Below are 72,089 nucleotides of genomic sequence, written 5' to 3'. Positions count from 1 at the left end.
ACATACAAATTCTGGCACGGGTTTTGGGGACATACACTTATCTTTCATAGGAAAATGCGACCAAATCAGCCCCACTGAAAGTTTTTAACAAATCGCCCAATCCACAGCAACAGGACTGGGGCAATTATGAGGTCATCCCCTGGCAGGTCACGTGACAGATGGGGCCACAGTGCATCACCACCAGGTTTGTGACTTGTTCAAACCCAAAATCCTGTCACAATGATTTTTCAAATAAATTAGTCGTCTACTTGCCAACACAGCAGTAACACTTTCTGCCTAACCATGAGGAGAGCTAGGGAGGAATGTACAAAACTAAATTCTTTCATAAAATAGTTCAAAAATCATTTAGGCTGAAATTCTGTGAGGAATAGTCCAGTTATTATTGAGAACTCTGCTCAGAGAACTTCCTTGGACAGGAGAGAAATCAGGCGAAGAATCCGAGTAAATCGACACCAGCGAACAAGTTGACATCGAAACTGGATCAACTCCCGTGAAGATGAATGAGTAAAAGCTGAGAGCTCCGTGCACCATCAGTTGACCAAGTAGAGATATTGCCTGGATAAAGCATTCTGTTCAGGACAGGATTTATTGAACTAAGTCGAATAGACAGGTCTTTGCACAACAAGTCAGTCATCTCTAGATTTTAAATTGAAAACTTCCAGTTTGTTGCAAGATGGAATTCATATAAATTATAATTACAGTACAAATGAGTTGATAATTCAAACACAAACGTTGCTTTCAGGTAAATTAAGTGGGACAATGAAATTACAACCAAGAACTCAATTGACCTGGGAGCTCAAACACAGAAAAAGTTAATTGCAGAGTGAAGAGTTTATAATGTGGATTTGTTGAAAGTGGAGATTAGGTGTAGAGGGGGAATGAGCTGCTGTGTAAATTAAACCGAGAGACAACAGCAAAGATACAAGCAGGAAGGAACAGAACATTCTAAATAACGAAAACTTTAATTAAACAGGCAGCTCATTTCAGTGTAATAACGGGATAGCTGAGAGCTGTTGACTACACATCCTGTGCTCTGCTGGAAATCCAAAAACAGGCTGATGATAGACGTCAGATTCATAATAAATTAGGGAACCAAGCAGAATACAAGAAGTACAGAGGAGAGCTCAAAAAGTAAACTTGAACAGCAGAGAGTGTATGAGAAAAGATTAGCAGGTAACACAAGGTAACACTGAAGGCTGTTACCAACAAATGGACAGTCACTGAAAGGGAGACTGTGGAGGCAGAGGGGATGGATGAAGCTCTACATGGCAGGAGAGATTAAATGATGAAAGAATTGGTGCTGCAAGGCAAAAGGGAGAGGTAAAGGAACAAGTAACAAAAAAGTGAGATGTGTCGAAAAGAGGTGCGAATGGAAAAATGAGGAGCAGCTGCCACCCGAAAGCAAACGCAACAGAAAAATGAGGTTAAAACCAAATTTGAAAAAAAGGAGTCAAAATGGGGACAGAAGTTACAGTTTGAAGAACATTAGAGATTTGAGCAGCTGCAGGTCATTCAGCCCTTCGAGCCTATTCTGCCATTAAACACGATCATGGCTGATCTGATTGTGCCCTCAACCCCACTTTCCTGCCTGTCTCCCACAACCCTTGACTCCCTCGTCGAACCTGTGCAGCTCAGCCTGGAATATATTCAATTATCGAGCCTGCACTGCTCTCTGGGGAAGATAATTCAAAGGCCAATGATCCACTGAAAATAAATTACTCCTCATCTCCATCGTAAATAGGGGACCCATTATTTTATAAACTGTGTTCCCTAGTTCACACTGCAGGTGTAATCCTTAGCACAATTGTGATTGTTTATTAAGTGTTGTCCAATCACGGAATGAGAACGTGGAGTAATGAACTGCCTGGTGGAGTATATGGTAGGGTTTGCCCTCATGGTTCACTGTGTGCACGTATGCATGGGTTGCCAAAGACACAGAAAAGTGATGTTCCTTTACATCCTATCTCATCTCTGACTGATTCTTCACAACATGAATTGGCCAAATGGCTGAGTGAGTTGCTACAAACAGTTCTGAGCGAGTTTTCCACATACACGGTGAAGGGATTCTTCTCCTTTGTGAAGCCCATACAGGATTTGCACATTGATAGCAATGGCGTTTGCATGTGCTTGTTGCTTGTTTAACTTTGCTAGCCTCTTGATTAATGTACCACTCAAGGAAGCCATTCACATATGCACCATGTCATTATTTCATGATGATCTAGTCTCACTGCCATTGCCTGAATCTGTATTCAATAAACATATGAACTCAGCAACTCATGCAGTTCATTTCAGTTTTAATGGCACCATGTATGCCCAAAGAGATAATGTTGCCAAGGGACACCCTCTAGGCCCAGCTCTTGTAAACATCTTTGCCAATTTCCACGAGAAATGTATCTTCAGGAAATGACCCCTAAAATCCTATCCCTTTCCTTTTTCTGATACACAAATTACACATTTTCTATATCTGCATCTGCAGCTACATGTAAAACATTCCTGTGACACCTTAATGTGCTCTAACCTGCTCTATTCTCATTGAAATTGACCAGTCAAATGAGACCCTTTCCTCAATGTACTACTTGAGAAATCTGCCAATGCGTTCTCTACTACTGTCTCCTGCTAGCCCACCGCCACTGTTGGGGTTTCTACAGTTCCATGGGGTATAAGGTAGGTCCTGTCGGCAAACTGATAGGTAGGGACCAGGCCATTTGCTAATCATGCAACATGATGCCAAAATCAGGCACTTCAAAGCTATCTTGCTGAATAATGGCTCCATTGATCAAATAATTGCTCACTGTATATCACTCAAACTCAACAATGGGCCTAAGCCCGTTCTGAAAAGTCTGTTCTGAAAAGTGTCCAGTCTACCTCACATATCCCTGGAATGGTTAAGGTATCTCAAAAGCGTGAACAACTAATAGAGCTACCTGTTTCACAATGCTACTATGCAGTAGCAACACCAGTGACATTCTCCACTAACAGGATGCTGCTGTCAAGACTAAAAATATGTTCTGCCAACAACACAAATAACTAATGTTGTGTATGAGTTTCAGTGTCAGTGTGATGTGACGTCTGTGGACATTTGCCCCAATGGCTGTTGGATCGTATCAAACAGCTTAGGCCTTCAGCTGTTCACAACAGGCAAAGTACTGAGCATACTCACCAAGATCCTGCTTGAAAAGCTCAGAACATAGTGTCCAACATTGGATGTGAATTCACAGAAGGACAATACTTACTGACCAATCCTGATTGTGCTAAGAATTACACGAACATCTGTTACAATCCGGCTGATGGTAAAACTGGATAAGTCAGTTCCTGGAGTGAAACCTGGCTTGATAGAACCCAACATGTGTAGGATGTGAGAAAAGTTTCTTAAGAAATTCACAGGTATTTGCTCATGAACTTTGAACACAAAGAATAAAATATTTATCAAAACAACCGGACAACACAGTCAGAAAGATCTCAATACCAACAAAAGAAGGTGATTCAATTTCCCAATATTCCTTTGCCCAGCAATATCTTTACAGATGGATAAACCAGTGAAGAGTTACCACGGGCTTGTCACAAAGGCTTCTTGCTTGGGGCTGGCACACGTGCAAAGTGTTTTCTTGTGGTGAATTCTTGAGCATTCACTTGATCCTTCTCAGCCAAGACTTATCTCACCCAAAATAACTGCACTTTATACTCACTGTTTCAGTAGCAACACCACCGAACTGATCACGACAATGAGTCCTATAACTGACTCTGCAGTTAACTATTGTCCCAGTAGCCTTGTACTTTTTTCTTCTCAAGAGCCTAAAAAATCCCTGCTTAACTCTTTGATGCACATTGAACTCGTCCCTCTCTTTCTCTGTCTCTGTGTCACTTGAACACTGTCGGTAGGCAGCAGCCCAGTTTTTTTTTCTATTGTGTGTTTCTTTTTTCCCCAAAATCACTAAACATCTAACCCCTTTACTGACCTGTCAGTCAGGGATCCACCCAGGCTTCTAAGTCCCAAGGCTAATTTATAAAAAAAACTTGTGAAACTGGAACAACTCTACATTTCTGACACAAAAAATGCACACACACTATCTATCTAAACACATTATATAAATATATATATATATAAATATATATACACACACACTCATTAAAAATTATACATAGTTCCTAACAAGCAATTGAAGATTATCTGTTGAGCTCACTGTGTGCCTCACTTACACATGCTCAGGGATACATTTCTTCACACACAGGCCACTACCTTGGCAAGCAAAATGAACATGTCCACGCATTGCACTTCCTGCAACTGAAGAAAAGCTTGGTGGATAATCATTCCCTGATTCCTTCCCAGGGAAATGCCTGGAGCAATCAGAGTCGACTTGGCTGTTTGAAATAAGTCAAAAGTTTGGCAGTTAACTCTTCCCTGTTGCATTCCCGTGGCAAAGCCTCTACCAATCAGTGAATACTTGTCAACCAATCAGCACCCCTTCTCATGCAGTATAAGTTTTTGTTCCCTTTGAGATTTGGTATAATTGTATCTGCTCTGAAAGTTAATTTATTTTCAATGAGTTATTTAAGGTTTGTTAACTTAATATCAATTACATTGCTTAGCTTAAGAAAATAAAGTACTATTTGTCGTTGAGCACATATACATAGGGGATAGCAGGGAAATAGGGTTGTGAAGCAGCAGAGCTGTGAGACTAAACAAGTAAATAAAATCTCTCGATAAATACAAACTCTGTGTCTTACTTTCGGCTTCACCAACTGATTTGGATCCCATTAACACTGAAGAGGGAAAGATAAAAAAAATCGACGTCATGTCTCTTTTTTTCAGGAATACTCAAGTTCTGTATTCCTAAGTGACAATTTCTACATAAATCTGTCACATTTCTCACCGTTCCAAGTTCCAACAAAGTGTCATGGCCTGAAGGCAGAGGTACTTCCAGATTTGCTGTGTATTTCCAGCGTTTCCTGTGTTTATTTCAGATTTCCAGAATCCAGAATATTTTGCTTTTATATTTCCATTGTATTATTGGTTGTTACTGTGGGATAAATTTTATGTCTGCCTGGCCCTTGCACTGTGTCTGTGTCGGATATGAGGTGTACATGTCGGTCTCTAACATACACGTGTGCCTATGGAAAAGGACTGCCTGTGCAGACAGTTCCTATCCTGATCCTTACAACTCCTCCCACACCAAGTGAGATCAGACAGATACAGGCTCCCTTGCACAGATTCAGAAAGATGTCACACAGACACTAGTATTAGCCTAATTTTCGGCACCAAACCTTTGGAAATACGTGAAGATTTTATGAAGAGTGCAGAAAGGGTTTATAAGAATGTTTGTAAGGATGAGGGGCTTTAGTTACATGGATAGATTGAAGAAGTTGTGGTTACTCTCCTTCGAAAAGAGAAAGCTGTGAGGAGATTTGGTAGAAGTGTTCGAAATAGTAAGTGTTCTAGACAATGTAGATAATGATAAAATGATCCTGTGGGCAGTGGGCATCGATTTATGGTGGTTGGCAAAAGTACTAATGGAGGCATCAGGATTTTTTTTTAATGCAGGAAACCATTAGGGTCTGCAATTCACTGCCTGAGAGTATGCTAAAGACATGAGAATTTGGGGTTGTCAAGAGGGAATTGGATAAGCACCTGAAGAAAAAAGGTTTGACAGGCTGTGGTGAGAGGGCTGGGGATCAGAAGTAGCTGAGTGGCTCTGGTGGAGAAAGACCACGGACATGAAGTGCCGAATGGCCTCTTGCTGTGCTGCAACTATTCTAAGCTTGTATGTATTTAAGTGTAGGATTCATTCTGTCTCACTATACCTCTGGCAAAGAATTTGAATGTCTGAGTCATTTTGTATCTGTCAGTCTCTAGGGATGTGTGTGAGTGTATGATTCAGTCTGTATTGTTGTCTGTGGTGCACTATGAGTGTGAGATTCATTATGTATCTGTCAGTCTCTGAGACACTTTGGAAATCGGTATTCATTCTACCCAGAATATACTTCATTGGGCCATCTGGTCTAATTGGTACATTATTCCACAAGATTCTCCACCCAGAATACTTCATGTACCATTATCTGCTGGTCCATGAAATCCATTCTCCCTCCTGTACTTACCTATCTTTCCCTTAAATACAGCTGTGCTCAAAAACTGCTCAAGACGACAACAAGTCCCACATTCTACAGATTCCATGAGAAATAAGTTATATTGATTTTTTTATTGGATTTAATACTTACAACTCTATGTCGACCCTGTCACATCCCATCACTACTTCCTCACATTGACCTGAATCTGCAACACCAATAGTTCATGTTAATTCCCTCCGCTCTGTTGCAGTTCTAGGCTCTGGCCAGTAGATGTCAGCACACTCTGCTAGGTCGAAGTTTGCAGATCAGAGATGGACACAACAGGCAAGAATTGTTCACATTATATTAAGAGGGGAAGAGAAGGTCTTAGAATTACTAACGGTGGATATGACCTTTTATTATATTTTGCTATACAAGCAGTAATTATAATGTTGTGCTAGAGCCGTCAATATGTTGTGTGTGAATGTGAGATACATTCTTATCGGCCCTTCTCTGATCCAACTTGTGAATGTGGGATTCATTCTGTGTCTGTTACTCACAGGTGCTGTGTGAAAGGCACGCTGGACCTGTCAGTCTTGGTTACCGTATGTGAGTGTGGATACATTCTCCGTGAAACTGTAGGTGAATGTTGCATCCATTCTGCATTTGTCGATAAAAACAAAAAGCTAAAAGCTACTGCGGATGCTGGAAATCCAAAACAAAACAAAAACAGAATTACCTGGAAAAACTCAGCAAGTCTGGCAGCATCGGCGGAGAAGAAATCAGTCAACGTTTCGAGCCTTCATGGCCCTTCGGCAGAACTGCAGCATAGTTTCAACAAGGGAGAAATATATAATTCTGTTTTTGTTTTGTTCTGCATTTGTCGATACCTGGTACAATATATCTGTGTCATAGTCAGCCTGTATCTTGCATTTCCAGGTACTGCATGAGTGTTAGGTCACGCCTTGAGCCTGACAGTGGAATGGGACGTATGCAACGGATGTGTTCGATCAGTCACTTTCTGGAATTGAACGGGACTCAATCTGAATTTCTTAATGGTGATGGTGGTTTGTGAGTGTGCATGTGTTTCACTCTTTGCCAGTCGTTGCTACTGTATGTGAATGTGGAAACCATTATGAATCTGAATGTCTCTTGCATTCCGTGGGAGTGTAGTTTCAGTCTGCATTTGTTATTCTCTGGAGCTGTGTATGAGTTTGGCAGGCATTCTGGTCTGTCAATAGGGGAGTAGATGTGTGTAGAGTCCATATTGCACATTTCATTCTCTGGCACTATAAAGAAATTGGGGCTGATTTTATATCTGAATGTCTCATGTTTATGAGCATGGCAATCATATATATCTGTCAGGCTCTCCTAATGTGTGAGTCTGGGTTTAATTCTGGGTCTGTCGATGGCATTCTTTGCCTGTTGTATTGTATGTAGGTTGGGAATCATATGAATCCTTCAGTCCCTCATGCTGTTTGTGAGCATGAGATTCATTCTGTATCATCAGTGGGATTAATTCTGTATCTGTGAGTGTCTGCTACTGTATGAAATTGTGGGATTCGATTGGTATATTTCATTCACTGGTATTGTATGTGGAAGTGAATGAAATACACCAATTGAATCCCACAATTTCATACAGTAGCAGACACTGACAGATACAGAATTAATCCCACTGGCAGATACAGAATGAATCTCATGCTCACAAATAGCATGAGGGACTGAAATATACATATGATTCCCAACTTACATAACAATGTGCATGCGTGTGTGTGTATGTGCATGTGCATGTAGACTTCCATTTGTTTCCGTCAGCACCTGTTATTCTCTGTGGCTCTTGAACCCTTTCTACAATCTCTCAGTGGGATAATTGGTGTGTCAGAATAATTTGGTATCACTCACACTGAAATATTGTGAGTGAGTGCAGTAAACAGTCTGTGTCTCTCAACATCCGGCACTGAACATGTGTTTGATAATTGCTCACTGGTACTCTGGGTGAGTAGAGAATTCATTGTGTAACCTTTAGTGTCTGGGACTGTTTGTAAGATTGGGTTAATTGTAAATAAATTTCCAGCACAGCCACAGGCCACTAATGTGGTCGGCTTAAGCAAACGATATGTGGGAGTTTTGGCCCTACATTAAATCTGTCACTTTGAACACAATTGGGAAAGATAATGAATCATTTAATCTGATACTGGATGGGTGTGCAAGTGTAACTCAAATTGTACTAATCGATTTGATCTGTGACATTCAGTCTGATTCTGAGTAAGAACTTTGACATGGATGTAAAATGGAGCTCCGTCTGGAATTGTTACAGTATTTCCATTTGACACTGTGTGAGGATGGAGGATTAGTATGTAATCTATAGCTCAGTTCATATTCATCAAATTAATATTGTATCTTTTAGTTTCGTAATAAGGGTGAATTTTAAACTAGAATCTGAACTTCTGTCTCAGGTTATACTAGCTTTCAGAATATCTCAAACTGATAATGTGCTTGAGATTTGAACTTGTATCTCAGGTATATGTCAGGACACACTATGGGAATTAATAGTGCAATTTATAAATCCATGATGTGTGTGAATTTTGGGCTGGCAATGAACATGAATCTCAGTGAACATCATTAAGGTTAAGCCTGTAAGCTTGTAACTGGAAACGTGTCAGTTTTATCAGATGTTTAATTTGTAGCGAAGGCAGCACGACTGTGGGATTGACCCAGTGAGAATTTAATAGTGGGTGAGAATTTGGACTGGGATTTATGGACACTCCCATCTGCAGGACTGAGTTTGGGTGACATGGATACAATGTCTATCTCTCCTGCTCGGTTTGATTCATGGATGGAAAATGACTTTGGAAGTATTTATGCTGTCTGAGACTGTGAAACTGATGACCTGTCTGTGTCTCTGTGCTCTGTTAGTGATAATGTACATACTGTGTGTGAGAAGGAGCTGGCGGGAATCTTCATTTTAATTTGTCTGGAGGAAACATCACATTTATTCTGGTTCCTTCAATTATTTCCCTGTTGGAAAAAAGTATATTTTAGAATTCAAGTACAGGTGAGGAAGAAGATACTGATTTTATTAGTTTAATCTCTCTATTAATAATCATTATGAATGATCTGGGAAGAGTGCCCTCTGCATTCCCAATGGCCGGGAAGCAGTCTGGGAAGAGTGTCCTCTGCAGTCACCGTCACCGGGAAGCAGTCAGGGAAGAGTGTCCTCTGCAGTCACTGTCGTCGAGTGAAATAAAAACAAAGAGTGACAGCATAGGAAAAACCGTAAGTTCATTGGATGGTGAGTAACTGCTAGTTTGAACTACCTATTCTAAGTTGATTTCAGATTAAAGGTGACTACTGGGGCCCAGGATCGGAGGTCTAACACTTCAGCTTCAACTCAGCAGAGACAGCGAGTTCCAGTTGATTTTAAAAAGTGTATTTTGATTCTCTATTCTAACTTGCTTTCAGGTGAAAGGTAAATAGGAGAAATATTTTACAGATTGATAAATTAAAGACCAGTAGGAAATTTAACAACAAATTGAAAAACTAATTAAATAAAATAGAGATGCAGTGCCAGGCGATGTGTTGTAGCTGTGTGGTGTGGTTGCTGTTAGACCCCATTGTGGTTCCTCATGACCACATCTGTAGCAAATGTTGGTTGCTTGAGGAACTCTGGCTCAGAGTTGATGAGCTAAAGTCTGGGCTTCAGACACTGCGACACATCAGGGAGGGGGAGAGTTACCTGGACGCTCAGGAGACAGTCACACACCTTAGATTAACTACCATACATTCGGCCACTGGTCAGGGACAGGAGGGTGTGACTATGAGTGAGGCAGGTGGAGGGGTCCAGGAAGTAGCACTGCAGGAGCCTCAACCCTTGCCCTTATCCAACAGGTTTGAGATTCTTGCTCCCTGTGTGGATGAGAGCGGGGACTGTAGGGAGGATGAGCAAACTGACCATAGCACCATGGCACAGGGAGCCATTCAAGTGGGGGGAGAAAAGAGAAATGTAGTTGCAATCGGGGATAGTATAGTTAGGGGAATAGATACTGTTCTCTGTAGCCAGGATCGAGAGTCCCGAAGGCTGTGTTGCCTACCTGGTGCCAGGGTTAGGGATGTCTCATCTGGGCTGCAGAGGAACTTGGAGTGGGTAGGGAAAGATCCACTTGTTGTGGTCCATGTAGGTACCAACGATAGAGGTAAAACAAGGAAAGAGGTTCTGCTGAGGGAATACAAGCAGCTAAATTAAAAAGCAGAACCAAAAAGGTAATAATCTCCGGATTCCTACCTGAGCCACGAGCTAATTGGCATCAGGTCAATAAGATTAAAGAGGTGAATGTGTGGCTCAAAGTTTGGTGTGGGAGAAATGGGTTCGAATTCATGGGACATTGTCACTAGTACTGGGGAAAGAGGGAGCTATTCCATTTGGATCAGCTCCACTTTAATCAGGCTGTGACCAGTGTCCTGGTGAATTGTATAACTAGGGTTGTAGATAGGGCTTTAAACTAAATAGTGAGCGGGGAGGGTTCAGTTGCATGGAAATATAAAAGAGCAAAGTTTAAGGAGAGGGTAAGAGTGCAGGTTAGTGACGAGGCTGATTGTTCCAAAAAGTGAAAGGAAGGGACAGAGTGTGTGAACACCATATTGCACCAAAGAATCAAATAAGAGTAGGGAAAACTGACAACAGGGCAAACTTAAAGGTTTTGTATCTGAATGTGTGTAGCATTCGGAATAAAACTAATGAGTTAAAAGCGCAAATAGAGATAAATAGGTATGACTTGGTGGCGATTACTGAGATGTGGTTACAGGGAGAACAGGTTTGGGAGCTGAATATCCAAGGGTACTCAGTGTTTTGGAAGGATAGGCAGGAACGAAAAGGAGGTGGTGTAGCTTTGTTAGTAAAGGAAGAGATCAGTGCTATAGTGAGGAATGATGTAGGCACTGGAGAGCAAGACGTAGAGTCAGTCTGGGTAGAAATAAGAAATAGCAATGGAAAGAAGTCCCTGGTGGGAGTAATCAATAGGTCCCCAAACAGTAGTTCAGCAGTAAGGCACACAATAAACCATGAAATACTGGGAGCATGTAAGAAAGGCACGGCAATAATCATGGGTGATTTTAATATGCATATAGACTGGGCTAATCAAATTGGCAAGGGTAGCCTCAAGGGAGAGTTCATAGAGTGTATTAGAGATTGTTTCTTGAAGCAATATGTTGTGGAACGAACCAGGGAGCAGTCTACTCTCGATTTGGTTTTAGTAATGAGATTAATGTTCAGAATATAGGATGCACTCCAGTAGAGTGATCATAGCATGCTAGAATTTCAAGTTCAGTTTGAGAGCGAGAAACTTGAGTCCCACACTAGTGTTCTGGAGTTAAACAAAGGTAACTACATAGGCATGAGGGCAGATTTGACCCTAGTGGACTGGGCAGGAAGACTACAATGTAGGACAGTTGATGAAGAGTGGCAGATATTTAAGGAGATATTCAATTCCTCCGAAGTAAAATATATTCCAAAGAGGAAGAAAGATTGTAAGAGGGGGAAAAAGCATCCATGGTTAAGCAAGGAAGTTAAAAATAACGTAAAGGCAAAAACTAAGGCATACCAAATTGCAAAGGTCAGAGGCAGGCTGGAAGATTGGGAAACTTTTAAAGATCAACAAAGGATTACTAAAAAGATAATAAAAAGAACAATGGTAAATTATGAAAGAAAACTAGCGCAAAATGTAAAAACTGATAGCAAAAGTTTCTGCGAGTATATAAAATGAAAGGGATTAGCTAAAGTGAATCTTGATCCCTTGGAGGATGAGACTGGGGAGTTAATAGTGGGGAACGCAGAAATGGCAGAGACACTTAATCAATATTTTCCCTCAGTTTTCATGGTAGAGGACACTAGTACCACCCCAATAGTGATAGGTAGAGCAGAGGGTATAGAGAAGGAGGAACTTCAAACTATCACCATCACTGGAGAAAAAGTACTGAGCAAACTATTGGGACTAAAGAGTGACAAGTCCCCAGGACCTGATGCCCTACATCCCAGGGTCTTAAAGGAAGTGGCAGCAGAGATAATGGATGCATTGGTAATAATATTCCAAAATTCCCTGGATTCTGGAAAGGATCCAGTGAATTGGAAAAATGCTAATTTAATACCCTTATTCAAAAAGTGGGGGAGACAGAAAGTAGGAAACTATAGACCAGTTAGTTTAACGTCTGTCACTGGGAAATTGTTGGAATCTATTATTAAGGAAGTAGTAATGGGGTATTTGGAATCCATCAGAGTCAGCATGGTTTTCTGAAGATTAAATCATGTTTGACTAATTTGCTAGAGTTCATTGAAGATGTGACAAGCAAAATGGATAATGGGGATTGTGTAGATGTAGTATATCTGGACTTCCACAAGACAATGATAAGGAGCCACACAAAAGATTAATACACAAGATAAGATCACACGGAGTTAGGGTAATATAGTAGTTTGGATAGAGGATTGGCTAACCAACAGAAAGTAAGGAGTTGGGATATATGGGTCTTTTTCTGGATGGCAAGCTGTAACTAGTGGGGTGCCACAGGGTTCGGTCCTTGGGCCCCAACTATTTGCAATCTATATTAATAACTTGGATTCAGGAATAGAAGGTACTATAGCTAAATTTGCAGATGACACCAAAATAGGTGGGAAAGTAAGTTGTAATGAAGAAATAAGAAATTTACAAATGGATATGGACAGGTTAGGTGAATGGGCCAAAATTTGGCAGTTGGAGTTTAACGTGGATAAGTGTGAGGTTATCCACTTTGGTTGGAAAAATAAAAAGGTGACTTGTTATTTAAAGGGAGAGACACTTCAGAATGCTTCAGTGCAGAGGGACCTGGGTGTCCTCGTGCATGAATCACTGAAAGCTAGTATACAGGTACAGCAGGTAATAAGGAAGGAGAATGGAATTTTGGCATTTATTGCTAAAGGAATCGAGTGTTAAAATAGGGAGGTGTTGTTGCAACTGTACAAGGCATTGGTGAGGCCGCACCTGGAGTGCTGTGCACAGTTTTGGTCCCCTTACTTGAGAAAGGATGTAGTTTCATTGGAGGCAGTTCAGAGGGGGTTCACTAGATTGATTCCAGAGATGCAGGGCTTGCCTTATGAGAAGAGATTGAGCAGTTTAGGCCTAAACTCACAAGAGTTTAGAAGGATGAGAGGAGATCTAATTGAGGTATATAAGATGCTAGAGGGGATAGAAAAAGTAGATGTGGAGTGGATGTTTCCCCTTGTGGGGGATTCTAGAATGAGAGGCCATAATTTTAGGCTAAGGGGTGGTAGATTTAAATCAGGGATGAGGAGGAATTACTTTTCTCAAAGGGTCGTGAATCTGTGGAATTTACTACCTCAGAGTGCAGTGGATGCCGGGATGCTGAATAAGTTTAAGGAGGAGATAGACAGATTTTTAAATTAGTAACAGGTTGAATGGTTATTGGGAGAGGGCAGGAAATTGGAGTTGAGGCTGAAATGAGATCAGCTATGATCGTATTGAATGGCGGGGCAGGCTTGAGGGGCTGAATTGCCTATTCCTGCTCCTAGTTCTTATGAATGGCTGGTGAGCTGTAGCCAGATTCTAGCTTCTATTGGACAGACCCTTCTCAATCCAATTCCCAACTAATCAGAGAGCCAGGTAGAAGAAACTGTAAGTTCTGACCGGCTTATATTTTCATATTTGAAAAGCCTGCCAATTTCAGATCATGTGGGGATAATTCTATTTCCAGCAATTTCTGGTACTGAATGCAACTTTGGGGTTCATGCTGTACCTTCTAATTCTGTGACTTGTACATGAGAGAGGTTTGTTCTGTATCTGTCAATCTCCATTTTTCTTTTTGTGATGGTGGAATTCATTCTCTATCTGCTAATCTTGTACCATGTGAGAGTGTAGGATTCTCTCTGCATCTGTCACTTGCTGAACTGAATGTGTGTGAGAGATTTATTATGTGTCTGTCAGTCTCTGCTTCTATATGCAAGTGCTGATATCAATCTGTACTGCCCAGTCTCTGCTCTGCTCTGTGAGTGTGGTCACATTCACTGTTTGTCATTGTTCTATGTGACTGTGGGATTCATTCTGTGATCATCAGCCCCTGGGACTCAGCCAGTGTGAGAGTCAGTCTGCATCTCTCCATCTCTCATCCATTGTCAGGTTAATTCTGTAACTGACATTCATTGGAGCTGTGTTGTTATGGCCTTAATTCTGCATCTGTTAGTCTCTGGTTTGGAATGTGGATTTGGGACATATTCTGTATCTGACAGACTCTGGTACTGAATGTGACAATCAATTTAACTTTGTATCTGTCAGTCTTTATGCAAAATAATTTGTAATTGTGTATTTGTCTGCCTATGGTACTGTATGTGAGCATGCGATGAATTATGTACCTGTCAGTCATGGAACTGAATGTGATTTTGTGATCCATTCCATCTGTCAGTCCCCAGAATTACAAGTGAATGTGGAGTTCATTTGGAAGCTGCCAATATCTGGAAGTGAGTGTAAGTTTAAAGTCAGTTCTGCAGTCATCAGTCTTTGACTATATGTGTAATTTATTCATTCTGCAAGTATCAGTCTCTGGTCCTGTATCCAAGTGTTGATTTTTGTTTGTATCTGTCAGTTGTGGAACTGTGTATGAGTGCAGGATGAACTATATGAATGTCATTCTCTGATACTATATCAGTGGGATTCGATCTGCTTCAATATATCACTTGTGAACTATTAAAAACAAGTGCTTCCTTTCAGTTACCTGTGAAGTGCAATATTGTTGCATTCAATCTGTATGTGTCCATCTCTTGTCTTGCACGTGGATGTGTTATTTTTTCTGTATCAGTCGGTCCCAGATAATTTACATGAGAATGAGATTAACTCTAACCCTAATATATGTGACTGTGGCATTTAGTCTTTAGCTGTCCATATCTGGAAATAATTGTGTCAGTGAAGTTGATTTTACTTTTATCTTCATCTATTGCTGTCTGTGAATGAGATTTGTCTTATGCCTGTCAGTCGGTGGTACTTTAAATGACTGCTTTTGGTCAATGCCTTATTGTCTTTTTCTGTGTGTAATCCTGTGGATTTTTTTTTCTGCATTTCAGGGTTTGGTCCCCTGTGTAAAGTGGGATTAATGCAGTGTATGTCAGTTTTTGGTGAGTGTGGACATACTTCTGTGTTAGTCAGTCTCTCAAACAGAACGTGAGTGTGCATTAATTCAGTTTTCATCAGCATCTGGCAGACCCTGAGGGTGGGAATCATTCAATATCTGTCAGTTTCTGGTATTGTATGTGAATGTGCTGCTCATTCTGTGTCATTACCTTGTAAAGGGTGTGGGTGGGGGGTTTATTTGTACCTGTCACTGTGCAATACCGAATGGGATTATGAGCTTCATTCTGTATTTTTCAATCTCTACTGCTCGATGTGAATGTGTTTATTTTTGGCCGTCAGTCTCAGGTACAATAAGAGACTCTGGAATTTATTATACCTTTGCCAGTCTCTGGTAGGGTATGTGACACTGGGCTACATTCTACATCTTTCAGTCAATGGCAATGGATATGAAAGTAGCTTTAATTCTGCATTTGTCAGTCCCTGGGTTGAATGTGGTATTTGGAATTTGTTGTTCTTATGTCTGTCTCTAGATTTTATGTGAGTGTGGGGTTCATTCTCGATCTGTGTCTCTGCCATCAAATGCAACTGTGCGGGTTTTCTGTATTGGTACTTCACCTGCATCTCAGGCATGATCTAAAGATACATTCAGTAGTTCTGTGCGAGTTGTGTAGTGGTATTTAATTTTTATCTCTGTGAGAACAAATTCGAGTGATACTATATGCATCAATCTCAAACCTGGTCCATTATTTAATTCCTGCAGTTTGAAAAAAACAGAATTTGTACTTTAATATTCTAGTCTAACACTTAGTGAAATTTTGGAACTGGTATTTAATGTGTAGCTCACTCTACATTCTGAGGTGCTTGGTAGCAATTCATCCTGCATATTACAATAGGGTAAATGTTGTCTGACGTAGTTAATAATTAGTATTTAATTTGTGGCCAAGATGACATGGTGTATTTAAATCGAATAGTGGCTGTGCTTTTGCCCTGGGATTGATGTATCTCGTCCTCAGGTGTACTGGTTTAATGTAAACAACTTCTCCCAGCAATGCTCTGTTTGACTCTTATATTGAAAGGGCGCCTCTCAATCTTGGGATCTATGTCGGTCTCTATCTGTTTCATTTTGGCCTAAAGACCTGGCAGTATCTCTGCGCTTTGTGAGTGATATTGTACTTACTGTGAGTTGGAACCATCAGGCTGCACATTTCCTTGTTTCGAAGAACCATCTGGTTCCTTCAATTCTTTCCGTGCACACAGAAAACATAACTCCTTTACCTGAAGAATAGGTGAAGTAGAAGATACAAAAGAGATCAATGTATTTTTAAAATAAGTGTTATTACAATGAACAATCAACAAAGCAAAGCTAGCAGCATATCAGTGTCTGACCCCACCACGGTACTGGAGCAATCTGTTTCTGCTTATCTGCTATTTTGAGCGGTTTTACAACAATTTTATGACGTCCAGAAACAACCCGTCCTGTGCACTGCTCCTTGAATTAGACTATTGGATGGAGGAGTGACTTTGGCAAGGGTCAGATTTGTAATTGCTGCTCCCTTTGAACTAACTGTCCACCCGGAAACAAGCAGGTACTGTTTAAAATGTCTCTTTCACACTTCTCACCTGGTGCCTGAAATTGATCTTCTTGGTGTAACTGGAAACATTGTTACTGTGCGGCTATTTTCCCCGCCATTCTCTGTCCAATAACAAGGGGCAGTGGGAGCCGGAACTAAGCCAGGAAGCTTCACTCGGGTTTGGGGAGAGAAAGCAGCAATGATCTTCAATGGCGAGTTCTTCTCACTCTGTCCAGACACTGCTCGAGAATGGCCTCTCCCTTCCCCCCGCTCACTCCATGTTCCGGGAGCAGCTCGTGTTCCAGGGAGCCCATTAAAAACAGCCGCCGCCTCCGCCTCAGCTGCCCGGACACTCAATGCCAATCTCTGAGCATATCTGCGGACGCGGCTCCAAACCGATGCGCTGCTTTAAGCAGATGCTGTTTGTTCACTTCCCTCTGGGGCGGTGATGTCTCCGATCGCTGCTGAATTAAACCCTATTCCGCTCACTGAGTGAATGACGCTCTCGGCCATTGTTGGGGGAGTTGTTGCGCATGCGCTGTTATCCTCATTGTGAAGGAACGGGGACGTGTTAAAACAGCGCATGCGCAGATCTCCGCAGCGACAATTCAGCTGCTAAAATCAATGGGAATTGTCCCCATTTCACTCTCATCACAGAGAGAACAAAATCTCCGAACCTGTGTCGGCGCGGGGGGCAAGGGGCGTTGGGTGCGAGTGGACGTGTGGCGGGGGTACACTGGTGGGTAAAGGCCGCTTTACAACATCAATTTTAACACAGGAGATTCCCCCAAACAGCTTGTAAAATGCTGGAACCGTGTGTGTATGAGGATGGTGATGTTACTGAGGATGATTCCTGTTTTAGAATAGACTGTGTTTAGGTCGGAATATTACTGAGTGTTAATTATAACGAGAGCATATTTCAAAGCTCCGGGTTTGCGGAAACTCCTGACTGTGAAGCCCGGGTCTGTCCGGGTTTGTGTCTCGGTTCCATTGGTAATAAACGGGTTGAAATTGGCGGTTGCAGAAACTGGAGGAGGAGCTGAAAGATCAGGGGCTGTTCTCTCTCTGTCTGTCACTCCGGCTCTCTCCTCCCTCCCGCTCTCTGTTTAATCTTCACTCTGTCTCCTCCCCTCCCTGCTCTCAAACCGCGTTTTTCAGTCAGGTCCGGGCGAATCTTTAAAAGAGGAACGTGAAGCAGCTCGTGCTCATATTCTGCAGTGATCTGAGTGAAGAATCATCATGTCTGGCAGAGGGAAAGGTGTCAGCTGTGGCTCAGTCCATAGCACCCTCGCCTTTGAATCAGAAGGTTGTGGGTTCATGTCCCACTCCCGGAAACCAAGAACTGTGAATGTACTCGAAAGAGTTACATGCGATCTGTTGATAACTCGAAATAGTTACCACCAGATCGGGTGAAATACTGGCGGAGGGAAAGGAGGCAAAGGACTGGGGAAAGGCGGAGCAAAGCGGCACCGCAAAGTGCTTCGTGATAATATCCAGGGCATCACCAAACCAGCAATCCGCCGCCTGGCTCGCCGTGGCGGTGTCAAGCGGATCTCGGGTTTGATCTATGAGGAAACTCGCGGGGTACTGAAGGTTTTCCTGGAGAATGTGATCAGGGATTCGGTCACCTACACTGAACACGCCAAGCGCAAGACGGTCACTGCCATGGATGTGGTGTACGCTCTGAAACGCCAGGGCCGCACTCTCTATGGATTCGGCGGCTAAAAAACTCGACCCTTTCTACCAAACACACAACAAAGGCTCTTCTCAGAGCCACCCACCACCTCACAGAGAGAGCAGAGACCTGGGGACGGGAGCTGGGATGGGCTGTTATCGGGAATGTTAGTGTCTGAAACAGAAAGAGGAGTAAAACGGACTAGAAACGCTAACTCTTTTCTATCCACAGATGCTGTGAAACTGACGGAGGTTTCCAGCATTTTTTGTTTTTAATTCAGATTTCCAGCATGCGCAGTATTTTTCTTTTATTTTAGTGCCTGGTTTGTTCCGCGGTTCGGGGGAATGTGCTAAGTAACTTGATTTAATCGTTGTTTATTAACCTGGATGGCACACTGACGCTGAGAAGCCTCTCCACTACTTAACGTTTTCGAAATGATTTATTCTCATTGACGCCAGCCGTTCAATGCCTCAGTGGAGTTGAGGCTACAATCAGATCATCCATGATCTCACTGAATAGGATCAGTCTCGAAGGGCTGAGTGGCCTCCTCCTGCTCCGAAAGCCAATGTTCGCACGTATGTTCGTGAAGTTACTGACAGGGTTTGGGAAACTGAACAGTTTCAGCTCAGCCACTCGGCGACCTGGAATTCCCGCAGTCTGAGCCGGACTCTAGCTCTGATTGGTCACCGTCATCTTAGTCTAATTCTTAACCAATCGCAGAGTCATGTGGATGAGGTCGAAAATTATTATTGGTTTACTTTCGAATTCGAAAAGCCCGCCAATTCCATTGTTGGAATATACAAGGTAACCTTAATTTTCTGGCAACAATTTTTAATCTCTCACTTTATGATCTGTTATATTGCACTCCCTGTCACAAAATCTTGGCGCTATTTTCGGAACGGTCAGAATTTGTCCATCTCCTTTCAGGAACCGGGATCTGTCAGGCCGGGAACAGCGGGAGAATCGAGTCGGCCCCTTTCCGCGCTCTTTATCGTCATGAACTGCCCAGAATGAGGGCAATGGGAAGGGGTCTGAAGCCCCCAGCACCGGTTCCATTTTATTACCCACTCCAGACCTCTAAGCGAGCGGCGATTTTAAGGGTTGGTTGTGCTATAGGGAGCAATGGACAGTCCGTCAATTTTTGCCTGCGAAATCCAGCACCGACTTTACACAGTTCAAACAACAGACTGGTGTTTCTGTCCAAAAATGTGCAGGTTCACCAGGATGATGCCGGGTTTAAAAATTGTTGGAATAGGCTAAATGAACAGGAATTTCAGTCGGGTTAGGAAATATTGAATTGCAGTGAAAATGGTATTTTTAATTTTTAAAAATAGAGGAACAATGTCTTCTGATGTCGAGACGGTAAACGGCTGGAAAAAAGGCGGAATTTTTGAAATGGGCGATTAAAAACAACACTACCAATGGGGACCTGGCAACTCATCCAGGGAATAGTCCATTGGTTAGATTCTGGATAAAACTGCCTGGGCGTAAGGCTGCAGCTAATTACTGTTCGGGGCGGTTCCCCACATACTTTAAAAGGGCGGATTGTCGAGCAGGCTGTCTTATTAGATCTTGCATCTCAGACTGTAGCGAATATCTTCAGAAAATGGCCAGGACTAAGCAGACAGCGCGCAAATCGACCGGAGGGAAAGCTCCCCGCAAACAGTTGGCCACCAAAGCGGCCCGGAAGAGCGCTCCAGCCACCGGCGGAGTGAAGAAGCCTCATCGCTACAGACCCGGCACTGTGGCTCTGAGGGAGATCCGCCGCTACCAGAAATCCACCGAGCTGCTCATCCGCAAACTGCCCTTCCAGCGCCTGGTGCGAGAGATCGCTCAGGACTTCAAGACAGACCTGCGCTTCCAGAGCTCGGCCGTCATGGCCCTGCAGGAGGCCAGCGAGGCTTACCTGGTGGGGCTCTTTGAGGACACCAACCTGTGCGCCATCCACGCCAAGCGAGTCACCATCATGCCCAAAGACATCCAGCTGGCCCGCCGCATCCGTGGGGAACGCGCCTAAAACCCGGCTTCAGCACCAAGTACAACAACGGCTCTTTTAAGAGCCACTAAATCGACAAATGAAAGAGCTGCGATCTCCTGTTGAACACACCAGCACTTAGACATCGCGAAAATACAATTTACCTCCTTGCATCAGTTTATTTTTTCTTGTCTACAAACCTCTTGTGGGATTGATAATCACAGACGATGCAGTTGTAAATTGTAGCGCAAATGGTGTCTTAATTTCAGCAGAAAATTGGGACTGCGGTCACCTTAGTGCTCTAGGATACTTCCAATAAATTGCGGCGCTGATAATGTATTAAATACTGCGAGCAGACATCAATCCCGGGCAAAGGGTGAGCTGCGGGTTCCAAGTCAGTGCTCATGATGTTAATAAAGGCAACGCCCTGAGCAACAAACGTGTATCCCTCCGGTGCAGATTTATCATAGAATCAAAGAATTTGCACAGCACGGGAGGCCATTCGGCCCTTCCGTGTCTCTACAGCACTCCAAATGAGGGTTATGACCTAATGCTTTCCCCCCGCCCCATCCCTGCACATTACTTAAATATAAGCAATCAGCTAATACCCTCTTGACTGCCTCTATTGAACCTGCCTCCACTACTTCCAGGCAGTGCATTTCAATGCTGAACCACTCGGGTAGAAATTTAATTTCTCTTTTGATGGGAGTTGGTTTCCCTTGCGAACCATCAGAAACGCTTCACCATTACTGAAATTCGGCACGCAGCAAAAAGACAATAGGTCACCCTTTCACAGACTCTGTGGGTGGCTCTGAAAAGAGCCTTTGGGTTATTAGATTAAAGAATGGCCGCTTCACTTGGTCTTCGAGGCCGCAGCGGAGCTGGTTTTCTTGGGCAGTAGCACGGCCTGGATATTAGGCAGCACCCCGCCCTGAGCGATGGTCACCCCTCCCAGCAACTTGTTGAGCTCCTCGTCGTTGCGGACGGCCAGCTGCAGGTGTCTGGGGATGATGCGGGTCTTCTTGTTGTCCCGGGCCGCGTTACCGGCCAGCTCGAGGATTTCAGCTGTCAGATACTCGAGCACAGCAGCTAAATATACCGGGGCTCCAGCACCCACACGCTCAGCATAGTTGCCCTTTCTCAGGAGCCTGTGAACACGGCCCACCGGGAACTGCAGTCCAGCCCGGGAGGAGCGAGATCTGGCCTTGGAGCGAACTTTACCGCCGGTCTTTCCTCTTCCAGACATTTCACAATCTCACAAACTTTCACAGAGAATGAGGAAATCCTCTCACATTCGCTTCTCTTATAGCTTCGGGAGGAATGGTGCTGCGGGCATTGCTGATTGGTCACATTGTGCTGCGTCTCATAATGTTGTTCATATCACCAATCAGATATCTACTGAACTCACCAATCCGGAGACTCCATGGAATGAGGACGGAAAATCCGGCGCCAAATTTTGAAATTCCAACCGATCTTTTTTTTCAAATTTTAAAAGCCCGCCAAATTTGTAAAAAAAAAAGCCAAAAAAGAACGGCCGAACATAGAACTAATTGGATAACAACAAAATACTGCTGATGCTGGAAATCTGAAACAAAAACAAAAATACCTGGAAAATCTCATCTACGGAGAGGTAGAAAGTTGACGTTTCGAGTACTAATTGGATATGGTTATTCAGTATTTAGCATTCGAATGTTACATTCACTTCATCTCTCTCTCTCTTTCCCTGGACTGCAGTTTTTTGTATATTTCAGTTTCTGTTTTTCTGTCTGGGTTTATGTATATCTGAAAACAAGTCGAAAATAACGGTGCAAACTTACGGAATCTATTTTTTTATTCGACTTCGAAATTACCGCCGATATAAAACAAGAAATACATTTCATAGAGAAAATCCAGTTAATAGTGAACACGGTCTGACGACAAAGTTTTACAAATGTCCGTCCCTGATGGGACTATTTCACATTTTATCCTAAATTTCAGATTCGCTTTAAGAATCCGGCATCAATTCGAGATAATCTCGATCCGTCATGAAACCTTCTTCGCAGCCGGCTGAAAGTGCCATTTACATCGTTCTGCTGATAGACGGGAAATTGTAGATATTTGTGACAGCCAAAATTGAACATACTTGGAGTAAATTTGCCAGCGTTGAGACTGAAGGTTGCTACACAACCGGTGCTTATAGGAAATGAACTGATCGATTATTGAGGCCAAACTTGAACAGAACTGGAATCTGAAGCATTTGCGTTTTATTCGCACTCTCTCCAAAACCAGGTAAAGGGGTCGAATATTAACGCGTCTTAAAACAAAGCGCAGAGGGTGAGCGGCAAGTCATTCATTTATGGGGCATCATTAACGAGACCCAACAATTGAACGAGAGTTAAATCTACATTACCGAGAATCTCTGATTGAAACGTGATCAAAATAACAATTTCACAATTCGAAATGCTTCACAGCAAAAACATAAATAAGTAGTAACGAAATCATATAGCTTTTTCAGAGAGATTGTGGGTGGCTCTTAAAAGAGCCGTTGTGTTTTGAATGTGTTTTTCAGTCAGTTCGGGGGTTTTACTTGGAGCTGGTGTACTTGGTCACCGCCTTTGTCCCTTCCGACACGGCGTGCTTGGCCAGTTCACCGGGCAGCAGCAGGCGCACGGCGGTCTGGATCTCCCGGGAGCTGATGGTGCTGCGCTTGTTGTAATGGGCCAGGCGGGAAGCCTCACCCGCGATGCGCTCGAAAATATCGCTCACGAACGAGTTCATGATGCTCATGGCCTTGGAGGAGATGCCGGTGTCGGGGTGAACCTGCTTCATCACTTTGTAGATGTAGATGGCGTAACTCTCCTTCCTCGACTTTCGCCGCTTCTTGCCGCCCTTTGCTACCGGTTTCTTTAAGGCTTTCTTGTCGCCCTTCTTGGGAGCTGGTTTCTTCTCATCAACCATCGTCACTTTCAGACACAGAATAAAACAAACCCCTTCCGAGCGCCAATTAAATAGACAGTCTGACAGACCAATGCTAATGAGGAATGGGGAAACAATGATTCTGATTGGACATTTAAAAAAATACAACAGCCACTTAATTTGTACTTTTCTCTGATTGCAAATTTAAAGACATCAATCAAATTTCGACTTCTCCACCAATCATTAGCCCTTTTACTACAATCAGGAAATAAATTTTATCAGGATTCTCTCCAGTCCTAGTTTGTGAAGATACACCGGGAATTGTCGTCTGGTTGTCCGTGTGAGGGGCCCTTCTCCACAGAGGGACTGAACGGAAATGCGGGATTCCTCCTGGAACTCTTGTAACGTGTGCGAATTACTCACTGGGATATTGTGTGAGTATGTGTGTGTGAGTGGTAGGGGGTTGAGGCTGTGGTACGCCGTGTGAGTGTAGAATTTATTCCGTACCTGTCTTTGGGAGTGTTTAAGACTCATTGTGCGTCTGTCAGTTCAGGATGAATGTGAGTGAGCGGGGGATGCATTCGCAATTTGGGAATATATGCTATTTTGGATGAACTCCGTATCTGTCACCTGCGGCTTAAATATGTGAGTGCAGGACTTATTCTGTACCTGTCAGTTTATTGAACTGCAAATGAGATTCACACCCTGTTTCTCAGTCTCTGACACTGTAGATCAGTGTAGCATTGATTGTATATCTTTCAGCCGGTGCTACTATCCGACTGTGCACTTCTCATTCACTCTCAGAGCCTGGGACTGTGTTTGAATGTGAGATTAGTGCTGGACATGCCAGCATCTGATTCGCAATGTGAGTATGGAATTCAGTCTGTATCTGTCAGTTTCTCGGCCTTTTGGCTAAGATCAAGTGTTGCAGGGGCGACACCATGGTCCTGCCAAGGCAAGGTCGGGATGGAAGGGCTATAACCAATCGCAATCCAAACCCATACCGTGGGTTACCTATCACCGTCCGAGTCACGGTGAACCACAGCGAGGGAGGATCACCTATGGATCGGGGCTTCTTCACCAGGAGGATCCTGTTGAAGGCGTGCGGCTTCCAAGCTCCGGAGATCTTCACCCTGCATGACTCCCGCAAAGGTGGTTATTTTGACGTGACGTTCAAGCGGGTGGCAGACTGCGTCCGGCTCCTGAGGGTGTTCGAGGAGAAGAGAGACCTGCCGGAGATGAAGATCCTGACGGCGGAGCCGCACTTTTCTCTGCCGTTGCAACGGGAACGTGTGGTGATGGTGCATGTGTACAACCCCTTCGTCCCTGTCGCCGACGTGGTCACCTTCCTCACCAGGTACTTCGATAAGGTGGGGAGCGGCACCGAGATTCGAGACGACTTGGGGATCTGGACAGGCAAACGCCTGTTTAAGGTCACGCTAAAGACCGATGGTAAGGGAGCCATTTTCCACCCTCCTTCCAGTTTCGCTATCGGGGGAAACCGTGGCTACCTGGTCTATGCTGGGCAACCCAAGCATTGTTGCTCATGCGGCAAGGCTGGTCATGTGGCGGCCAACTGCAGCGCCTCCCTCTGCAAGATCTGCAAACAGGAAGGGCACCAGACAAAAGACTGCAAACAGGCCAAGTGCTGCAACCTGTGTGGCGAGGCAGGTCACCTCTACAGGACCTGCCCCAAACGCTGCCGTACTTACGCACAGGCAGCCAAAGCTGACCAGGGGGAAGCAGAAGAAATTTTTCGTGTCACTCCAACCACCAAGGCCTCCAGGGAGCTCAACGGGACAAAGGAGGACACAGAGAGAGACAAGGTGGAGAAAGAGATTGAGGCAACAGAGAGCCAATCAGCAGCACTACCCCCTGTACCTCCCAGTCCTCAGGACAGCGAATCAATGGAGGAGGAGGCAGCAGTGGAAAAGCAGCAGGGGGAGTGGCGGACGGTGAAGAAGAAGAAAAGTAAGAGGGAGCGAAGAAGAAGCAAAGGCGTTTCCCAGAGAAGCGGCAAGAGGCGTCTCCCATCCGACACGGATGACAAGGGCAGCAGCTCTTCGGATGATGAAGTGCCAGGGCGGCACCGACAGAAGAGGCGGCAAAGCTCCAGGGCGTTGGAGGACGAGACAACCGAGCTCCAGAAAATTGGAGACAACAAGGAGACCAGCGCACCCCAACTTTGCCTGCAACCTGAGGAGGCCAGTGCACCACAGCCCCTGGAATCTGGGAGCAGTGAGGCAATCATCGCACCCCAGCTCCAGGAAGCCGGGAACATCAACACCCCAGAGGGGGTGAGTTTTGGAGAAGCTTCTCCAGCAAAGGTCATCTCAAAACCCACTCTCTACGTGAACCTCCAGATGCCACCGGAGCAGAACACGGCCAAGGAGATCTACCTCAGCCCATCCAAAGTGAAGGAATTTGAGCTCACTACGGGTATGAAGGAGCAGACTAAAGGTCTGGGACTCTCAGAGACAGTGGGTTTGGTAGGAGAATAAATGCTTTAAAATGGGTTTAAAGATTGTATCCATAAATGTGCGTAGCATTAAATCTACTACGCGATGTGTTGCGACCTTGGACTACCTAGCCAAGGTCAAAGCTGACCTGTTGTTTCTGCAGGAGTGTGCGATACCGCACCTCAGCTCCTACAGGCAATGGTCACGATGGTGGTCCCACGGGCCATCGATCTGGTCGGGCGGAAACGACTCTCGTTCCTCCGGCCTGGGTATTCTGCTGCGGGGAGGCAACTTCACCGTCTCCGAGGTCAAGGAGGTGGTGGGCGGGCGACTCCTCGTAGCAGACGTAATGTACAAGAACGCTCCACTCCGGTTAATTAACGTGTATGGCCCGGCACAAGGGGCTGAGCGGCTGGAGGTTTTTCAGCAGCTCCCACTGCTGCTGGCGACCTCCAGGCCGGTCATTCTGGGCGGTGACTTCAACTGCATCATCGATGCGGCTGGACGATCCGGCAGGGCCGGCAGCAGATTGGACGCTACGTCCAGATCCCTGATGGAAACAGTTAAGGATGCCAAGCTGCACGACGTCTTCAGCAACCCTGCAGACGGAGCGCAGCGTAGATACACCTGGTCGCGGCCAGACGGGTCCATTCGTTCCAGGATAGACTTCCTGTTTGTGTCCCGTGCATTCACAGTCAGATCCACCGAGGTCAAGCCGGTGTTCTTCTCTGACCACTGCCTCCTACTGGCGGACTGCCACTTGGAGAAGGACCTGAGGGTGGGCAGGGGGGCATGGAAGCTAAATGTGCAACTGCTGACCCCAGAGAACATTGAGGAGCTCAAGAGGGATTACAAAGGTTGGAGAACCGTGAAACCCCTCTTTGAGTCCCTGACACACTGGTGGGAAGCGACCAAGGGAAGCATCAAGAGGTTTTTCATCCTCAAAGGCACCCAGAAAGCTAGAAAGGAACAGAGGGAAATGTCCCGACTCCAGAAAAAGATGCAGAATCTGCTCCGGCTGCAGTCGATGGGGGTCGATGTCAAGGAGGAGCTCCAAGAGGTGAAGGGCCAGCAAGCCTCGCACTTTGCCTCGGAGGCCTCCAAGATCATCTTCCGTTCCAGAGTCCGCTCCGTGGAGCAGGATGAGACGTGCTCACGTTTCTTCTTCCAAAAGGTACACAGAGAGCGCTCTGTGATCAGCAGCCTGAAGGAAGAAGACGGCTCAGTAAAGTCATCACGGTCCGACATTCTGAGGATCAGCAAATCCTTTTATGCCGGATTGTATGACGTGAAGCCCACGGACAGCACGGCCTCCCAGTCCTTCCTGTCCTCTATCACGGAGGTCTTAGACCACAGTACGCGGGAGAGCCTGGACAAACCGCTAACTCCTGATGAACTGACTAAGGCCCTCGAGTCCTTCGAGAAGAGTAAAACCCCCGGAAGCGACGGCTTGCCGGCGGAGTTGTATTGGGCTCTGTGGGACTTGATCGGCCCAGACCTGCTAGGGGTGTACGAGAGTATGCTCCTGGCCGGTAGTATGTCAGAATCCATGAGGAAAGGCATCATCACCCTCATCTACAAGCACAAGGGGGAAAGGGAGGAAATTAGAAATTGGCGACCCATTTCACTGTTGAATGTGGACTATAAGATTCTGTCCAAGGTCATCGCCAACCGGGTCAAATCCGCTCTGGAATTGGTGATTCACCCTGACCAGACCTGCTCTGTGCCAGGCAGGAAGATCTCTGACAGCCTGGCGCTGCTCAGGGATACGATTGCCTATGTACAGGACAGGGGTGTGGATACCTGCCTCATCAGCTTGGATCAGGAGAAGGCCTTTGACAGAATATCGCACACCTACATGGGGGATGTGCTCTCCAAAATGGGGTTTGGGGAGGGAATTCGAAATTGGATCCAACTGCTCTACACTAACATCAGTAGCGCAGTCTCAATCAATGGGTGGGAAACAGATAGCTTTCTGATTAAATCTGGAGTCAGGCAGGGCTGTCCTCTCTCGCCTGTCCTTTTCGTGTGTTGCATAGAACCCTTTGCCGAGTCCATCAGGAAGGATCCGGGCGTAAGAGGAGTGACGATCCCAGGCAGTGGAGGCACTCAGGTAAAAGCCTCCCTGTACATGGACGACGTCGCCGTCTTCTGCTCGGATCCGCTGTCGGTGCGCAGACTGATGCACATCTGCGACCAGTTCGAACTGGCCTCGGGAGCCAAGGTAAATCGTGGGAAGAGCGAGGCCATGTTCTTTGGGAACTGGGCTGACCGATCCTTTGTCCCCTTCACTGTCAGGGCTGACGGCCTGAAGGTGCTGGGGATATGGTTCGGAGGGACCGGGGCATGCGTTAGAAACTGGAAGGAGCGAGTGGCTATGGTGAAGAGGAAACTGGGCACGTGGGAGCGACGCTCCCTCTCCATTGCGGGTAAGAACCTGGTCATCAGGTGTGAGGTACTCTCGCTGTTGTTGTACGTGGCGCATGTCTGGCCCATTCCAGACTCCTGCGCGATGGCGATCACTCGAGCCATCTTCCGCTTTATCTGGAGGTCGAAAATGGATCGTGTCCGCAGGGACGCGATGTACAAGCCTCTAGATAAAGGGGGAAAAAACGTGCCCAACATCGCCCTCATACTGATGGCCACCTTTGTGTGTGGCTGCATCAAGTGGTGCGTAGACCCTCATTACACAAACACCAAGTGTCACTACGTGCTGAGGTTCTACCTGTCCCCGGTGTTGCGAAGGATGGGTCTGGCCACGCTGCCGCGGAACGCTCCAAGTAGTTGGACCATGCCGTACCACCTGTCCCTGGTGGAAAAATTTATGCAGAAAAACACCCTTGACCACAAGTCCATCAGGCAGTGGTCAGCACGTAACGTCCTAGAGGCCCTGAGGGAAAAGGAGAGGGTGGACCCTGTGGGATGGTTCCCCGAGCAGACTGTCAAAGTCATTTGGCAGAATGCCTCATCGCCAGAACTTTCCAACAAGCACCAAGACGTAGCTTGGCTGGTGGTGAGAAAGGCCCTCCCCGTCAGATCCTTCCTACACGCCAGGAGTCTCACCCCCTCTGCACGTTGCCCTCGAGGTGGCTGTGGTGGGGAAGAGACCGTTGTTCACCTCCTTGTGGATTGTGCCTTTGCAAAGAAAGTCTGGAGAGAGATGCAGTGGTTGCTGTCGAGGTTCATCCCGAGCAGTTCGGTGACACAGGACTCTGTGCTCTACGGGCTGTTCCCAGGGACACACACCGAGACAAACATCGACTGCAGCTGGAGGATCATCAACTCGGTGAAAGACGCGCTTTGGTCTGCCCGAAACTTGTTGGTCTTCCAGCACAAAGAGTTGTCCCCGACCGATTGTTGCGGACTGGCACAATCCAAAGTCCAGGACTACGTGCTGAGGGACGCACTAAAGCTTGGGGCAGCTGCCGCAAAGGCGCAATGGGGAAGGGTCGCTGTCTAAGACCTTTCTACCACAGCGCACCGAGAGACTGGGAACTGTTTAGAGCCCCTCGGGCTGTACAGATCAAAATGAAAGGCTGTAAATGATTGTAATATTGTTTGTACTGATGCACCTGGTGATACATTTTGTAAAAGTTTAACCTGGATTGTACCCTTGTAATGTTGTTTTTGAAATGGTTTTGAATGTGATTGAAGATTTTTTATGAATAAAGTATATTTTTACAAAAAAAAAAAGAAGAGAAGAAAAAACCAGTTGCTAAGAAGGGCGCCAAGAAAGCGGTGAGTAAATCGGCAGGAAAGGGCGGCAAGAAGCGGCGAAAGTCGAGGAAGGAGAGTTACTCCATCTACATCTACAAAGTGATGAAGCAGGTTCACCCCGACACCGGCATCTCCTCCAAGGCCATGAGCATCATGAACTCGTTCGTGAGCGATATTTTCGAGCGCATCGCGGGTGAGGCTTCCCGCCTGGCCCATTACAACAAGCGCAGCACCATCAGCTCCCGGGAGATCCAGACCGCCGTGCGCCTGCTGCTGCCCGGGGAACTGGCCAAGCACGCCGTGTCGGAAGGGACAAAGGCGGTGACCAAGTACACCAGCTCCAAGTAAAACCCCACAATGTACTGAACAACACCCGAAACACAACGGCTCTTTTAAGAGCCACCCACAATCTCTGAAAAAGCTATACGATTGCTTCACTTTTAAATTTATGATTTTTACTTTGAAGAATTTTGAATTATCTAATTGTTATTTTCTTTTTGTTTCAATCACAGAGATTCTCGGCAATGTAGATTTAACCCTTGTTCAATTATTGAGTCAGGTTAATAATGCCTCATAAATTAATGACTTGCCGATCACCCTCGGTGCTTTGTTTTAAGACGCGTTAATATTCGACCCCTTTCCCTGGCTTTGGAGAGAGAGAATAGAAGCAAATGCGTCAGTCTCCAGTTCTGGTCAAGTTTGGTCTCAATAATCGATCAGTTCATTTCCTATCAGCCCCGGTTGTGCAGCAACCTTCAGTCTCAACGCTGGCAAAAATGTTCAGTTTTGTCTGTCATAAATATCTACAATGTACCGTCCGTTTGCAGAACGATGTAAATGGGACTTTCTGCGGCTGCTGACAGGGTTTCATAAAGGATCGAGATTGACCCCCGGATCACGGATTCTAAAAGCGATTTGGAACATGGGATAAAATGTGAAATAGTCCCATCAGGGACGCGTATTTTTAAAACTTCCAATTCGTACTATGTTCTAAGAAGTCCGTTCGTTTTCATTTCTTTTTAAAAATTTGGCGGGCTTTTAAAATTTGAAAAAAGATGGGTTGAAATATCAAAATTTGGCGCCGTTATTTTCCGCCCTCACTCCGTGGAGTCTCCGAATTGGTGAGTTCAGTAGATATCTGATTGGTGATATGAACAACATTATGTGACGCAACACAAATTGTCCAATCAGCAATGCCCGCAGCACCATTCCTCCCGAAGCTATAAGAGAAGCGAATGTGAGAGGATTTCCTCATTCTCTGTGAAAGTGTTAGTGATTTTGTGAAATGTCTGGAAGAGGAAAGACCGGCGGTAAAGTTCGCTCCAAGGCCAAGTCTCGCTCCTCCCGGGCTGGACTGCAGTTCCCGGTGGGCCGTGTTCACAGGCACCTGAGAAAGGGCAACTATGCTGAGCGTGTGGGTGCCGGAGCCCCGGTCTATCTGGCTGCTGTGCTCGAGTATCTGACGGCTGAAATCCTCGAGCTGGCCGGTAACGCGGCCCGGGACAACAAGAAGACCCGCATCATCCCCAGACACCTGCAGCTGGCCGTCCGCAACGACGAGGAGCTCAACAAGTTGCTGGGAGGGGTGACCATCGCTCAGGGCGGGGTGCTGCCTAATATCCAGGCCGTGCTGCTGCCCAAGAAAACCAGCGCCGCTGCGGGCTCCAAGACCAAGTGAAGCGGCCATTCTTTAATCTAATAACCCAAAGGCTCTTTTCAGAGCCACTCACAGGATCATTGAAAGGGCTGCTCACTGTCAGGAGATGGAGTTATTGTAACGGTGGATTTATCTGTTTATGATTTGTTTACTTGTGTTTTCAGTTCCCTCTCTGCTTTGCGCTGTTTCTCTGCTCCCACATCTCCCGCTTTAATGAACTGAAGAATTGAAAGACCGAGTCAAAATCGACATTTCCATAAATATTTAATAGTCATAAATGTCGAGTTTGTCCCGGTACATTCATGAAAACTATGAAAAATGTCACGACTGGTGCATTAAATGCTTTGTTTTTACTCTCGGGTGATCTGAGCGCCGCTCCAGGAACAGAGTAAACTCGGAAACGGAGCGGACATTTTCGGGCTGATCTGTTTATTCCGCAGTTTTCCCAGAGGCCGGAATCAGTGAGAGTTGAGCACTCACAGGACCTGAGTCCATTTCTGCGGTTTCAGATCTGCACCCGCCCCCCTCCCCCCCTGGTCTCCCTATTCTCCGGACACAAAGCTGCCTATCCCAGGCGGTTTGGTGTCGGGGATTCTCTCCGCACTCCCTGTTGTAACATTCCCGGCCGCTTTTAATGGAGAGGATCAGAAATCAGCCGCATTTCTCAATCCCCGTGAAGTTTGTGTGAAGGAGTTGTTTGGTAATCTATACGTTTTTGCTTTTCCACTGATTTGAGCTGATTTAAATTGCTGAACGGGGTCTTATTACCGCCGGTTACAGATAAGAGACTGACACATTCAAACTGGCGTTCAGTTATTTTGTATTTTTCCTGTACTGAAATTGGCGGGCATTTCGAATTTGAAAATGTAAGCCAATCCAAACTTCCAATTTCTTCTCCCTGGCTCTCCGATTGGTTAGGAATTTGATTGATAACAGGGTATCCAATTAGAGCTACAGCCTCTCAACCCGTTCATAATGATTATTAATAGACAGATTAAACTAAAGGAATCGGTGTCTTCAACCTCAGTTGCACTTGAGTTCAAAAATATACTCTATATTCTAAAATATACAGGCAAATAAATGAAGGAACCGGAATAAATGTGATGTTTCCACCAGCCAAGTTAGAATGAAGATTCCCGGCTGCTCCTCTCACACAGTACGTACTTTATAACTGACAGAGCACAGAGACACAGGCAGGTCATCAGTTCCAGAGTGATATTTTCAATCCATCAATCAAACAAAGCAGGAGAGACAGACGCTGTTTCCATGTCAACATTTAAATATCAGATAAAACGGACACAACGGTGTCAGTTTCAAGTTTACAGAATTAACCTGAATAATATACTCTGAGATTCATGTGAAGTACCAGTGCAATATTTGCACACATCACGGGTTTATAAATTGTAGTGTCAATTCCCATTGTCTGTCCTGACATATACAAATCCAAAACTCAAGTACCTTATCAGAGCGAGATATTCTGAAAGCGAGTATAACCTGAGGTACAAACCATAATTCCAGTTTTATGAAACAAAAAGATACAATATCAAATCGATGAGTATGAACTGAGCTGTAACTTTCATACTAATCCTAAATGTTCAATGTCAGATTGAGAATACTGTGCCAGTTCCAGACCGATCTCCATTTTACATCAATATCAAAATTCTTACTCAGAATCAGACTGAGTGTCACAGATCAAATCGATCAGTATAACCTGAGTTACACCCGCATCCCAAGCGAGTAGCAGGTTGAAAGATACATTATCTTTCACAAATGTGTTCACAGTGACAGACATTTAACACTGGGCCATAACTTACTTGTTTACATTGCTTGTTTTATAGCTACCACATCAGTGGCCTGTAACTGAGCTGAAAATTTGCACCGAATGAATCAAAACGTAAACAATCCCAGAGACTGAATGTTATATAATGAATCCCATACTCAGTCACATATACTGAGTGACAGAGACTGACAGATAGACAATAATTCTCAACACACGTTCAGTGCCAGATGCTGAAAGGGGCAGCTGTTTTTTTTTTCTCCCTATATTAATTCATGGGATGTGGGCATCGCTAGCTAGGCCAGCATTTAATGGCCATTCCTAGTTTCCCTTGAGTAGGTGGTGGTGAGCTGCTTTCTTGAACCACTGCAGTCCATGTGGTGTAGGTACACCCACAGCGCTGTTAAGGGAACAAATTTCAGGATTTTGACCCAGCAACTGTGAATGAATGGTGGTATATTTCCAAGTCAGGATGGTGAGTGGCTTCGAGGGAAATTTCCAAGGTGGTGTTCCTATGTGACTGCTGCCCTTGTCCTTCTAAAAACTGGTGGTCGTGGGTTTGGACGGTGCTGTTTCAGGAGGAATGGTGAGTTTCTGAAGTGCATCTTGCAGACAGTACACACTGCTGCGACTGTGCATCGGTGGTGGAGGGAGTGAATGTTTTTGAATGGGTTGCCAATTAAGTAGGCTACTTTGTTTTGGATTATGTCTAGCTGCTTGCGTGTGTTTGGAGCTGCACTCATCCAGGCAAATGGAGAGTATTCCATCACAGTCTTGACATGTGCCTTACAGATGGTGGGTAGGCTTTGGAGAGCCAGGAGGTTTGTTACTTGCCGCAGGATTCCTAGCCTCTGACCTGTGCTTGTAGCCACTGTATCTATATGCCTAGTCCAGTTCAGCTTCTGGTCAATGGTAACCACCAGGATGTTGATATTTGGGAGTTTAACCATGGCAATGCCATTGAATGTCAAAGAGCGATGATTAGTTTCTTTCTTATTGGAGATGGTCATTGCCTGGCTCTTCTGTGGTGTGAATGATAATTTCCACTTGTCAGGCCAAGTTTGGTTAATGTCCAGGTCTTGCTGTATTTGGACATGGACTGCTTCAGTACCTGAGGAGTTGTGAATGGTGCTGACCATTGTGCAATCATCAGCAAACATGCCCATTTCCCGCAGTTGATGGACAAAAGTCATTGCTAAAGCAGATGAAGTTGATTGGGCCTTGGATACTCCCCTGGATAACTCCTGAAGTGACATCCTGGGACTAAGATGATTGATCTCCAATGATCACAACCACCTTCCTTTGTGCTAGAAATGACTCCAGCCAGCGGAGAGCTTTCCCCCTGATTCCCATTGACTCCAGTATTGCTAAGGTTCCTTGATGCCACACGCTGTCAAATGCTGCCTTGATGTTAAGGGCAGTCCCTCTCGCCTCCCCTTTGGAGTTCAGCTCTTCTGTTCATGTTTGAACCAAGGCTGCAATGAGGTCAGGAGCTGAGTGGCCCCGGTGGAATCCAAATTGAGCGCCAGTGAGTAGGTTATTGCAACTTGTTGGCACTGTTGCTGGCCCCTTCTATCACCTTACTAATGGTCGAGAGTAGACTGATGGGGCAGTAATTGGCCAGGTTGGATCTGTCTTGCTTTTTTTATAGAGGACATGCCTGGGCAAATATCAACATCGCTGGGTAGATACTAGTGTAGTAGCAATACTGGAACAGCTTGGCAAGGGGCGCAGCAAGTTCTGGATCACATGCCTACAGTGCTATTGCTGGAACATTGTCAGGGCCCAAAACCTTTGCAGTACCCAGTGCATTCAGCCGTTTCTTCGTATCATGTGGAATGAATCGAATGTACTGAAGATTGGCATCTGTGATGCTGAGGACCTCCGAACACGGCCGACATGGATCAGCCACTCAGCACATCTGCATGAAGGTTGTTGAGAATGCTTCAGCCTTATCTTTTGCACTGATGTGCTGGGCTCCTCAAACTTTGACGATGGGGCTATTTGTGAAGCCTCCATTCATGACTGAATGTGGCAGGACTGCACAGTTAGATCTGACCCGTTGGTTGTGGAATAGCACAACTAGGACTAGCACTTGCTGCTTATGTTGTTTGGCACGTAAGTAGTCTTGTACGTAGCTTCAGCAGGTTGACACCTCAGTTTTAGTTATGCCTGGTGCTGTTCCTAGAATGCCCTCCTGCTCTCTTCATTAAACCAGGTTTGATCCCCTGGCTTTATGGTAATGGTAGAGAGGAGAATATGCCAGGCCATGAGGTTTCAGATTGTGGCTAAGTACAATTCTGCAGCTGATGACCCACAGCACCTCATGGATGACAAGACTAGAGGTGTTAGATCTGTTTGAAATATATGCCATTAAGCACATTGGTAGTGCCACACAACACAATGGAGTGTATCTTCGATGTAAAGATGTGTCTTCATCTCCATAGGGACAGTACAGTGTTCACTCCTGCCGCTCCTGCCATGGACAGATACATCTGCCACAGGCAGGTTGTGGAGGATGAGTACAAAAATGATTTTCTCCTCACCATCTGCCGCAGACTCGGTCTGCGGTGGTGCTACAAGGATATTTTTGGTGATGGACCCACCCAGTTTGCATTCTGTGCCCTTGCCATCCTCAGTGCGTCCTCCAAGTGGTGTTCAACATGGAGGAGTATTGCTTCACGAGCTGAAGAGTGGAAGGTGGGCGTCAGTACATATTAATCTGCAGGGAGTTTCCTTGACCATGGTTGACCTGATGCCATGAGATTGGAATCGATTTTGAGGACTCCCAGGGCAACTTTTATATCTGCTGGTGATCTGCCCTTTCAGTGGTGGTGGTATCTGGGAGATTGTCAGGAATGTTCCCATGGGTATGACTATGTGAGGCGGTTGCGTGACTAGTGCCAAAACGTTAGTAAGGATTGACAGGGATTCCAGTTGATGCTAAGTGCTTTATTCGGTTTTATTCCTTTAATAGAACTGAGTGGTTTGCTGCCATTTTAAAATCAAGCACATAGTTGTTGATCTGTTTGAAATCTATCCCATTTAGCACAGTGGCAGTGCCACACAACACAATGGAGTTTAGGTGCCAGAGCAGATTTCACCATTTATCGTGGTAGGATTCTAAACACTGGAATATTATTCTGGATCAGCAGCAATACCACGCCACCACTGCTGATGACACGCCAATTCTACCACTGATAGATTTAGAGAGGTTCCAAGACTCACATACGCTAACAGGTGCTGACAGATACAAATGGAATACCACACACACACACGTGACTGAAAAGCAATAAATGAATCCCACAATTCAATATCGTACTAGAGAATTATAGATACAGAAGTAATCCCACTGACAGATAGAGAATTAATCCCATACTCACAAAAAGCACGAGGAACTGAAAAACACATATGGTTCCCACACTGACATAGCATCACAGACATAGAATGCAATTGACTGAACTAGAGTGAATATCAATTCACACACAGTACGAGAGCTTTATATATATATCCTAGTGACAGATCCGAATGCCTGCCAAACTCATACACAGCTCCAGAGAATAACAGATGCAGACTGATTGCTGCACTCCCATGCAATACCAGAGATTTCAGATTCAGAATGATTTCCACATTCACATGCAATAGCACTGGCTGATAAAGAGTCAAACACACACTCAAACTAACATGGGGTGGTTAAATATTTTAAGGCAGAGGTAGATAGGTGCTTGATAAGCAAAGGGGTGAAAGGTTATCGGGGGTAGAATGGAATTTGGAGTTGAGGCTAAAATCAGATCAGCCATTATCTTCTTGAATATCGAGCAGGTTTGAGGGACTGAGTGGTCTCTTCATGCTCCCAATTCGTATGTTCACACACATCACTTTTAAGAGATTCAGAATGAGTCGCAAATTCACTTAGAAACCCAGAAATTGACTGATAGAACAAATCCCTAGCAGGAGAGTGTTCATGGTCAGAAGTTGCTGAACTCAATGTTAAGTCTGGAAGGCTGTAAAGGGCCTACTTGGAAGATGAGGTGCTATTCCTCCAGTTTGTGTTGGGTTTCACTGGAGCATTGCAGCAGGCCAAGGATGGACATGTTGGCATGAGATCAGGATGGGATGTTAAAATGGCAAGCGACAGGAAGGTCTGGGTCATGCTTCCGGACAGACTGAAGGTGCTCCACAAAGCGTTCACCCAGCCTCCGTTTGGTCTCTCCAATGTAAAGGAGACTGTATTGGGAGCAGCGAACACAGTAGCCCAAATTGAAGGAAGTGCAAGTGAAGCGCTCCTTCATCTGAAAGGAGTGTTTGGGCCCTTGGATGGTGAGGAGAGAGGGGGTAAAGGGGCAGGTTTTGCACCTTCTGCGCTTGCATGGGAAGGTGCCATGGGAGGAGGTTGGTGTTTTGGGGATGATGGAGGAATGGACCAGGTTGTCCCCGAGGGAAAGGTCCCCACAGAATTCTGACAGTGGGGTGAGGGGAAGATGTGTTTGGTTGTGGCATCATACTGGAGTCAGCAGAAATGGCAGAGAATGATCCTTACTAAGCAATCCTGATTGAGCGAAGAATTATACTTGCAGTGTGAACGAGAAGGGCAGAGTTTTAAAAATAAGGCATCTCCCATTCAAGATGGAGATGAGGAGGAATTTCTTCACTCAGATGATTGTTAGTCTTTGGAATTCCCTTTCCCAGAGAGCAGCGGAGGCTGGATCATTGAATATATTCCAGACTGAAATAGACAGATTTTACAAGCAAATCAAGGAATGAGGGAGACAGGCAGGAAAGTGGAGTTGAGGCCATAATCAGATCAGCCATGGTCTTATTTATGGCAGTGTAGACTCGAGGGGCTGAAAGGCCTCCTCTTGCTTCTATCTCTAATGTTCTTATGCCTGTAAGTTCTACCCCATTCTGGTTCCTTTATCTTTGCACGTTTGGTTTTAATCTCATTTCTCTCTTGTTTTTGCTTTCGGACGGCAGCTGTTCATGATTCCTCCATTCACACTCCTTTAGACTCATCTCTGGTTTTTGTTACTTGTTCCTTTACCATTCCCTGTAGCCTTGCAGCACCAATTATTTTGCCTTTGAATCTCTCCTGCCCTCTACCCTGCAGACTGAACCACAAGACAAAAGGTTTTTACTCAATTCACTAACGAGTAGCGAAGGAGAATTAATTAATAATCGGACAGTAAATGAGCATCTAAAAATCTCACAATATGTTAGAGGCAGGCATTCAGTTCGAGGAGAATGGTCACACACATGCTACAGTTTTCACCTTAAGCAAGTCCGATAAGGAGGGAATGAGCGATAAACTGAACTCGTTAAAATTCGCTCGGTGATTAACAGATAAAACAAGACAGGAAACAATCAGACACTCAAATAATTATTTAGTACAATATGTAGAATGCAAGCCCGAGGGAATGAAACTTCACGTTCTTGGTTCATGATGATTTGGGGGACAGAATTCCATGTTTTGAGTCAGCGATTAAGAAGGAACCTGTGCAAATATTGATTAACTGTGTCTTTGACGTGATGCTGTCTCCGCAATGCTGATACTCTCGACGGGACATGTCGAAGGGAGGACACTATTGTCCAACTTAGCATGATGAATTACTGCAGGGTGTCCGGTAGATCGGACATACTGCAGCTTATACGTATAAACTTCATTATATACAGTTTTTCCATTTAGGAGAATAGCTTTTGCTCTTCAGGCAATCATAGCGTGTTAGAGAACAAGAGAAGGCCACTCGGACCATCATGCCTGTGTCAGCTCTTTGGGAGAAATGGGATGAGAGAAAATCTAGAGTTGTGTGTGTTTGCCGCATTTACAGCTTGTGTTCTTGTGTGAATAAAAAAACATGACAGAGGTTTGTTGCAGACTGAAGTGGTTACTGGAAGCGAGAAGCCGATTAAAATTCCTGTGCATGGTAAAGAAATATCAAATATATTTGTGGGGAGAGGCCAAATGTTTCTTCCTGCTTTTAATGAAAACATAAATAGCAGAGAATGGTTTCGATCCATCGATCTCTGGGTTATGGGCCCAGCACGCTTCCGCTGCGCCACTCTGCTACCTGTTGGCATTTTCCTGCTATGTCTTGTTGCGTTTGCGCAACATTCATTCCTGTTTTGTGGTTCAACAAGAGCACACGTATTCGGCGGCTCCCCCTGGCGACTCAATTCCACTTTGCAACACTCCCAAGAATGTAACAGACAGAGGACGACACAGAAGAGCAGTAATAGACTGTCCGCACACACGACGATAGGAAGGTAAAGGAGCATGGAGTGAATCACCATTTATGTAAATGCGTTCTCTCTTGCATAAATATGCCCCACATTCGTAAGGAATTTGCTGTTGCCTAAATTAGCTCCCTGTGCATGTGTTCTCTTGTTGAAATGTGTTGCGGTGTTTAAAGTGCTTTCCCGTTTTTTAAAAAAATATCTTCCCTGCTGTGCAACTTTGCTGTCTGCTTCGAACTGTGTTCACTGCCGAGTTCGAATCCCACCACGGCAGATGGTGGAACTTGAATTCAATAAAATATCTGGAATTAAAATTCTAATGATGACCATGAAACCATTGTCGATTGTCGTAAGTATCCATCTGGTTCACTAATGTCCTCTAGGGAAGGAAATCTACCGCCCTTAACTTATCTGGCCTACATGTGACTCCAGACCCACAGCAATGTGTTTGACTCTTAAATGCCTTCGGAACAAGGGCAATTAATGTTGGGCAATAAATGCTGGCCGAGCCAGCGATGTCCACGTCCCATGGACAAATAGAAGAAAAGAACTCTGCTCTCTGCTGTAGTTCTGTCCTGTCTGCTGTGGAACTGTTGAGAGATATTCTCTGTTGTGTAAAATACTTTCCTGTCGTGCAAATCTGTTCCAGGCTGTGGAAATACAATCCCTCTTGTACTTTTTTTCTTCTCCATTCTGTAAAATGTGACCTGATCAGAAGGTGTCCCCTGTTGTTCTTTGAAGATGTTTTCTGTGGGTAAGTATTTTCTTCTTGGTCTCATAATGTCCCCCAGCCGTGTTAAGATGCCTCGTGTTATGTTTAGAATGTCCCATTTCCTATGTGAAAATCGTGATATGCCACAACTGGACAGTTGTCAAATCTAAATTGCATCAATTAGCCTCTAGTCATGAATGTGATTGTGGGATACATATCATATCCATCAAACTCTGTTAATGTATGTGAGCGAGATTTGTTCTGTATCTGTCAGTCACAGGTAGTGACTCTGAGTGTAGGATTCATTCTGTATCTCAGTCTGTGGAACAGTTTGTGAGATAACGGCAAAATACTGCGGATGTTATAAATCTGAAGCAAAAACAAAAAAATGCTGGCAAAACTCAACAGCATTTGCGTAGAGATAGACAGGATTAAAGTTTCGAGTCCGTATGACTGTTCTTCAGAGCTGAAGAAGAGTCAGACTGACTCATAATGTTAACTCTGTCTTTCTCTCCACAGATGCTGTCGAGCCTCCTGAGTCTTTCCGGATTTTTTTTTTCTTTTGTTTTTGGACAGTTTGTGAGAGTGGGATTCGTTCATTATGGGTCAATGTCTGGTACTTTATGTGAGGGTGGGCTTAATTCTGTATCAGTCAGTCGTACAAAACGTCAATCATTCTGTATTTATAACTTCTCATTACTGTTATGGAAAATCGGATTAATTCTGTATCTGAATGTCTCTGGTATTCTATGTGAGCTTTGGCAGCATTATTCAGCTCTCAGTTTCTCATACTTTGTGGGAGTTTGGAATTAATTCCTTTTCAGTGAGTGGTATTGTGTGGAAAGTATGTATTATTCTGTGTTGCGCAGTCCCCCATATCAATGGACTGGTCAGGTGCGCAGAAAAGTGGCAACTGGAATTCTACCTGGGGAAGTGTGAGGCGATGCACTTAGGGAAGTCAAACAAGGCAAAGTAAAATAAACTACATTGTTAATGGGAGAATACTCAGAGTTGTAGAGGAGGTGATGGTGTTTAAGTGAATGTCTTCAGATCCTTGAAGATACCAGTAGAGGTCGATAAGGTGATTCAGAGGGCATGTGGAATCATTTCCTTTATTAGCTGACTATAGAATGTAAGAGCGGGGGGAGGGCGGGTAATGCTGGAACTGCATAAATCATTAGTCCACAACTTGAGTACCGTGTGCCTTCTGGTCATCTTATTACAGAAAGGATGTAAATGGTCTGGAGAGAATACAGAGGAGATTTATTGGGATGTTGCAAGCACTGGAAAACTGCAGCAGTGAGGATATGTCAGGTAGGCTGCAGTAGTTCTCCTTGGAACAGAGGAGGCTGAAAGGAGATTTGATTGAGATGCACATTATTGTGAGGGGCCTGAATAGAACAAATGGGCAGAGCCTATTTACCTTCGCAAAGAGGTCAGTGACCAAGGTGTACAGACTTAAAGTGATTCGTAGAAAAATTGGAGAGGAGCTGAGGATGTCTAACTCAGAGGTTAGCCAGGGTCTGGAACTCACTGTCTGAACTTGTATCAGGGGCAGAAAATCTCAACTGATTGAAAAGGTGCCTGCATATGCTCCTCAAGCGCCATAACCTGCAAGACTATGGACCAAGTGCTGGAAAGTGGGAGAATCATGAGATTAAAAAAAGTAAAGATGCTGTGTGTGAACGTATTTTTTTCTCTCAGCAGCAAATTGCTGTGATCCGGAATGTGTTGCCTGAAAGACTGGTTCAATCAGATTCAAAAGTAAATTTTAAAAGGCAATTGGACAAATACAGAAATGAAGGTATTTTCAGTGTAAGCAGAGGAGTTGGACTGATTCGCTTCGAAAGATGTGGCACAGATGCTATGAGTCCAAATATCACCGACTGCGCAAATATTATTCTTGAAATGGTGAACAGTATAACCCAGAATTCCAGTCGACTGGGAATACGCCCTATCTCCATCAGAAGGGTCTCACTGCGCAGCTGCGGGAAGGCCCAGCCACCGGAAACGGCTGCTGCGCGGAGCATGCGCAGTGCGGCACCAGGAAGCTGAATGTAGGTGATCGTCGCCTCGTTAACACCGACTCTCAGCGCCGCCGCCGCGGGGACGGGGAGCGGGTCGGCGCCGTGAAGCCGATGGTGCAGCGCCTCCCCCATCCTCACCGCCGCTTCCCGGATTCTCCCGTTTGCACCGAGTCTTTGATGCGGTAACAGAGAGGGTTGGGGAGGGTGATGCTGTTCATGTGGTTTACATGGATTTCCAAAAGGCATTTGATAAAGTCTCACACAACAGACTTGTCAACAAAGTTACAGCTCATGGAATAAAAGGGACAGAGCAACATGGATATGGGATTGGCTGAGTGACAGGAAACAGAGGGTAGAGGTGAATGGTTGTTTTTCAGACTGGAGGAAGGTTTAAAGCGGAGTTCCGCAGGGGTCGGTGTGAGGTCCCCGGCTCTTCCTGATATAAATGAATGGCCTAGACCTTGGTGTACAGAGCATCATTTCAAAATTTGCAGCCTTCATGAAATTTGGAGGTATTGTGAACAGTGAGGAAGATAGTGTTAAACTTCAACTGGATATCAGCGTAAAAACAGAAAATGCTGGAAATACTCAGTTCTGATATCACAATCTGTGGAGTGATAAACAGAGTTAACTTTTCAATTCTGTATGACCCTTCTTCAGAGCTAAAGATATAGACAGGATATATGCAGGTGAGTGGAATGGGTAGACAAATGGCAGTGGTAAAAGTTTGGGATCAGAATGCCTTGGGGCCGACCCTGGGGAACATGCACACTGTGTGCCTGGGAAAGTCAATGTATTGGATACAGCGGTTTCTCGGGCACAGAATTGTGGGAGTTGCAGCCACCATGAGCAGATGTCAGTAAGTGTTTTATTACAGGCTGATTGTCCTGAAATGTGAACTCTGTTTCTCTCTCCACAGATGCTGCCTACCTGCTGCATATTTGCAGAATTTTCTGTCTTTATTTAAGACTCCCAGCAGTCACATGATTTTGACAGTGAATTATTGCAGTTGTTGCTCACAAAACCAAAGGCCAGAAACACAAACTGACAAATGAGGCGTCCTTTTGCATCAGGGTGGATTTTGGGCATGGAAGTCGGTCTCTCGCTTTCTGTGAAGGTATGTTCTTGTTGGCTGACTTTCAACTGGAGTGTAGATGGAGGAGTAGTTGATGTGTTTCACCTTGAGTACTTTTGAGACCAGTAGAGCCTATCTATTTCTGATAAAAGGACACGAGCAAAAATCATTAGCTGTTTCCTGTACTGTAAGAGACTGACAAAGTAAATTCCATACTCTGATTTGGTGACAGAGAGTGACAGACTGAGTTAATTCCACCCAGAGTCATATACTGTAAGAGAGATTGACAGGTAGTTCATTCATAGAATCATAGAATGGTCACAGTCCAGGAGGTGGCCATTCAACCTGTCATGTCTGTGCTGGTTATATTCATCTTGTGCCACTTCACCACCTTTTCCTGTAGCTCTGCACATTTTTCCTTTTCAGTTAATCCAAATCTCTTTTGAAGATATTGTTTGAGCCTGCCTCCATCACACTACATAAGAACATAAGAAATAGGAGCAAGAGTTAGCCATTTGTCCACCCTAGCCTTCAATGCCATTCAATAAGATCATGGATGATCTGATTGTGGCCTTTGTTATTCACAATAAGAAGTTGTGGTGGAAGAATTAATCCAGGCTGGTCTTTTTGTTCATGCTGGTTTATTTTCAAGACAGCTCCTCAGTGCTACAGACTTCCAAGTAGCTTCCCCACAAAGTGTTTCAGCTGTATCTTTTTATTCTGTTTAGGTGGGATAATCAATACCCGTCACCTGTTTAACTAACAGTAACAAGGCTTTTGTCATTCCAAAATCTGTCTAATTCAGCTTTGAACATATTCAATGACCCTGCATCCACTGCTGTCTGAGGTAGAGAATTTCAAAGATTAAAGATCCTTTGAGAGAAGAAATTTCTCCTCATCTTTGTCTTAAGAAGGAGACCCATCATTTTGAAACTGTGCCCCCCCCCCCCCCCCTCGTTCTAGATTCCCCCATGAGGGGAAACATCCTCTCAGCATCTTTCCCCCTCAGAACATTTTAAGATCTAATAAGATTACCTCTCATTCTTCTAAACTTAAATGACTATTGGCCCAAACTGCTCAATGTTTCCTCAAGGGACAACCCCTCATCCCAGGAATAAATCGAGTGAACCTTCTCTGAACTACTTTTTTTTTTGGAAAAATATACTTTATTCATAAAATATCTGAAAGAACATTACAAAACATTTCCAAATGGCCATCACAAAAAGTGCAATCATATTCAACTTTTCCACATGGATCACGAGGAGCAATTAATACCAGCAATGAACATTACAGTATTTTCAATATGGTCATCACAGACAGTCAGACAGTACAATGGTATTGGAGTTATCGATATACAACATGTTGCACTCTGAAGTGCTTCAATATAATTGAGACACATGTCGCTTTCACTATATACATTCCTTGTGAGTCATACAGTCGAGGGGTCCATACAATTCCCAGCCCCTCGGTGCACTATGGCAGAAAGGTCTTAGACAGTGACCTTTCCCCATTGCGCCTTTGTGGCGGCTGTCCCAAGCTTTAGTGCATCCCTCAGCACATAGTCCTGGACCTTGGAATGTGCCAGTCTGCAACATTCAGTCAGGGGCAACTCTTTGCACTGGAAGATCAACAAGTTTCGGGCAGACCAAAGGGCATCTTTTACCAAGTTGATGATCCTCCAGCTGCAGTTGATGTTTGTCTCGGTGTGTGTCCCTGGGAACAGCCCATAGAGCAGAGTCCTGTGTCACAGAGCTGCTCGGGATGAACCTCGACAAAAACCGCTGCATCTCTCCCCAGACTTTCCACAAAGGCACATTTCACAAGGAGGTGAACAATGGTCACTTCCGCACTACAGCCACCTCAAGGGCAGCGTGCGGAGGGGGTGAGACTCCTGGCGTGCAGGAAGGATCTGATAGGGAGGGCCTTTCCTACCACCAGCCAAGCTACATCTTGGTGCTTGTTGGAAAGTTCTGGTGATGAGGCATTCTGCCAAATGACTTTGACAGTCTACTCGGGGAACCACCCGACAGGATCCACCATCTCCTTTTCCCGCAGGGCCTCTAGGACATTACGTGCTGACCACTGTCTGAAGGACTTATGGTCAAAAGTATTTCTCTGCATAAATTCTTCCACAAGGCACAGGTGGTACGGCATGGTCCAACAACTTGGAGCGTTCCGCGACAGCGTGGCCAGACCCATCCTTCGCAACACCAGGGACAGGTAGAACCTCAGCACGTAGTGACACTTGGTGTTTGTGAACCGGGGGTCTACGCACAGTTTGATGCAGCCACACACAAAGGTGGCCATCAGAATGATGGCGATGTTGGGCATATGTCGCTCCTTCGACAAGATGACCAAAACTGTCCACAGTGTTCGAGCTGTAGTCTCACCAATGCCCTGTACAGTTGTAGCAAGGCATCTCTGCTTTCATTCTCCATTGTCTTTGCAATAAAGACCAACATTCCATTTGCATTCCTAATTACTTGCTCGAGCTACATGTTAACTTTTTGTGATTCATGTCCAGGATCTGTCTGAACCGCAGTATTTTGCAATCTCTTCACATTTATATAATGATCTGCTTTTCTATTTGTCCCACCAAAGTGGAAATCCTCACATTTTCTGACAGTATAGTCCACGTGCCACATTTTTCCCACTGACTTAACATATCTATATTGTTTTGTAGATTCTGTGTCCTCCTCACAACTTCCTTTCCCACCTATCTATGTACTGTCAGCAACTTTGTCTAGTCTGTCCTTTCATCTGAGTCATTAATATAAATTGTAAATAGCTGAGAACCCAGCAGGGGGAAGGGAGTGAGCCAGAGGTTGTCATACACGTCGGTATCAATGACACGGGGAGGACAGGTATTGAGGTCCCTCAGTCAGAATTCCAGCACCTAGGGAGGTAGTTAAAAAGTGGGCCCTCAAAGGGAGTAATCTCGGGATTACTGCCAGTGCCACGTGCTAGTGAGAGTAGAAATGTGAAGATGGGGAGAATCGATATGTGGTTTGAGGCTGGTGCAGGAGGGAGGGATTCAGGTTCTTGGGACATTGGGACCAGTTCAGGGGCAGGAAACACCTATTCAAACGGAACAGGTTGCACCTTAATAGGACTGGGACCAATTTCCTCATGGGGAGAGGCACTTGTGTGATTCAGGAGGGTTTGAACTAAATAGGCACGGGGTGGACATCAGTATATAGAAGCAGAGCTGAGGAATAACTGTGGAAGAAGTGGGAACATACAAGATAGGAGTAGATGAAGAAGGAATCTAAGAGCGATACAAGGACATGTGTATTATGGCATAAAGTGTGGTGACTAATGTTGATGAGCTATAAGCACAAATAGCCGTGTGGGAATATGATGTCGTGGCAATGACGAAAACGTGGTTTAAAAATGGTGAGGACTGGGTGCTTAATTTTCACTGATGCAAAGTGTTCAGAAAAGATAGAGAAGGGAAAAGGGAGGTTTTAGGAGTACTAATTAAGGAAGTCACTGTAATCTTGGTAAGAGACAATATCCTCAAAAGGACAAGGGCAGAATTCATTTATTGGAGCTGAGGAATAATAAGAGGATGATCACACTCACGGGGATATTCAATTGGCCTCCAAAAAGGTGAGAGAGAGGGAGATAGAGGAGCACATCTGCAGGGAAATCACACCATGTGGGACTCTCAATGACGGTGACAGAAATGCCTGTCTGTCCCCCTGACTATGAAATCTCCACTAATGACTGCATTTCTACTCTTTGCTGTTCCCTCCTGTGCAGTTTCTTGCCCATTGATGCCATTGTCTGGACTGCACTCCTTCAGGGTGTCACCATTCCCAGCAGTCTCCAATGCTGAATACCGGTTTGACAGTGGCACACAACCCGAACACTCCTGCATTTCCTGCCTTTTCCTACTCTTCCGGATTGCCACTCATCTACTATCCTGACCTCTCTCTCTCTCCCTTTGAGGTGTTCAGCTCCTGGAATTTTCGATCCAGCGATCTCTCATCCTCCCTGATTCTCCACAGTGACTCCAGCTGCCCCTCAAGCTCGGAAATCCTGAGCTCGAGCTCAGGCAGCTGGAGACACTTCCTGCACATGTGGCCCCCAAGACACATGAAGTGTCCTGAGGTTCCCACATGGGGCAGGAACTGCAAACAACAGGTCTCAGCTGCCCATCCATGATTGAAAACAAACCTCTATTCCCTCTTTTAGAATCCAGTTTGCACCTTGTTTAAATTGTTATTTATATTAAATACCTCAAGACCTGTTCTGCACTAATACTCTTATAATTGCCCTGATTGAAATGTTTAATTTTCCAGCTCCTCGTTTAATCAATGCCTCATTTTGAGAAATCTGCACAAACCAACCAGCTCCCTTCTTTCCCCTGATATCATGCTTTGACTATTTATTACAAACATGGCCGGTTTGCTCCAACCCCTCCCTCACAGCTCTTTATCCCCCCCACCGCTTTCACTCTTCTCTCCTTCTCTCTCTCACTGCTGCTCTCGGGCTGCTCTGCCGCTGCTCTTTATCCACCCTCCAGCCTCACTCAGCTCTCACTCTCCCTCTCGGCTCCTCCACAGTCCCAAGTTTCTGACTGTTTAGGAAATTCGCTGATCTTTCTTTGCTCCAAGATGGGAGACCTCACACTTCCCCATATTGACCACCTTCGGCCAGTTTTGTTCACTCACTGAATCTGTCAATGAGCCTTTGAAACTTGCTGCTCCTGCTTACACTACTAACCATGTCACCTAACCTAGCGTCATCAGCAAACTTGGATATAGGCTGGAATTATTTCAAATTGAAGAGCTCTGGGAATGCAAACACAACAGCCAGCTGACGTGACAGAGAATCAGTTCAGTATAAATCTCTCCACGCTGAAAAACAGCCATTCACCACTACTTTCTCCTTTCTGTCCCTTATTCAATTTTGCATCCATGTTGCACCTGCCCCTTTAGTCCCATCTGCTTGAATTTTACTAACAAGTCTTTTTCAAACCTCTTTGGAAATCCTGACAAACACCATCAACCTCACTATCCTGGGCAATGTTCTTTGAAACTTCATCAAAGAACTTCATTAAGTATTTGCCATGGTTTTCTGTTAACCAATCTGTGCTGGTTGTCATTTATCAACCCATGTTCTACCAAGTGACAATGAATTTTGTCCTGGATTATTGTGTCTCAATGTTTCCCCACCACCAACATTAGACTAACTGGTCTGTTGTTCCTAGCTTTATCCCTCTCCATTATAAACATGGATGTAACATTAACAACCTGCAGTTCTCCGGCTTCACTCCCATATCCAAGGAGGTTTGAAAGATTGTGGCTCGAGCTTCCTCTATTTTCCCCCTTCCTTCCCTCAGGAATCCAGGATGTATCCCATCCAGGTTATGTGACGTTTTTACTGTGAACGCTGCCAATCTTGTGATGGCCTCCTCTTTATCTATTTTCATCCTATCCAATTTCTCCACCAGCTCCTCCTTTACTGGGAGATTAGCAGCATCCGCTTGTTTCGTGATGACAGAAGAACTGTTCTCATTTAGTACCTCAGCCCTCTGCCGCCACAGGATCTTCTAATCAGCTGACCTTTTTAGTAACTGTCTATACATTGGTAAAAGACTTCTGTTTTTGGTTAGGTTACCTTCTAATCTTTTCTCATACACTCTCTTGGCTGACCTAATTTCCTATTTCAGCTCTCCTCTGTGCTTTCTATATTCTGTTTGGTTCTCTAATGTATTATGAATCTGACAATTATCATCAAGCTTCTTTGCAGTTCCCACAGAGCACAGGATGTGTAGGCAACAGCTCTCAGCTGTCCCAACACTTCACTGAAATGAGCCATTTAATTAAAGTTCTTGTTATTTAGATTGTTCCTCTCTTTCTCTCTTCTACTTTTGCTGTTGTCTCTCGGTTTCAATTACACATCAGCTCCTTCCCCGTCTGCACCTAATCCCCACTCTCCACAAAATCCACATTTTAAACTCTTCACTCTGCAATTCACTCTCTCTGTGTTTGAGCTTGCTGGTCACTCTGGTACTTTTTGTAAAATAATTGTTCTACTTTATTTATTCGAAAACAGTTTGTTTTTAAATTATCAATTCATTTGCACTGTAATTCTAGTTCATCGGAATTCAATGTTTCAATAAATTGGAACTCAAGAAAATCTAGAGATGACTTACTTGTTCTGCAATGGCGTGTCTATTCCACTTAGTTCATTAAACCCTGTTCTAAACAGAAAGCTTAATCCAGATAATATCTCGACCTGATGAACTGATGATGCACAGAACTCTCAGCTTTTTACAGGAGTTATCCCGCTTTTGATTTTAACTTGTTCGCTGGTGTCGATTTACTTGGATTCTCCACCTGATTTCTCTGCTGTCCAATGAAGTTCTCCCAGCAGAGTTCTCAATAATAATTTGATTTTTCCTCACAGGATTTCAATCTTGATGGTTTTTGAATTGCTTTATTAAAGGATTTAGTTTTGTAACTAGCTCTAACTCCCTAGCTCTCCTCATGATCAGACAGGAAGTTTCACTGCAGCGTTTTCAAGCAGCTGACAGCTTAATTTGAAAAACCATTGAGACAGGATTTTGGGTTTGAATCCAGTCACAAATCTGGTTGTGATGCCTTGTGGCTCCAGCTGTCACGTGACCTGCCAGGGGATGACATCATAATTGCCCCAGTCATGTAGCTGTTGATTGGTCGATTTCTTAAACACTTTCACTGGGACTGACCTGGTCGCAGTCGCCTTTGGAACACAAAGGTGTTTTTTTTCAAATCCCACACTGGAATTTGTGTGTAACAAAGAAGACTGATACTCTAGTACAGCACTGAGGGAGGGCTCCACTATTCAAGGTGCTATCCTTCAGAAGACCCATTAAAACGAAGCTCCCTCCAGCCTCTCATTTTGTTGTAAGTGATTCCATGGTGCTCTGCCGAAGACCCGAGCAGTGGCGTTATTCTCCTCCCCGCTGCCTGCGCAGTCGCTGATATTTATGTCTCAATCAACAGCCCAAGACATGGTCACATTGGTGCTTTTGGAGGTTTCCTATGTGCAAATTAGCTGCCTCTTTCTGACAGAAAGTGCTTGTTCCTTTTCCCTGGATGAGTTTCAGTTTTGCACAAATAAAACATGAAATTTGACTGAAAACTCAACTCAGGTGGGACTCAAAATCACAACCAATGCATTAGTAATAAAGGATAGAGGGTTTAATTGATCAGAGTGTGTGATGAACTAATGCTTTCTGTATTAAGTACCGATTTCATTGAGATAATATTAGAGAGAGGGAAACAGCTGGATTTTAATTCCAATCCTATGGCTACTATTCCCAAAAACACCATGGAATTGGGTCAACAGGCAGATGTTCCTGCATTAAAATACCCAAATACTGATCAAAGGATTCACAGCTGGTAAAATCTGGGAAATGCAGCTTGGATAGGATACTGCAACATTTACTGGGAGCTGCGCTGTGTGTAGGATTCTAGTTCTGAACTGGAGATTTTCAAAATTGAGAGAATAACAGCATCAACAAATTTGGACAGGGCTGCACCTCGTTTCAGTTCCCTCCAATAACTATTGAGCACAGATCCGGAGTTAACCCTAGAATCATAACCCACATCAAAGATTGAGAATGATAAAATAAACCTCACATTCACATAGAAAATCGGACAGGGTGAACTACTGAACAAATCCATCATGTTACCAGGCACTGACAAACTGCACAATACACACACAGCACCAGAGCCTGACAGATGCAGAATGAAGCCCATTACTCACAGCACCAGCGACTGACCAGTACAGAATAAATCACCCACTCACTACAGTAACGGAGACAGACAAATGCAGAATGAATCCCACATCACACACAGTACAGCTGACCAGTAGATACAGAATACATCTGATACCGTTTGACATTCAGAAGTTGAGAATGAATCAGACTTTCACACGGTGCCAAACACTGAGACACAGAGGAATCATAAGCACACGTTCAGAATCAAAGTCTGACAGAGACAGAATGAATCCCACAGTCATTAATGAAAATGAAAATAGCAGAAGATGGTTTCAATCCATCGAGCTCTGGGTTATGGGCCCAGCATGCTTCCGCTAAGCCACTCTGCTAGATGGGAAGGGAGTGCCACAGTGTTATTGTCACTGGACGAGTATTCTAGAGACCCAGGGGACCCAGTTTCGAATCCCACCATGGCAGATTGTGAAATTTGTCAAAACTCTGATTGTCGATTGTCGTCAAAAACCATGCAAAACCTGCCTCTTTTACGTGACCCGACTGGTAACTCCAGGCCCCTGACCCGCAGTAACGTGGTTGTCTCTTAAATACCCTCTGAACAAGGGCAATTAGGGATGGACAAAGTTGTGCACAGCATCTGGGATTGAGTGTTACAAAATGTATCTAACACTTGCACAGATTACCAGACCCTGACAGACAAAATGAATCCCACTCTCACATACAGCATCACAGACTAACAGATGCAAAATATGTTTCAAAGATTCCCAGATATTGAGAATGACTCCCACATTCCTGTTCAACACTTGACACTGACAGATACAGACTGAATTCCACACACACATTGAGCAGCAGATGTTGGAATGTCCAAAATTAATCCCACCTTCAGACACAGAACCAGGCTCTGACAGTGAATGAGAAGTGCACAATCAGATAGTACCACAGACTGAACGATCTAGAATCGATACCACATTGACTTACAATGCCAGAGACTGACAAACACAGGTTGAATCTCATTTACAGACAGTTACAGGGACTAACAGGTATAGAATCAATCCAACACTCTCATATTGTGGTCAAGAATGAAAGATACAGCATTTATCCCAAACTGGTATATCATAGAAACAAGGATCAAGAGTAGGCCATTCGGCCCTTTGAGCCTGCTCCACCATTCAATATGATCATGGCTGAACCTCTATCTCAACGCCATATTCCCTCTTTCTCTCCATACTCCTTGATGCCCCAAATATCCAAAAATGTACCAATTTCTTTCTTGAATATACTCTGTGACCCGGCCTCCCCAGCCTTCTGTGGTAGAGAATTCCACAGGCTGACCACCCTCTCAGTGAAAATGAGACCATGAAGCCACACTGAAACATCTTTATGGGGTATGTGGAACATTCCTTGTTCCAGTCCTACTCAGGCCCCGTCCCGCAACTCTTTCTTCGGTATACCGATGACCATTTCGGTGCTGCTTCATGCTCTCACCTGGACCTGGAAAAAATGATCCATTTTGCTTTCAATTTCCATCCCTCCATCACCTTCATAGTCCAACTCTGACACTTCCCTTCCTTGACCTCTCTGCCACATTTTCTGGTGATAGACTGTACATCAATATTCAATACAATCCACTGGTTCTCCCTTATCTTTTCTACTAGTTACACCCTCCAAAAACTTCAGTAGATTAGTTAAGCATGATTTCCCTTCCATAAACCCATGCTGACTTTGTCTAATCCTATTAATGCTTTCCAAGTGTTCAGTTACCATGTCTTTTATAATAGACTCTAGAATTTTCCCCACTACTGATGTTAGGCTGACTGGCCTGTAGTTCTGTTTTTTCTCTCCCTCCTTGTTTAAATAGCGGGGTTACAATTGCCACCCTCCAATCTGTAGGAATTGCTCCCGAGTCGAGAGATTTTCGATGATTACCACCAATGCATCCAATATTTCCTGGGGCACTTCCTTTAGTAGCCTGGGATGTAGATCATCAAATCCTGGGGATTTTTCAGCCTTTAACCCCATTAATTTCTTGACCACAATTTTTAAACTAATACTAGTTTTCTTCAATTCCTCCCTCTTGCTAGACCCTTGGTTCCCTAACATTTCTGGAAAATTATTAGTGTCCTCTTTTGTGAAGACAGAACTAAAATATGTGTTCAATTCTCGTGCCATTTCTTTGTTCCCCATTATAACTTCCCCCAGTTCTGACTATAATGGACCTACATTTGTCTTTGCTAATCTTTTTCTCTTCACATATTTATAGAAGCCTTTACAGTCAGTTTTTATGTCCCTTGTAAGTTTAATCTCATACTCCATTTTCCCCTCCTTGACGAATCTTTTTGTCCACTTTTGCTGAATCCTAAACTGCTCCAAATCTTCAGGCTTGCTCTCTTTTCTGGCAATTTAATATGTCTCCTCTTTGGATCTAATTCTATCCCTAATTTCTTTTGTAAGCCATGGCTGGGCCACGTTTCCTATTTTATTTTTGTGCCAGACAGGAATGAATAATTGTTGTAATTCATGCATACGTTCCTTAAATATTAGCCATTGCCTATCCACTGGTCAACCTTTTAATTACGGTTCCCCAGTCCATCATTGCCAACTCGTGCCTCAGACCCTCGTAGCTCCATTTATTTAGGTTCAGGACCTTCGTTTTGAATTCAACTTCTTCACTATCCATCCTAATGAACAATTCCATCATTTTATGGTCGCTGTTCCCCAAGGGAGCTAATTCTTTCTCATTGCATTGCACCCAGTCTATGATAGCCTGCTCTCTAGTTGGTTCCTCAATGTCTTGGTCCATAAAACCATCACATACACACTCCAGGAAATCCTCCTCCACAGCATTATTGCTGTGTGTTTTGTCCAATCTGTATGTAGATTAAAATTACAGTTGTATCCTTATTGCATGCATCTCTAATTTCCTGCTTAATGCCTTCCCTTACATCTCCATTACTGTTTGGAGGCCTATAGACAACCCCCACCAACGTTTTCTGCCCCTTGGTGTTTCTTATCTCCAGCCAAACAGATTCCTCATCATGATTTTCTAAGCCAATATCCTTCCTCACTATTGCATTGATTTCCTCCAATACTAACAGTGCCACCCCACCTCCTTTCCCTATTGGTCTGCCCTTCCTAAATATTCAATACCCCTGGATGTTCAGTTTGCATCCTTGATCACCCTGTAGCCATGTTTTCATAATTGCAAATATATCATAACCGTTTATATCTATTTGCACCGTTAATTCATCTACCTTATTACAAATGTTACACACATTAAGATATGATGCCTTTCAACTTTTCTTTAACTTTGTAACCATCTTCCCTTTATTTTGCACTATGACCCCATTTGTTTTTCACAATTTTTTTTCTGCCTTTCACTTTTGATTCTTACTTTTCTGCCTTTTGTTTCTATCCTCGTTTCCCCTTCCTCTGTCTCCCTACTCAGGTTCCCATCCCCCTGCCATTCCAGTTTAAACCCTCCCCAACCGCACTAGCAAACACTTTCCTCCACCACCACCACCACCCCACCCCCAACCCCTCCACTCCCATCACCCCCCCACCTCCAACCCCTCCAATCCCACCACCGCCCCACCCCCAACCTCTCCACCCCTGAGGACATTGGCTTCGGTTCTGCCCAGATGCAACCTGTCCTGTTTGTACTGGTCCCACTTTCCCCAGAAGCGGTCCCAATGTCCCAGGAATCTGAATCCCTCCTCCCAACACCATTTCTTCAGCCATGTATCTATCTGATATATGCTGTTATTTCTACTCTCGCTAGCACGTGACACTGGTAATAATCCTGAGATTACTACCTTTGATGTCCTACTTTTTAGTTCACATCCTAACTCCCTCTATTCAGCTTGTAGGAGCTCATTGTTTTATTTTTTACCTATGTTGTTGGTACCAATATGCACCATGACCACTGGCTGTTCACACCGCCCGCCACCCCCCTTCACAATTCCCTGCAGCTCTCTGGGACATCCTTGATCCTGGCACCAGGGATGCAACAGACCATCCTGGAGTCTATTTTGTGGGCCACAGCAACGCCTGTCTGTTCCCCTTACTATTGAATCCCCTATCACTATAGCCCGGCCACTCTCCTTCCTCCCCTCTTTTGCAGCAGAGCCACCCGTGATGCCATGGACTTCTGCTGCTTTCCCCTGAGATGTTGCCTCCCCCAGCAGTATCCAAAACGGTATATATGTTAGAGAGGGGGACGGCCACAGGGGACTCCTGTACTACTTGCCTCCCTCTACTCTGCCTGGTGGTCACCCATTCCCTTTCTTCCTGTTCAGTCTTTACCTGCAGTGTGACCGCCTCACTGAATGTGCTGTCCCCAATAATCTCAGCATCACAGATGCTCCAAGGTGAATCCACCCGCAGCTCCAGCTCCGAAATGCAGTTAGCCAGTAGCTGCAGCTGGACGCACTTCCTGCACACATGCTCACAGGGTCACTGGAAGTGTCCATGAATTCCCACATAGCACAGGAGGAGCACATCGCGGGTGTGAGCTCTGCTGCCATGAGTTCCCTTTAAATTAAGCTTGTTAGTTACTCCCTTTTAAAGAATACTAAATACACTAGGGTCCTTATTCCACTCCTACTACAAAGTCCTCACATTATTTTGTTTAAACTGATGGACTGCAACAGTTTAATTAATAGAATAAGTAGAAGTACTTACCTGACCTACTTACTGCGTCATATTTTGAATCGTAATGTTACTTTGAACTCCACCGACTGGAGGCCCTGAGGGTCCGCCTCTCCTCTCCGGACTTGGCCTCCGTCAGAGGGAGAGAATGAAACTCCCGCTCACTCACATGCACCGCTAACTGACAGGTGCACAATGAGTCCCAAACACTATCACAGTCAGACACAGAACAACATCAACAATCACTTTCAGTCCCAGAGCCTGACAAGCACAGAATGAATCCCAGACTCTCTCACTGTAGCACGGCCTTACAAACAGTGAATGAATCCCAAACTCATGCACAGTATCAGAGTAAATCCCACACTGGCACACATTATCAGGGCCTCTCTGTTACAGATGGCATCCCGCTTTCCCGTATAGTCTCTCTCTGTGGAGAACGGACCCTCGCAAAACAATCAGGCGACATTGCCCGATGTATAGTAAAACACTGAGGAACTGGGGCTGGAGAGAGTCTTTGTAAAATGTATTTCCTGACTAAAGTAAATGGGCTGATGACGGGGTGGGAGGAGGAGTGAGGGCGAGAAATCACAATCTGATTGGCCTGTTTCCATATCCAAACCTGAAATTATATACTTAGAGGCTGGTTTAGCCTTTAAACTGTCCATTCAGAGTCACCTTTTCCCAATCCTTCATTAGCATAGATCGGGGAGACTGTCTATTTAATCGGCGTTCGGAAGGGGTTTGGTTTATTTCTGTGTCTGAAACTGAAGATGGTTGATGAGAAGAAACCAGCTCCCAAGAAGGGAGCCAAGAAAGCCTTAAAGAAGCCGGTAGCAAAGGGCGGCAAGAAGCGGCGAAAGTCGAAGAAGGAGAGTTACTCCTGTCCATTTTCTGAACAGATTCACCAGTCAGAGTTACAAGGACTATTAATACAATCTGCTCGACAATCCGCCTTTTTAGACTCTGTGAGGAACCGCCCCGAACAGTAATTGGCTGCAGCCTTACGCACAGGCAGTTGCGCCCAAAATCGAACCAATGAATTAATTCCTGGCAACTCAGGTCCTCATTGGTTGAGTTGTTTTTAATTGCCCGTTTCAAAAATTCCGCCTTTTTTTGCAGCCGTTTCCCGTCTCGACAATAGACTTCGTTCTTCCCTTTTTTGAAAATTATAAACACCATTTTTCACTCTCACTGACTATTTCCTAACCCCAATGAAATTCCAGTTCATGTAACCTGCCCCGGCAATTTGTAAACCCCGCATCAACCTGGTGAATCTGCTCATTTTTGGACAGAAACACCAGTCTGTTGTTTGAACTGTGTAAAGTCAGTGCTGAATTTCCCAGGCAATAACTGAATTGTTAATATAATAATAATTGAACAATGCTCCATACAGCACAACCAACCTTTAAAATCGCCGCTCGCTTAGAGGGCTGGAATGGGTAATCAAATAGAAACGGTGCTGGGGGCGTCAGACCCCGTCCCATTGCCCTCATTCTGGGCTGTTCATTCCGATAAAGAGCGGGAACGGGAGCGGCTCGAAGCTCCCCCTGTTCCCGGTCTGAGTCTTGACGGACATCCGTGCGAATATTGGGATTAGGAGGAGGCCACTCAGCCCATCCAGCCTGCTCCGCCATTCAGTGAGATCATGGCTGATCTGAGTGTAACCTCAACTCCACTGACGGATTGAACGGCTGATGTCAGAGGAACCGCCGGGTCCTGTCATTACTACCTGACTTATTATTCATCCAGAACAAAACCTTTCGGAAATCTGAAGCAGTGGAGAGACTTTTCACTGTCAGTACAGAATGTGCCATCCGGGTAAATAAACAACGAGCAAATTGAGATTCTCAGTACATTCCCCGTCAGAACAAATCAGGCACTAACATTCCCGATCACAGCCCATCCCAGCTCCCGCTCCCAGGTCTCTGCTCTCTCTGTGAGGTGGTGGGTGGCTCTGAAAAGAGCCTTTGTTGTGTGTTCGGTAGAAAGGGTCGAATTGTTTAGCCGCCGAATCCATAGAGAGTGCGGCCCTGGCGTTTCAGAGCGTACACCACATCCATGGCAGTGACCGTCTTGCGCTTGGCGTGTTCAGTGTAGGTGACCGCATCCCTGATCACATTCTCCAGGAAAACCTTCAGCACCCCGCGAGTCTCCTCATAGATCAAACCCGAGATCCGCTTGACACCGCCACGGCGAGCCAGGCGGCGGATTGCTGGTTTGGTGATGCCCTGGATATTATCACGAAGCACTTTGCGGTGCCGCTTTGCTCCGCCTTTCCCCAGTCCTTTGCCTCCTTTCCCTCTGCCAGACATGATGATTCTTCACTCAGTTCGCTGCTAAATATGTGAGACGAGCTGTTGCGTTTCCTCTTTTATGCAGCCCGCCCCGACCTGACTGAGAAACGGGACAGAGAGTGAGAGGCGGGACGGGGAGGAGATTGAGTGACAGACAGAACAGAGGAATGTCTTTGATAATCCAGCTCCGCCTCCTCCCTGCCAGAAACGACTTTGTTTTTAAATTCTCAACAATGGAAGTTAACACAGCGCTCGGCACAAAGTTTATAGATTGGAGCTTCATGTTCAACGGTTTTAGAGACCCGCAGCTTTTAAATAAAGAGCTTTACAAATAAAATTCAGTAATATTCCCGCCCAAGTACAAACACTATATCCTGTCAAATCCGCCTGTTTCCACTTCACTCCCAGCTTCTGTTCTATCCCCACACACCTCCCCTCCAGGCGGGTTGAGCAGTTTACCGACACCTCACTCCAGCTGAATTACACAAACTCATGTGTTGGGCTTTGAGTTGTAACGCGGGGTTTCTGCGCCCGGGTAACTGTCTTACACACACTCACCCTGAATCTGTGAAAAGGGAACGAGCAGAAACTGACAGAGCAGCTGAACAAATCCCCAGTTACAATGGGGCACGGACACCGCTCTGTTTTATTGCAGATTGGGGGAGGGGCTGGGTATAGTGCATGTCAGTGAGATACCGGGAATTTTCAATTTAATATAAATCATTTCAGTGTGAAACCTGCTCCCAGCGCCGGGACAGGGACATTTGATTCGGGGATCAGCTCTTTCCTGAGAGACGTGGGCGGCTCTGAGAAGAGCCTTTGTGTTCAGAGGTTTACAATTTGCTCGGCTGGTTTCATTTCTTTCCTGGCGCTGCTTTCTTAGCCTTTGCTGCTTTCACTTTGGGCTTGGCCTTCGATTTATCCACTTTTTTTAAAGCATTTCCGCCCGTGAGCTTCTTGGGGGGAGATTTTTTCTTCAGCGCTGCTTTCTTCACCGCCTTTTTTGGAGTTGCCGCCTTCTTGCTGCTTGTTTTCTTGACTGTTGCTTTCTTCGCTGGGGATTTCTTGGCTGTTACTTTCCTGGCTGGAGATTTCTTAGCTGCTGGTTTCTTTGTTTTCACCTTCTTGGCCGCTGGTTTCTTCGCTAAAGATTTCTTGGCTGTTGGTTTCTTCTCCTTTCCCACTTTCCCCTGGGATTCCTTCTTAGGGATTTTGAAGGAGCCGGAGGCGCCCTGTCCCTTTACCTGCACCAGGGAGCCGCTCTCCACCTTCCTCCTGATACTGAGCCTGATCTGGGAGCCGAGCTTCCCCACATCGACACCGCTGCCAGACAAAGCTTTCTTTATCGCGGCCAGGGACATCCCCTTGCGATCGCTGCAACCCGCCACAATCTTGAGGATCTGTTCGCCTATCTTGGGACCGGCTGCCTTCGATCGGGAAGCCGCCTTCTTCTTCTTGGGAGATTTGACTTGAGCGGCAGCGGCTGGAGGAGCCGTTTCGGCGGCTGCAGTATCAGTCATATCCGAGACTGTGTGTAAAATCTCTCTGACAGTCAGAACTGGATCAGAAATGAAACCAGTGGTGGCGGCTCAGAGCAACTTAAACACAGAGAGCGGACGGGGCAGAGACAACCTGCTGTCAGCTCCCGGCTCCTCCAGCCTCTCTGTGTTTCTCTCTCCTCATAAACTCCCCAATTCCACTTCAAATTGGACATTTCAGATTCCCACACTCGCTTCCTTCTGTTAACAGAATCCGAATGTTTGTTGTCGAGAAAGTTCCATCCGAATTAAAGGCAACAATTTCGATTTAAACCCGTTTCTTTGCTGCTTTGATCGCGCACTCTCAGCCGAGTGCTGACTTCTTCTCCGTGTTTCCACTGAAATCTTGAAATTAACGAAATATTTCCCTTAAATTCTCTCTTCAGGGCTGAGCAGGGGAGCAGCGCGATCTTATGACAGGGAAATCTTGTGATTTTATACAAGAAGGACTCGGAAATCTGGCGCTGAGGTCGGACACACAAACACAGTGACATTAGTCTAACCCGCCCGCCCCTTTAACACACTCTCGCTGATACAATGTTCACATCTACAAATTGACAGGACAAACTGTGTCTCAGATTTACAGCTCCCAGGCCAGGTTTTCCTCTCCTCTCGGCCTGTGCCGTGGATTCTCGGGGATTAGTTGTGGTTTCCCAGCTCAGTAACTGTTAAACCCTCTGAGACCGGAGCTGCTCACAGTGTCTGTTCCCCAGATTCAGGAGGCTGCAGCCAAGCACAGGGTTAACCCGTAACTGGTTTAAATTATTGTCTTGTTCACAAGCATACTTATTTTTGATCATTTGGAGATACAGATTGTGTGCACTCAGCCACTAAACAACAGTACCTCTCCTTCATATGTAATTCAATAGAGAGGGGCTGGAGGGATAGACAGAGACAGAGTGAGTGAGGGCGGTGAGACTCAGGCGACCAGACAATACATCCATCAGTTGCAGAAATCCCTGTAAATTATGATTCCATCCATAAAATTTCTCCTGGAAAGGCAGAAGCTGCAACCTCAGTTCTCACTGATACTGTAGCAGAGACACATTATTAATCCCACACTCAGGAACAGTGCTGTGTTTTGACAGAAGAGCTAGGGAGAGGAGGCATAAACTTAATGTTCCTGCCCCACGGAACTCATTTCTCGTTATCTTGACTCCCTTCTCTCTCCCCTTGTCCAGTCCCTTCCCACCTAAATCCGTGATTCCTCTGACACCTTACGTCATATCAACAATTTCCAGTTCCCTGGCCCCAACCACTTCCTCTTCACCATGGATGTCCAATCCCTCTACACCTCCATCCCCCACCAGGATGGTCTGAGGGCCCTTAGCTTCTTCCTTGAACAGAGGCCCCAACAATCCCCATCCACCACTACTCTCTTCCGTCTGGCTGAACTTGTTCTCACACTGAACAATTTCTCCTTTAACTCCTCTCACTTCCTCCAAATAAAAGGTGTGGCTATGGGTACCCGCATGGGCCCCAGCTATGCCTGTCTCTTTATGGGGTATGTGGAACATTCTTTGTTCCAGTCCTACTCCGGCCCCCTCCCACAACTCTTTCTCCGGTACATCGATGATTACTTCGGTGCTGCTTCATGCTCTCGTCGGGACCTGGAAAAATTTATTAATTTTGCTTCCAATCTCCACCCCTCCATCATCTTCACATGGTCCATCTCTGACACTTCTCTTCCCTTCCTTGACCTCTCTGTCTCAATTTCTGATGATAGACTGTCCACCAATATCCATTACAAGCCTACCGACTCCCACAGCTACCTCGACTACAGCTCCTCACACCCCGTTTCCTGTAAAGACTCCATCCCATTCTCTCAGTTCCTTCGCCTCCGTTGCATCTGTTCTGATGACGCTACCTTCAAAAACAGCTCCTCTGACATGTCCTCCTTCTTCCTTAACCGAGGTTTTCCATCCACGGTCGTTGACAGGGCCCTCAACCGTGTCCGGCCCATATCCCGCGCATCCTCCCTCACGCCTTCTCCTCCTTCCCAGAAACATGATAGGGTCCCCCTTGTCCTCACTTATCACCCCACCAGCCTCCGCATTCAAAGGATCATCCTCCGCCATTTCCGCCAACTCCAGCATGATGCCACCACCAAACACATCTTCCCTTCACCCCCCTTGACGGCATTCCGTAGGGATAGTTCCCTCCGGGACACCCTGGTCCACTCCTCCATCACCCCCTACTCCTCAACCCCCACTTATGGCACCTCCCCATGCCCACGCAGAAGATGCAACACCTGCCCCTTCACTTCCTCTCTCCTCACCGTCCAAGGGCCCAAACACTCCTTTCAAGTGAAGCAGCATTTCACTTGCATTTCCCCTAACTTAGTCTACTGCATTCGTTGCTCCCAATGCGGTCTCCTCTACATTGGAGAGACCAAACGCAAACTGGGCGACCGTTTTGCGGAACACCTGCGGTCTGTCCGCAAGAAAGACCCAAACCTCCCTGTCGCTTGCCATTTTAACACTCCACCCTGTTCTCTTGCCCACATGTCTGTCCTTGGCTTGCTGCATTGTTCCAGTGAAGCCCAATGCAAACTGGAGGAACAGCACCTCATCTTCCGACTAGGCACTTTATAGTCTTCTGGGCTGAATATTGAATTCAACAACTTTAGATCTTAAACTCCCCCTCCCCCCATCCCCACCCCGTTTCTTTTCCCCCCCCCCCACCCGCCTTTTTTTTCAATAATTTATATAGATTCTTCTTTCCCCACCTATTTCCATTATTTTTAAATCTAAAACTAAAACCTTTAGTCTTTCCACCCCACCCCCACTAGAGCTGTACTTTGAATATCCTGTCTTGCATTCTTAATTAGCACTTTTCTCAGACAAAGACCGCCACCTTCAACACCTCTTTGACCCTTTTGTCTCTGACATCTTTTGATTATCTGCTCACACCACACCCTCAATGTGTCTCTTCCCCCCCACCCACCTTAAACCAATTTATATTTCTCCCTTGTTGAAACTATGCTTCAGTTCTGCTGAAGGGCCATGAGGGCTCGAAACGTTGACTGATTTCTTCTCCGCCAATGCTGCCAGACTTGCTGAGTTTTTCCAAGTAATTCTGTTTTTATTTTGTTTTGGATTTCCAGCATCCGCAGTAGCTTTTAGCTTTTTGTTTATAAACTTAATGTTCCCGTTCTAAAAATTGTGCAGGGTCAGAGGGCCCGAAAATCTTTAGATCTTTGTAGGTGACAGGACATTTTGAGAGAGTAGTTAGGAAAGCAGATGGGATCCTTGATTTCATCAACAGAGATGCTGAGCATAAAAGCAGGAACGTTATGTTTAACCTTTATAAAGCTTTGTTTAGGCTGCAACTAGAATAATGCGCCTATTTCTGGTCACCACACTTTTGGAAGGATGTGAGTGTCTTTGAGATGGTGCAAAGGAGATTTACTAGAATAGTTCCAGGCATGAGGGGTTATAGCTGCAAGGTTGGTTGGAGAATCTGAAGCCGCTCTACTTGAAGAAAACGAAATTGAGGGGAGGTCTGAGAGAGGTGTACAAGATTATAATAGGATTAGATCAGGTGAACAAAGGAAAACTGTTCCCATGAGCTGAGGGTAGAAGGATTAATGGATACGGATTTAAAATTTAAGACAAGATGTGCAGGGGGGATGTGTGCTAGAACTTTGTTACTCTCCAGGTAATGACCTGGATCTTGATCCCTATGGGCATTGTGGAAATGGAGATTTCAAACGGAAATTGTGTGGGCGCCTATGGGAAATAAAGTCGCAGGGATAGAGCAGGAGAATAGGACTGACTGGATTATTCTACAGACAGTCAGTATGGACTGGATGGGCCGAATGACCTCCTTCTGAGTAGTAATGTCTCCATGACTCTGTGGCTGTATGGCTCGATGACAGTGTCAGTGAGTGAGAAACAATGGCCCATGTTTAACCCTCTCTTCCCTGTTGTACTCCCTGCAGCTCAGGGCCGTTGGATATTACTCCCAGCGAGTGTTTCACTTGGATCAGATGAATCTGGAAAGTTCCTGTCTGATATTAACTCATTCACGGTCCCAGCAAACACCCCGACTCCCGGGCTCCTCCAGTGATTCTGCAGGATTGCTTTGTGAAGACTGGCCCCTGAATACCAAACAGTCTGCACAGAAAGATCCCAGAATGAGTTTCTTGCCGGGGCAAGTCCCAGTTGTCGTTGTTTCCTCCCCATAAGCTCCAGGTCTTTTGCTGAATCTCGGATAAAAGTGAATTGGAGAACATTTCCAAACAAAATAGTTTCACGCAATGTTGTAGAATTCTGCGCATGCGTCATTCCGACCCGTCACCAGAGCGGAACGGGGTGGTGGTGGTGGGGGGGGGGGGGGGGTGATGCGGTGAGCGGAAGAGCGCATGCGCGCTGCTCTCCCATTGCTCGACCTGGGACAGGAAGAGCCGCCAATGGAGAGACCCCGGTCTTGGGGGAAGGGAACAAACAGCAGCCTCCTGGGAGGAGGGAGACAGAATGGCAAGAAGCTGTTATTGAAAATCATTGCAGCTTTCTCCCCATAAAGCAGCAGTGAATATTCCTGATTGAGTTCCCGCTCCCCCGGTTTGTTGGTATTGGACAGTGAGGAGTGGGAACAGAGCCGGACAGTCAGGATGTGGGGAGTCAGACAAGGAACAGCTATTGCAGGCACCAGGTGAGAAGTAGGACGGGCACGTTTTAAACAGCGGCTGTTTGGTTTCGGTGCCAGTTTTATGAGTGGAGATGATCGAGAGGGAGTCTAGAGTTCCAGGCAAATGAACTTATGAACAGAAGGAATAAAGAGCAGGATGAGGCCATTCGGCCCATCGAGCCTGCTCCGTCATTCAGTAACGTCTTGGTTGATCTGATTGTAACCTCCACCTCACATTCCTGCCTACCCTCGATAACCTTTCACCCTCTTGCTTATCACGAATCTATGTAGCTCTGCTTTAAAAACATTCAGAGACTCCGCTTCCGCCGCCTTTTGAGGGAGAGAGTTCTAAAGACTCACTACCCTCTGAGAGAAAAAAATCTCCTCATCTCTGTATTCAATGGGCGATCCCTTATTTTTAAACAGTGACCCCGACTTCTAGATTCTCCTCCAAGAGGAAAAATCCTCTCCACATCCACCCTGTCGAGACCCATCAGGACCCGCTCAGGATAATGTTATGGAGGCGCGGGATCAAATCCCACCACAGCTGCTGGTGACATTTAGTTTTTTAATAATCTTGAAACTCCCATCGATAAAAACCCATCTGGTTAACTCACTCTTCTGCTCTGTTTGATTGAATATACATTTCTGGGACTTGGGCTCAGTGCCCGTCAAAATTACTGTGTTGTTGGTGCTTGTGGAACTGATGTCTCTGCTCTCTGTGAGTGATACTGTACTTACTGTGTGAGAATGAGCTGGCTGCACATCTCCTTGTGTCACGGAATCACTCCATTTATTCTGCTGCTTTCAAGTATTTGCCTGTCGGAAGAAAAGGGTATTTATAATAACTCAAGCAGAGGGGAGGTAGCAAATACAAAATAGACTAAAATATTTTTTCAATTAATAGTCATTACGAAAAACCAGAACAAAAAGCAGCAACTCAGTAGGATCTGGCCTGAAGGGCAATTAGGGATCGGCAAATAGATTCTTGCCTGGTAAGTGGCTCCCACATCCTGGGAACAAATAAAAACATAAATGTATTCTCAGTGGGGCGGGGACTAGTAATTTGATCTGTGCAGGACCCTCTGCTCTGTCACTCAGTCCCATTCATAGAGCAGTGGATTGTTTCTGGAGGGCAGGAAATTGTTGTAAAGTGGTCCAAGTCCTTGGTCTGCAGTAGCTGGGTGCTGCAGGACTGCAGTGGAATCAGACACTGACTCCATTTGTTCGGAGAGGGAGAGAGAGGGAACACAAACCTCCAAACAACTCATCCACCCGGCCTTCAAGCACAACAAGCCCCACATGTGGCAGAGACTGCAGATCAGACTGTCACTGGATTAGTAATCCAGGGACCCAGGGCAATGCCTCCGGCGACCCTGGTTCCAATCCTACCACAGCAGATGGTGGAATTTGAATTCAATATAAATCTGGAATTAAAAGCTTAATGATGACCATGAAACCATTGTTGTAAGAACCCACCTGGTTCACTAATGCCCTTTAGGGAAGTAAATCTGCCGTCCTTACCTGGTCTGGCCGACATGTGACTCTAGACCTACCTCAATTTGATTAACACTCAAATACCCCTGAACAAGGGCAACTAGGGATATGCAATAAGCCAGCGAAGCCCACATGAATGTTTTTTTTTAAATCACGCATTGGACATCTTATCTATTTCAGAACCCACTTAACAGGAGTGAAAGCAAATCATCCTCTATCCCGAAGGCCTGAATAATAATAAGAATACCAGAGACATTCAGAGACAGAATTAATCCCACTTCCCCTCGCAGCAATGGGGTCTGATAGATACAGAATGATTCTCATGCTGACATTCAGCACCACTGACTGAAACAGAATTATTCCCACCCCCACAAACAGTACCAAACATTGACCCATAAAGAAGGAATCTCACTCTCACAAACTGTTCCAGAGACTGAGACACAGAATGAATGCTACACTCACAAACACCATCTGTGATGGACATATACAGAGCAAATCTCCCTCATGTTTCATAACAGAGTTCTCGGAATGTATTGCACAATCACATTGACTACTAGAGGGTAACAAATGCATTCGAGAAATGATGATTGTAGTCCAGTAGTAGCTTAACCAGATTTTCACACAAGAAGGGGGAACATCTGAACACAACATGGAACACATTAACATGACAGGGAAAATCAAGGCCCCCGGAAGAAATATTTACCCAACAGAAAACATCATCACTGAGCAACGGAGAACGTATTTACAGAACAGGGAAGAGAACATCTGTACACAGACAGGAACACGTTTACTTGACAGGGAAGCACTTACACGATGGTGAAGATCCCTCAACAGCAGAGAGCATAGTTACACCACAGGGAGCACAGTTACACAACAGAGGGCACAGTTACACAACAGAGAGCACAGTTACACAATAGAGGGATTTTTCCGACCCAAATTTTAACTGGGATAGTTTTAGTGTGCAAGGTAGGGAGGGAGCAAAATTCTTAAATTGCATGCAGGAGAACTTGTTTAGCCAGTGCGTGGAAAGCTCACCAATGGAGGGGGCAGTTCAGGACCTAATATTCGGAAATCAGCTCAGGCAGGTGGTAGGCATATCAGTAGGGGAGTATTTTGGAGATAGTGACCATAACTCAGTTAGATTTAGGAAAGTTATAGAAAAGGATAAGTTTGGACGGTGAAGTGCAGAGGGGAACTTAAGAATGAAATTAGGAAAGCTAAGAGAGTGCATGAGAAAGCATTGGTGGTTAGAATAAAGGAAAACCCAAAGGATTTCTTTTAACATATAAAGATTTAGAGAATAACTAGGGAAAGAGTAGGGCCTATTCCTGATCATAGAGGTAATCTGTGTGTGGACCTGGGAGACGTAGGTACAATCCTCAATGAATACTTTGTGTCAGTCTGCACAATGGAAAAGTACGATGCAGATATAGACATTCGGGTGGAGGAATGTGAAATCGGAGGTACGAATGGGCTTAGCAGCCTTAAAATTGGATAAATCCCGTGCCTGGATGGGATGTATCCCAGGCTGTTGAGAGAGGAAAGGGAAGAGATATCAAGGGCCCTGACAGTAATTTTAAAATCCTCTCTGGCCACAGGTGAGTTGCTAGGGGACTGGAGGACTGTTAACGTTGTCTCATTATTGAAAAAGGGAGGAAGGGATAGACCAGCAAATTACAGGACATTCTGTTTAACCTCGGTGGTGGGGAGGAATTCTGAGGGACAGAATATATCTGCACTTGGAGAGACACGGATTAAGCAGGGATAGTAAACATGGATTTGTTAAGGGATGGTCGTGTTTGACAAATTTGATCGAATCTTTTGAGGAGGTAACCAGGAGTGTTGATGAGGGTATGCATTTGGTGTGGACTACATGGACTTTAGCAAGGCTTTTGATAAAGTCCTTCATGGCCGACTGGTCAAGAAAGTAAGAGCCCATGGGATCCAAGACAAAGTGACATGTTGGATCCAAAATTTACTGAGAGGCAGGAAGCAGAGGGTGATGGTAGAGGGATATTTCTGTGACTGAAGGCCGGTTTCCAGTGGGGTTCCACAAGATTCGGCGTTGGGGCTCTTGCTGTTTGTGGTGTACATGAATGATTTGGACTTAAATGTAGGGGATATGATCAAGAATTTTGCAGCTTACACGAGAATTGGTAGGGTGGTAAATACTGAGGAGGATAGCCGTAAACTGCAGGAGGAGATCAATGGACCGGTCAGGTGCAGAGCAGTGTCAATTGGAAGTCAACCCGGAAAAGTGTGAGGTAATACCCTTGGGTGTGGGGTGGGGGTGGGAGGGGTGGGGTTGCTAACAAGGCAAGGAATTAAACTATGAATGGTAGGACCCTGGAAAGTACTGAAGCTGAGAGGGACCTTGGAGTGCATACTCACAAATCCCTGAAGGTAGCATGGCAGGTATATAAGGTGGTTAGAAGGCATATGGGATGTTGGCTTAATTAGCTGAGGCATAGAACACAAGAGCAGGGAGGTTATGTTAGAACTGTATAAAACGCTGGTTAGGCCACAACTGGATTACTGCATGTAGTTCTGGTCACCACATTATAGGAAGGGTGATGACTACACTGGAGAGGATGCAGAGGAGATTTACCAGGGTGATGCCTGGGCTGGAGGGTCTAAGCTATGAGGAAACATTGGATAAGCTGGGGTTGTTTTCCTTGGAACAGTGAAGGTTGAGAGGAGACCTGATAGAGGTGTATAAGATTATGAAGGGAATAGGCAGGGTGGATATAAAAGCACTACTTTTTTTTCCCATGAGTAGAGGGGTCAAAAACCAGGTGGCATTGATATAAGGTAAGAGATAAAAGGATAGGAGGGGAATAGAGAAGATGTATTTTCAGAAAGAGGGTGGTGGGAGTCTGGAACTCAATGCAGGCAAGGGTGGTTGAGTCAGAAACTCTGGTAACATTTAAGAAGTATTTACGTTTTCAGTTATGTTGCCATAGTCCCCAAGGCTTTGGGCCAAGTGCTGGGAAATGAGATTAGTCAGACCTTTGATGACAGGCGAGGACACGATGGGAAGAATGGCCTCCTTCTGTGCTATAGACCTTTATGAATCACTGAGTGCACAGCTATATAACAGAGAACACAATTACATAACAGAGAGCACTGTTACACAACAGAAAGCACAGTTAAACAACAGGGGGCAGTTACACAATAGAAGGTGCAGTTACACAACATAGAGCATAATTAAACGACAGAGAACAGAATTAGACTACAGAGAGCACGGTTATACACAACAGAGAGCACAGTTAGACCATAAGACCATAAGACATAGGAGCAGAAATTAGGCCATTCGCCCCTTGGAGTCTGCTCCGCCATTCAATCATGGCTGATAAGTTTCTCAACCCCATTTTTCCACCTTCTCCCCGTAACCTTTGATCCCCTTACCAACCAAGAACCTATCTATCTCGGTCTTCAATACAATCAATGACCTGGCCTCCACAGCATTCTGTGGCAATGAATTCCATAGATTCTCCACTCTCTGGCTAAAGAAGTTTCTCCTCATCTCTGTTCTGAAAGTTACTTTACTCTGAGGCTGTGCCCTCGGGTCCTAGTCCCTCCTACCAATGGAAACATCTTCCGCACGTCCACTCTACCCAGGCCTTTCAGTATTCTGTAAGTTTCAATCAGATCCTCCCTCATCCTTCTAAACTCCATCGAGTATAGACCCAGAGTCCTCAAACGTTCCTCATATGTTAAGCCTTTCATTCCTGGGATCATTCTCGTGAACATCCTCTGGACCCTCTCCAGGGCCAGCACATCCTTCCTGAGATTCGGGTCCCAAAATTGCTCACAGTATTCTAAATGTGGTCTGACCAGAGCCTTATAAACCCTCAGCAGCGCATCCCTGCTTTTATGTTCTAGTCCTCTCGAAATAAATGCCAACATTGCATTTGCCTTCCTAACAACTGACTCAACCTGCAAGTTAACGTTAAGAGAATCCTGGACTAGGACTCCCAAGTTCCTTTGCACTCCAGAATTCTGAATTCTCTCCCCATTTAGAAAATAGTCTATGCCTCTATTCTTCCTACCAAAGTGCATGACCTCACACTTCCCCACGTTGTATTCTATCTGCCACTTCTTTGCCCATTCTCCTAACCTGTCCAAATCCTTCTGCAGGCTCGCCGCCTCCTCAATACTACCTATCCCTCCACCTATCTTTGTATCATCTGCAAACTTAGCCAGAATGCCCTCAGTTCCTTCATCTAAATCATTAATGTATAAAGTGAAAAGTTGTGGCCCCAACACTGACTCCTGCGGAACTCCACTAGTTACTGGTCGCCATCCTGAGAAGGACCCCCTTATCCCCACTCTCTGTCTCCTGCCAGACAGCCAATCTTCTATCCATGCTAGTACCTTGCCTCTAACACCATGGGCTCTTATCTTACTGAGCAGCCTCCTGTGCGGCACCTTGACAAAGGCCTTCTGGACGTCCAAGTAGATAAAATCCATTGGCTATCCTTTGTCTAAGCTACTCGTTACCTCCTCAAAGAATTCTAACATATTTGTCAGGCATGGTCTTCCCATTGATAAAACCATGCTGACTTTGCTCTATTTTACCATGCACTTCAAAGTATTCTGAAATTTCATCCTCAATAATGGACTCTAAAATCTTACCAACGACCGAGGTCAAGCTAATCTGCCTGTAATTTCCCGTCTTTTGCCTCACTCTCTTCTTAAATAGGGGGGTTACATTAGCGATTTTCCAGTCCTCTGGGACCCTCCCTGACTCCAGTGATTCCTGAAAGATCACCACTAACTCCTCCACTATCTCTTCAGCTATCTCCTTCAGAACTCTGGGGTGTAATCCATCTAGTCCAGGTGATTTATCCACCTTCAGACCTTTCAGTTTTCCTAGCACTTCTCCTTGGTAATGGCCACCATACTCACCTCTGCCCCCCCGACTCTCTTGAACTTTCGGGAGGTTACTCGTGTCTTCCACCGTGAAGACTGACGCAAAGTACATATTCAGTTCCTCCGCCATTTATTTGTTCCCCACTACTACTTCTCCAGCGTCATTTTCCAGCCGCCCAATGTGTACTTTTGCCTCTCTCTTACCCTTTATATATCTAAAAACCCTCTTGCAATCTTCTTTTATATTACTGGCTAGTTTACCCTCATATTTAATCTTCTCCCTCCTTATTTCTTTTTTAGTTGTCCTCTGTTTGTCTTTGTAGGCTTCCCAATCTCCTGGTTTCCCACTGCTCTTCGCCGCATTGTATGCTTTCTCTTTAGCTTTTATGCTGTGCCTGACTTACCTTGTCAGTCATGGTTGCCTCGTCCTCCCTTTAGTGTGCTTCTTCTTCCTAGGGATGAATTTTTGCTGTGTCTCCCAAATTACTCACAGAAACTCCTGCCATTGCTGTTCCACTGCCTTTCCTGCGAGGCTCATCTCCCAGTCAATTGTGGCCAGCTCCTCCCTCACGCGTCTATAGTTGCCTTTATTCAACTGTAATACCGTAATACCTGATACCAGCTTTTTCCTCTCAAATTGCAGGGTAAATTCTATCATATTATGGTCACTTCCTCCTCAGGGTTCCTTCACCTTAAGCTACCTTATCAAATCTGCCTCATTATACATCAATAAATCTAGAATTGCCTGTTCCCTAGTGGGCACAACTACAAGCTGCTCCAAAAAGCCATCTCGGAGACATCCCACAAATTCCTTTTCTTGGGATCCACTACCAACCTGATTTTCCCTGTCTACCTGCATATTGAAATCCCCCATGATCACTGTAACCTTGCCTTTCTTACACGCCTTTTCTATCTCCTGGTGTATCTTGTGTTCCACATCCTGACTACTGTTCGGAGGCCTGCACATAACTCCCATTATGTTTCCTTTTTTTACCTTTGTGGTTCCTCAACTCTACCCACACAGATTCTACATCATCTGACCCTACGTCGTTTCTTGCTATCGGTTTAATTTCATTTCTTACTAACAAAGCAACCCCACCCCCTCTGCCAACCTGCCTACTTTTTCAAGAGGATGTATATCCTTGGATATTTAGCTCCCAGTCATGATCCCCTTGCAGCCATGTCTCCCTGATGCCCACCACATCATATCTGCCAATTTCAATCTGTGCCACAAGCTGATTTACCTTATTTCGTATACTGCATGCATTCAGATACAACACCTTCAGTCCTGTATTTCCCGTCCCCCTTCTCATTGTCGTCCCTTTATCTGATGTGCTTGAAATTAGATTCCTAGCCCGTTCCAAACACTCTGTCCTATTTTGTGTCCTGGAGACTTTAATAGCCTCTCCTGGACTCTCCTTTCTTTTCAGTTTGTTCATAATTTTCCATGAAGTTGAATCCAACCCCCACACGCTAACCTGCTGCTTTGTTTCCCATTAGTCATACTTCCTGGAGTTTTCCCCTTCCCTTCCCCCCCACTTTCTATTTTAAAGTCCTGTTGACCACCCTATTTACCCTTTTCGCTAGAACATTGGTCCCAGGTCGGTTCAGGTGGAGAGCGTCCCAATGGTACAGATCCCTCCTGTTCCAATACTGATGCCAGTGCCCCACGAAATGGAACCCCTCTTTCCTGCACCACTCCTTTAGCCACGTGTTTACTTCCCTTATTCTTGCATCCCTATGACAATTTGCACGTGGCTCGGGTAGTAATCCAGAGATTATAACCCTTGAGGACCTGTTCTTTAATTTAGTTCCTAGTTCCAGATAATCCCCAAACAGTTCCTCTTTCCTCGACTTACCTATGCTATTTGTCCCGACGTGGACCACAACAACTGGATTCTCCTCCTCCCTCTCCAATATCCTTTCAAGCCGGTCAGAGATGACCCTCACACTGGCA

At 45.2% G+C, this 72,089-nt stretch overlaps 4 protein-coding genes across 5 annotated transcripts; 2 read left to right on the top strand and 2 right to left on the bottom strand.

Annotated features, from left to right (window-relative positions):
• The first annotated feature begins 19,998 nt into the window (after positions 1-19,998).
• Positions 19,999-20,638, top strand: LOC144675829 (histone H3). Its single transcript, XM_078536399.1, has one exon. The coding sequence runs from the start codon at positions 19,999-20,001 to the stop codon at positions 20,407-20,409; it is 411 nt and encodes a 136-aa protein (XP_078392525.1). The 3' UTR covers positions 20,410-20,638.
• Positions 20,639-22,289: 1,651 nt separating this feature from the next.
• LOC144675831 (histone H2B-like) lies at positions 22,290-23,357 on the bottom strand. 2 transcript variants are annotated; one of them, XM_078536402.1, is made up of 2 exons: positions 22,934-23,357; positions 22,290-22,436 (listed from the first exon to the last, which is right to left on the bottom strand). In XM_078536402.1, exons 1-2 carry the CDS (start codon positions 23,302-23,304, stop codon positions 22,427-22,429), a joined length of 381 nt encoding a protein of 126 aa, XP_078392528.1. In that variant the 5' UTR covers positions 23,305-23,357; the 3' UTR covers positions 22,290-22,426. The 2 variants fall into 2 exon arrangements, with proteins under 2 accessions (XP_078392528.1, XP_078392529.1); XM_078536403.1 differs by lacking the exon at positions 22,290-22,436 and having other exon boundaries at positions 22,670-23,352.
• A 459-nt stretch (positions 23,358-23,816) lies between these two features.
• On the top strand, positions 23,817-29,969 carry LOC144675830 (histone H2B-like). Its single transcript, XM_078536400.1, has 2 exons — positions 23,817-23,826; positions 29,416-29,969. Exons 1-2 carry the CDS (start codon positions 23,817-23,819, stop codon positions 29,784-29,786), a joined length of 381 nt encoding a protein of 126 aa, XP_078392526.1. The 3' UTR covers positions 29,787-29,969.
• A 28,475-nt stretch (positions 29,970-58,444) lies between these two features.
• On the bottom strand, positions 58,445-59,110 carry LOC144675828 (histone H1-like). The gene has a single exon (XM_078536398.1). It carries the CDS (start codon positions 59,108-59,110, stop codon positions 58,445-58,447), a length of 666 nt encoding a protein of 221 aa, XP_078392524.1.
• Between the last annotated feature and the right edge of the window lie 12,979 nt (positions 59,111-72,089).

Source organism: Cetorhinus maximus, unplaced genomic scaffold, assembly GCF_964194155.1.
Source record: "Cetorhinus maximus unplaced genomic scaffold, sCetMax3.hap1.1 HAP1_SCAFFOLD_1184, whole genome shotgun sequence".
Lineage (NCBI taxonomy): Eukaryota > Metazoa > Chordata > Chondrichthyes > Lamniformes > Cetorhinidae > Cetorhinus > Cetorhinus maximus.
This window is presented reverse-complemented; position numbering and strand designations above follow the sequence as displayed.

Bases quoted from the DNA above. Each gene is read 5' to 3' on its own strand.
- LOC144675829 (XM_078536399.1), top strand. From the start codon at position 19,999: ATGGCCAGGACTAAGCAGACAGCGCGCAAATCGACCGGAGGGAAAGCT.
- LOC144675831 (XM_078536402.1), bottom strand. From the start codon at position 23,304: ATGGTTGATGAGAAGAAACCAGCTCCCAAGAAGGGCGACAAGAAAGCC.
- LOC144675828 (XM_078536398.1), bottom strand. From the start codon at position 59,110: ATGACTGATACTGCAGCCGCCGAAACGGCTCCTCCAGCCGCTGCCGCT.